The sequence below is a fragment of the Schistocerca americana genome, chromosome 4 (assembly GCF_021461395.2).
Source record: "Schistocerca americana isolate TAMUIC-IGC-003095 chromosome 4, iqSchAmer2.1, whole genome shotgun sequence".
Classification (NCBI taxonomy): Eukaryota; Metazoa; Arthropoda; class Insecta; order Orthoptera; family Acrididae; genus Schistocerca; species Schistocerca americana.
The window spans coordinates 433516182-433588270 of NC_060122.1; the positions used below are offsets into that span (position 1 = coordinate 433516182).

At 43.5% G+C, this 72089-nt stretch overlaps 1 protein-coding gene and 1 non-coding gene across 2 annotated transcripts; both read right to left on the reverse strand.

Annotated features, from left to right (window-relative positions):
• Window positions 1-13834: 13834 nt before the first annotated feature.
• On the reverse strand, window positions 13835-53310 carry LOC124613956 (glucose dehydrogenase [FAD, quinone]-like). The gene is made up of 8 exons (XM_047142734.1): window positions 53174-53310; window positions 43805-44192; window positions 37433-37622; window positions 34109-34331; window positions 28720-29191; window positions 20738-21081; window positions 17522-17960; window positions 13835-13980 (listed from the first exon to the last, which is right to left on the reverse strand). Exons 2-8 carry the CDS (start codon window positions 44183-44185, stop codon window positions 13927-13929), a joined length of 2103 nt encoding a protein of 700 aa, XP_046998690.1. The 5' UTR covers window positions 44186-44192; window positions 53174-53310; the 3' UTR covers window positions 13835-13926.
• Window positions 16982-17056, reverse strand: Trnas-uga. Its single transcript has one exon. It is a non-coding gene; the product is annotated as a tRNA-Ser (tRNA).
• Window positions 53311-72089: the final 18779 nt, after the last annotated feature.

Consider the following 72089-nt stretch of genomic DNA (forward strand, 5'->3'; position numbering starts at 1 on the left):
CGCTGAAGTTCATCGTTGATCCGTTCACTCACTTTTTTTATTGCAGATGGGAACTAACCCTCACTGGTTCATTGCATTCCTTCGAGGCGGACGTCCCATGATAACCCTTCAAGTTCATCGTTGATCCGTTTGTAATATCTCTTTATATTCGATGAATTATTCTGTTACAATTCTACCCTTGAATGACGTTTACAAATTTTCTATCTTCATACTCGCAGAATCCATGCGCAAAATAGTTTCATACAATGGCTATGCCATGAGCGCATAATTATTCTTTGTAGTACTCTCTCTGGTAGTTGTTAAAAAAAAAAAAAAAAAGGAAAAAAAACTTCCGAGATTGTCTTCGTGCCGATTAGCCTGAGCTTGGTTTGGAAGAACTGTAATCTAATTATTGAGATTTATCACAGAAGATAACTGATACGAACTGTACGATTAAAAAGGAAATATATATAGATTGCTCCTTCATACAAAAGGTGTGTATTTGACATTTTAGAATTAATGATATTTATCGATATATTGCGTAGTTGTTAATCAGAAGGGAACTTCCGAAAGACTGGATACGAACCTGCATTTAATAATCCAAGAGCTCCATTACTTCTTCGGAAGATTAAACTTCATCAAAGCCAAATATCCGCTTGATCTGAGGTTTCCCGACTGATTATACAACGCTCCCGAAATTACGAGGCATTTTATTTGTACAGATTAGCAGACTGCCGCAAAGCACGAGCCTGCAGAGAAGAAGAATCATCGCCAGATTTCATTCTAACAAGTAAAATTTCAGAATCATTTTGAGTGACTGAGCTATGACTGTGTTTCCTATCATGAATGATTGATTGCTCGAACGAATTGAGAGCTACAGAATTACGTAGATAGGAGGAAAAATTACACGTTCACTCTTTTCTTTATATTACAGAGGGGAACCAACCCTCACTGGTTCATTGCATTTTTTTCGAGGCGGACGTCCCATGATAACCGCTCAAGTCCATCGTTGATCCGTTCACTCACCTTTTTTATTACAGAAGGGAACTAACCCTCACTGGTTCATTGCATTCCTTCGACGCGCACGTCCCATGATAACCGTTCAAGCTCATCGTTGATCCATTCACCCAGTTTTTTTTATTACAGAGGGGAACTAACCGTCTGAGCAAACACACTGAGCTACCGTGCCGGCACCCACTAGACCACCATGGTATTATGGCCACTGCAGCTGCGCGGACTGCTCTAGTCCCGTGCTCTCCCCAACACTCATAATTTGCTAATTTGCACTGTACAAAATCGGTATGTGCACACGGCATCATCAGTTTTGTTTACCACCGTGATTATGAGCCCAGTTCTGCAGCATACAATGGCTACACCAGCATGTGAATGAGGCGAATGCTATCTTTTCTTTTTTTGTTTTTAGTCGTTTCCACCGTCCTGTGTTTTTGTTGGTGGAGTCTCGTTTCCCCTCTGTATTGCCTTATTCGTCTTTATGGTGTCTGCCGGTTCGACGAATGCACTCATGAGCAATGCCAGATTTGTTGTTCAGCACCTGGGTGGAAAGTTTTCTGCGCACTGTCATGCCTCGAACCGATTCACAAGCAAGGAGAGGAACTATAAAGTATCCACTGTCCAACGAAGTTAGCAAAATGTTATTTGGAAGGGATCATGATACCCACGACCCCTTCTACTTAGATCCCCGCCATCGGTGATCGACGTACAGCAGGTATCGAAACGTAACTGAAGAATCTCATTCAGCTGGTCTTTTGGATCAATCAAAAATATACTTCAGAATAAACTGAAACCTTTTAAGTACTGCCCGCTGCAAATTGATGGGAGAAATTAAGAGTGTCCCCAACAGTCGCTTATTGATTGTTCTGTATTCCGTTCACGTTAATGACGCTGTGTGTATCCTGATAATATGAATGACACATATAAATGAGTAGACAGAACTTTGACATTAATGTTAACTGTCGCAGGTGATAATTGGTTCTACAAAAGGGCTGAGTCCATCTCGTAGCTCTCATTGCTTCAGTATTATGTGCACTGCAGAAGTGAGCTATGCTGCGCAGCACGGGCAGTGAGGGGCACGTTGTAGCAAAACAGTTTTTAATTTTTATTATAATTTTTTATTTTAAACTGGTTAAATCTGAAAATGATATTCAGAAATTGCATAATTTTACAAACAGAAATCACAATTAAAATGTCCGATTCAATCATTAGAATGGCTACAATAAAATATAGAAGAGAGGTTGACATGTGTTTCGATTTACCCCACAAACAGAGATTGTTGCAACATACCAAAATTTCACTGAACATAACCTACTCAATTCGAAATGCCTGACATGTCCGAAGCGCGTTCATTGTTTGAGGGTATTTTTGTTCTGTCGTTGCAACTACAAAAATGTGTGATTTTTTCACCAGACGTGTTTCGCTTTATTGAGGTAAAGCATTGTCAGTGGTCTGTAATTAAGTTTTTACATTTTGATTTGATTCTAGATCGAAAAACAGTTCATTAAGAAAATGTTGATTTGTACTTACGGCGATCTTCGCTTGATTTCTCGCTTGGATCGGGAAATGCCGTCCGCTACCACATCGTTGTTTTTCTGCGTTAGAAACTGATAATTTTGGTCTAATTGTTAGTTATTCTGTAGCACTATGAATTGCATATGTTTTTTTTATGTTTTTTCCCACTTTCCCACAGCCTCTTCCCCCGCCCCCCTCATAGTTTCATTTCACTTCTTGCTCCTCACCTTCTCCTCTAAATCACACTCCATCACACTGCTATACCTTTATATCCATCCATCATGGTTTCTCCCTCCACAACATAGAAAAAAATTCCCTCCATAACAATGCCCTCCCTATTCTTACACAGTATAAAAATACTCAGAAACATAATGAAATAGAATTACACACATACAATAATTTAATAACAAAAAATAAACGGTTTTAGCTCAAAGATAAAGCAGTGGAAAGATTATGTTGGCAACACTACAAAACACAAGCCGCACCACACCATTAAAAGTACTAAAACTAACAGAATACAGTGGTGTGCACAAAAGTGTGTTGTGAAAAACATAAGAAATCCGTAGTGTTGCAAAACAACTAAAAATGAGACTAAAATTAGCAGTGCCTAACGCAGAAAAACAACGATGTGCTAGCAGACGGCATTTCCCGATGTAATCGAGAAATCAAGCGAAAATCGCCGTAAGTACAAATATTCTTAACGAAATGTTTTTCGAACTAAAATCAAATCAAAATGTAAAAACTTAATTACAGATCACTGATGATGCTTTATTCAATAAATAGAAACGTGTCTGGTGGAAAAATCACGCATTTTTGTAGTTGCAACGCGGACCAAAAATACCCTCAAGAATTGTAAAGCAACTACGGCCACTTGGCCACACAAATGAAGAATTTACTGTTATTTAGTCGTCATTGTGCCCACAGTCTGCGCACACGTATAACGGATCATTATTTGCAGATGACCAATGAGACTATAATTTGCATTTAGCAAACTGCGCCCATTCGCCTCTATAAACATCCCCGCAGATCAAACAATAATTTTACTCTTCTTCTTTATAAGATGAATGGATTTCAATTTCCTTTTGCTGCTAGTTGTGCCTCCCTTCTTTCCTTATCTTCCTTTGCATTCTTATCATTTCTCTCCACGCTTTCTTTTTCTAGAGCCTGTAAGATAGCACACGTCCTCATCTTTTTTCCACAGCTGCTCTCTTTTCTTGGTCCAGCTTTAGGGAGAAGGTGTATCTGTTCAGGCGAAAAATGTTTATTTGATGAAGTTTCTGGAACAGCGTTAACTGCATTCGCCACATTCTCGGACTTAACCATCTGAAAGTGTTTCTTCTGGAACGGGTCCATCAGTCACAAAAGGTGTAGAAACATTACTTTCTTGAAATTTGTCAGGGTGAAATGGGAATAAACCTGTTGCATTTTTATGCGAAAGTAAAAACTGAGACTGAGTAAATGCAAAAGACAAGAAGAAGGAAAATAAAAGCATTACATTATCCAACATGTCACTGCGTAAAGTCAGTGCCTGCACGCCAGTCGGGAACGACAGAGAAGAGATGGATGTGAAAAGAGGTCAGCCAATCGCACACTGACCGACCTCCTTCCAGTTCGACAACGCGACAGCAGCGGCACCTAGGTGAAGGCAACATAAGCGCCGCGCCCGACTGGTGGAGCCCACTTCGATAGCAGCTTCAACGTTAGCCACTTCCGTTAGCTGACGCACTGTAGCCTCTTCATTAGAAATCTCGACGTAGCTCAGAGATCAGCAATCACTGCAGTACAGTTGACAGACTGTTGTTAGTGGTGGTCGCTAGGACCAGAAGTGTTACTTGCGTTTGTCTATACTGAAGAAGACTGATTATTTTGTATGTCGTCCTTTGTTTGCGCCACATCTGTGTAATTGCACTTGTGGATGATCATGTGTAAATGGTTCAAATGGCTCTGAGCACTATGGGACTTAACTGCAGTGGTCATCAGTCCCCTAGAACTTAGAACTACTTAAACCTAACTAACCTAAGGACATCACACACATCCATGCCCGAGGCAGGATTCGAACCTGCGACCGTAGCGGTCGCGCGGTTCCAGACTGAAGCGCCTAGAACCTCTCTCCCACCCCGACCGGCGATCATGTATGAAGGAGTACAAGAAATCTCAGATTAAAGTTAAGTATTGGTATATGTTTTGTCGTAATAAAACTCATTAATACGAGTTGTTAGATTGTTTGTCTAGCGTAACGAGTATGCAGGATTCCTAGACACAACAACATGTACAAATAACATAGTGCCGATGACATAGTAGCAATAACATAGCGACAACCTGTTAACAATTCGAATCCAGACTACAGATTGTCTCTGTTTTGTTTTGTGGGCACCTTAATACTATCTTGTCTTTCTTTGCAGGGGTGTGTTTACATGTTTTAACAGTGTGTCTTATAATGTTTTTTCTACTCAGTTTTTTCAGGTGGGCGCTGCAGAAATTTTCTTTGCTTGCATGCTTCTTTTTCTCGCTTGCATTGCCTGTTTATTTCATTTGCTTATTCCAAAACGAGCAACTCACCTCTCCTACCCTCTCCTCAGGTGCCTCAGCTGCCAGCGATAGATGCAACGCAGCTCACACAGATGTTTCAGTTTAAGACACAGTAGATTGCAACCCTTCTAATCACGGTACAGCAGTTACTGACTAACCAAGCAACAAATGCAGTGCGACCACCCAACCAACACGCAATAACTGTAGTTCCAACTGCTGTGCCGCCTTTTCGCCAGTTTACAAAAAAGAAGATGAATGGCTTGAGTGATTGCAACAGTATTAAGCCCACATCGTTCTCACAAACTATCAGGTACTGTAAAACTACATTACTTTTTGTCAATTGTAGGAAGTGCAGTCTTTTGCCTCATTCAGAAACTGTTCCCAAACGCCTCTCTGTGTGTGCTTTCCTGTGATCAGATTGTATGTTCTCTAACTACTGCTACGGTCGCTGGTTCGAATCCTGCCTCGGGCATGTATGTGTGTGATATCCTTAGGTTAGTTAGGTTTAAGTAGCTCTAAGTTCTAGGGGACTGATGACCTCAGATGTTAAGTCCCATAGTGCTCAGAGCCATTTGAACCATCTAACTAACAATTATGACCAACAACTGAATGTGGTGGCAGTTAGGTACCAATTCTTTCATTGCAAGTAAAGGTCAAAACAAACTTATCGCGAGTGGGTAACAGATTTGCAGGGTATGACCAAGAAATGCAAATTCAAATGTGCTTGTGGTGCTTTATATTCAGATGTTATGTTGCGTGATGCAATCGTGTACAATGTAACTGATGTCAAACTTAGAGAACGGATTTTTAAATAGTCAGATCCATCATATCATTACATAGTGCAAATTCTAGATCAGTATGATTTAGGCGCCGTAGCGGCGGATACATTTGAGCAGCCACCAGTTTGTCGGGTTGAATCGTCCCTTGCTCTCGCACGCCCCAGTGAGCAGCAACATCATGCACGCACCAAGCAGCATAAGCAGTTCTCTAAACAGGCGGCTACATCAGTGAACAGAATTAAGTCATGCCCTCAGTGCTATTCACGGCACAAACACCAAGATCGCCCGTCCAGACAAGCACAGTGTTACGCTTGTGGCAAGAAAGGTCACGTACAATCCGTATATTTGCAACGGATCAAACTTAAGAATTCCACCCTCTCACAAAAATCTAGTCACAAGGCCCATGTAATGATAGGCAGTGTATTCAGAGCCTGCTGCAGGCATTAGAAAAACTAGCAAGCAAACAGTTTCTTCAGTGCTACGCCAGTCCAACAAACTTTCTGTTCATTTGCATCTTGGTGGGAAAAGGTGTGAAATTTGAGTGGGAAACGGGTGCCTCTGTTACATTGCTTAATCGTAACACATATGAACTGTTAGGCTCCCTATTCCTGTCTAAAACTAGAGCGCACCTGACGGCTTGTAATGGCCAAGACATTCCCATTCTCGGAAAATGTACTTTGCCTATCATGTATCGCTCACATACTAGAACTGTGACTTTCACTGTGCTACAATCATGCGATTGTGAGAATATATTTCGCCTTGATTCGTTTGATTTGTTTGGCTTTCAAATTCAGGACAATGTGTTATCAGTGACTGCATTCAATACAAAAGACAATGTAGGTAGCTTGCTGAAATAATTCCCTGAATTCTTTTCTGAAGGTCAAGGCAGACTAACAATTTTGTTGCACATATTATTATGGAAGACAATGCTCAGCCGAAATTTTGCTGGGCCAGAACTCTTCCCATTGCATTATAGGACAATGTGGCTGCTGAACTTAAAGAATCGCGATATAGCGGAGCTATTGCGCCCATGCAAGCCAGTCAATGGACAAGTCCACTGGTTTTGATCCCCAAACCTCCAGGTCGCATTCGCCTCTGTGTTCACTTTACGTTTACAGTCAACCCACAAACTGTGATTGATACTTATCCATTGCCACGCGCAGAGTATCTCGTGGATAGATTAGGCGCTGGTTGCAACTTTTCAAAAACTGATTTCCACGACGTGTATCTTCTGATACTACTGGATGAAGAATCTCAAACCGTGTGTGTTGTGAACACTCATTTGGGCTTCTTTAAATATTTGCATTTGCCTTTTGACAGCGCTTCTCCATCTGCCATTTTCCAACGGTATATGGAACAGCTGACTGCTCAAGTACCAAACCCTTCAAACTATTTGGACGATATCGTCATAGCAGGTCGTACACCTGAAGAATACATTGCAAATTTGCGTGCTTTTTCTCGCGTTTTATTTGATGCATGACTAAAGTGTAAACTCGACAAGTGTGATTTTTTTTAACCTGAGTTGCAGTACGTTGCTCATGTCATAAACAGTCAAGATGTACATACTCTTCAGTCACATTTGTTAGCCATAGGTGACCTTGCAGTGCCTCGCAATGTCACAGAATTGCAGTCAGTCTTAGGGAAAATGAACTATTATATTCAGTTCATGTAGAATGCTGCAAAAATCGCAGCTCGACTGTATCGCTTGCGTCGCAAGAACGTCCCCTTTGTTTGGACATATGAGTGCCAAGAAGCTTTTCAAAAGCTTGCTCAGTGACCGATGCTTGGTTCACTTTGATCCTGACAAACCAGTTGTGTCGCAAGTTGACGCTTCCTCTTACGGAATCGCACAGATTTGTTGATAAAGGAAGGCCTATTGCTGTCGCATCAAAAGTGTTGTCCAAAGCTCAGTGTAACTATTCGCAAATAGAGAAAGAGGCATTGGCTATTGTGTATGGTGTCAGCAAATTCCACCACTATTTGTATGGCAGAAAATTCTACTTACTGAAGGATCACAGGCCACTTCCTGTTCCTGTACGGACTGCCCAAAAATTGCAAAAAATTGACTTTGTTGTTGTCTCAATACCAGTACGAGATTGTGTATCGTTCGACAGCTCAACATGGTAACGCGGACTCACTTTCACGTCTTCCGATTGGCCCTGATACAGACTTTGACGCTTCTGCTGCATCTTATTGTCACATCGATGCTCACGTTCTCAGTTGCTTCAAACCTTTCCTCTGAACTATAGGAAAATAGCACAGGCCACAGCAGCTGATTCATATTTGAATATTTTGCTAAGATACATTCGCACATCTTGGTTTTGTTCGTTACATAGCATACAGAACTCCGTAGTGCGCCGATACTTTGCACTTTGGCTTAGCCTCGCTATACAGCAATGAGTGATTCCTGTTCATACTGACAGAGGACAGTCACGTGCGTTAGTCCCCAAAGCTTTCCAAAAAGAAGTGTTGCAGTTACTTCACCAAGGACACTGGGAGACTGTTCGAACGAAACAGTTAGCGCATCGACACTGTACTTGGCGGGGTATGGACACCCAAATAAAACAGATGACGTCACAGTGTCACGCATGTGCGGAAAATCAGTCCGCTCTACCACAAAAATTCTCTTCTTGGTTTAAGTCGCAATCACCATGGCAACGTGTGGACATAGACTTTGCGTTTCCTTTTTGGAACAACCGTTGGCTGATTGTGATACACTCTTTTAGCAAATTTCCTTTTACTGTGCCAATGAACCCGACAACGTCATGTAGCAAAGTTCAGGTGTTGTCCTCTATTATTGCCTTGAAGGTGTGCCTGAAGTCATAGTGTAGGAGAATGGCCCTAAGTTCACGTCGAATGTATTGGTCTCACTGTTTAGAGGCACAAAACGCGTGGGTGTTTTCAGCTCGTTACTAAATGCAAATAAGTAGGAGGCCGAGTTGATAGGAGCTGAAGGAGTCCAGGTTTCAATAATATGCGGTACGGCACACTGTTAGAGAGAAGGATTATTATTCAAGAAACACATGAAATTACTTATCTTCAGTAGTTTGTAGGACTGCAGCTGCGGCTGTGAACTGACAGTCTCGTAACATGGAATACCATGAACTAATACAACATATTCTCAGGGACTAAGCCTGATGGGCCCTCCTCAGAGAATCAATGAAAACATTACAGAGCTGGCTGAGGGCTGATTATGAAAGTGCATCTGCCTAGGTTGAAATCTAGCTAAGAAGTGAACGAGGCACACTCCAGTTCCGTCGACCTGCACAGCCCTCTATAGAGTGCACTATGCTCGGCAGACGACGGGCTGCCAACCTTGTGTTGGCGCGGCGTTGTAGTAGTATCTGTGGCAATGATACTACAAAATGAATTTGAAACATTGTGTGATGGCAATGGCATAAGGCGTCTAACTAGTGCACCGTCCCATTCCCAGTCACACCGCGTAACGGAACATTTTGTCAGAACCTTCAAGCAGCAGATGGCCAGACTTCGCACCGACACACAGGGATAAGCATTGCAACTGTTTCTCACCTCCTATCGTTCGCATCCACGAGATGGACCATCGCCGACGGAATTGCTTCAAGGCCGCTGCCATCGAACACTGCTCTACCTGCTTCACCCTCCTCATCATCCGGCGCTGAAGGACGGCCGCAAGTATCGCTTCACCCTGCATAATATTGTCTTTTACAGGGATTTTAGCGGCAGCAGACGGTGGGCGTGAGACGAGCTCCTTCATCGTCTTGGCGCACGCATGTATCTCATTTCACGCCCAGACGGATTGTAGGGCCAACATCGTAATCAAATTCGCCACTGTCATGTGCACGCTGATCCCTCTCTATCTCTTCCCCCAGAGTCACGGATCCCGAGCACAGCGCGGCCACAGCAGCCGCCAGAGGGTGTCATTAGACACAGCGGGATGACCCCACGGAGACGGAGCTTTCGCCTCCTCTTGTCCTACCCATGGAGGTGGACCCGCCCACGCCGCAGCGGCCGACGCCTTCTACATCTTGGTGTGGGCCTCAGGAGGAGGGCGCATAGTCTTCTGGGCGTTTCCCGTGGGACGTTTCGACCAGAGCAAAGGCCGGTTGGCGGGGCACGACCGGAAATCTGACGTCCTCTGCAGCCACAGTTTCCGGCCCGTCAGAGTGTCCACGCTTCTCCCTCCTCCCCCGCCCCCCCTCTCGTTGCTCGCTGTCGTGCTCCATATACGAGGACGGCCCATCGCCTTAGGGGGGCGGGGGGGGGAATGTTACGGCGTAAAAGTCAGCGCCGGCACGCCAGTCGGGAACGACAGAGAAGAGAAGGATGTGAAAAGACGTCAGCCAATTGCACGCTGACTGACCTCCTTCCAGGACGATAACGCGACACCAGCACCCCTTAGGTCAAGATGACATAGCCGACTGGTGGCGGCCCTCTTCGGTAGCAGCTTCAACGTTAGCCAATTCGTTAGCCGAGGCATAATAGCCTCTTCAGTATCAATCTCTACGTAACTCAGTTATAGATGAGCAGTCACTGCAGTTCAGTTTACAAACTGTTGTTAGTAGCGCTCACTAGGACCAGAAGCGTTACTTGTATTTGTCTATTCTGAAGAAGACTGATTATTTTGCATGTCGTCCTTTGCTTGCTACACATCTGTGAAATTGCACTTGTGGATGATCGTATATAAAGGAGTACAATAATTCTCAAATCAAAGTTAAGTATTGGTATTTGTTTTGTTGTAATAAAACTCATGAATACGAGTTGTTTATTTGTTTGTCTAGCGAACCGAGTGATGCAGGATTCCTAGACACAACACAACAATTATAAAAAGTCTACCTAACCAAGAGCTGCATACTTGCAACACTGTATTGCAACATGCCCCACTTTGCCCCACCACATAAATCACAAGTAAACTTGCCGACAATCTCTATAAATCAGTTATTACATTGTTAAATTACGAAATGGAGCTATTTATCACTTGTGAAATTAAATCTATGTCACCAATATGTACATATAAAGTTTTTAAAACTATAAACAGTTACTCACCAATCACGATTTAGATCAGAGAAAGAGAACACAGAAGATATCGTCTTCTATCGCCAACTCCGACCAACTCCGATCATCACAGTGAAGATGCCTACCCACGATAGCAGCGCCTGATAAGATACTTCATGAAAAAATGCAAATGTTTCAATGTATCCATGTTGCAACATGCACTTATCTCCACTACAGCTATGTTTTCAGCCTCTGAGGTTGATTGGGACATTGCAGTGCATTGCAAGATATGGTGTACCCTTGCCTTCCTTCCGCTTCCTTTGACCTTTGGACTGAGCTGTCAGCCCATTTGTAGGAGAACAACAGTTTACTTAACTTAGACTCCGCACCACGATTCAGCTTGGCGCAACAAATCACCGCCAGACGTGAAAGAAACGATGAGCGGCAGGATACTTCTCCGTACGACTGACGGGTGAACCCCGGAGCTTTGCATTTGCGTCCGGACACTTACCCACTTTTTTATGCTATTTCTACTTGATTACTAAACTTTAGAAACCAAAATTTCTCCTTTAAGAAAATTATGCTGGAATAGCACAATTCTCTTAAAACACAGTGTTAACCACAAGGCCGTTCATAAAAATAAATCTTAAAATTAAACCGCTTCTGTTACTGAAAACCTAAACCGTCTTGGAGGTTAAGAATTCGTCATAAAATTAAATTCTTCCTGCAAAAGGAACGCGTTCTCAGATAAGATTTTGAAAACCAAAACCTGCCTAAGAGCATAAAAATTAACTGAATTGTTCGTTGGTCCCCTCCCCGCGTACTGGTCAATAGAAATTTCGCAGAATGTGAAACTTTAGTTCTCTTACTCTAAATAAAATTCCTCTTTCCGAAAATGTTCACATCATACAGCTGTTACATTTCCTATGAACTAGCTTTTCATAAACCGAAACATCTCTTCCAAAATAACAATTTATATATGTGTTCTCCACATATTATCAGAATTTCAGAAGTTCATGTCGCACAACTGTTACACTTCATATTAACTATAGTCTCATAAACCGAAAGATCTGTTCTAAAATAACGAATTATATGTAAGTGCTCTTCATATACACACACCAAAGAAGTTTTGCGTCACCCCGGTTCTCAGAACTTCTGAAGATAGACGTTGACTGCTGATATTTTATCACAGACACAGTCCCTTTGACAGTTCAGAGATGTCACGGCTCGTGTTGTCTGTATTTCAACCATGCCTAGACGCTCAGTACCGCGGTTCGATCGCGTCAGCATTGTTACTTTGTGCCGGGAAGGGCTCTCAACAAGGGAAGTGTCCAAGTGTCTCGGAGTGAACCATAACGATGTTGTTCGAACATGGAGAAGATGCAGAGAGACAGGAACTGTCGATGACATGCCTCGCTCAGGCCAGCCAAAGGGCTACTATTGCAGTTTATGGCCGCTACCTACGGATTATGGCTCAGAGGAAGACTGCTTTTCGTGCAGCCATAGGACGTCGTGTTACGACTCAAACTGTGCGCAATAGGCTGCATGATGCGCAACTTCACTCACGACGTCCATGGCGAGGTCCATCTTTGCAGCCCAGCAACATGCCGAATGGACCGCTCAGGACTGGCATCACCGATGAGTGTCACGTATGCCTTCAACCAGACAATCGTCGGAGACGTGTGTGGAGGCAACCCGGTCGGGCTGAATTCCTTAGACACACTGTCCAGCGAGTGCAGCAAGGTGAAGGTTCCCTGATGTTTTGGGGTGGCATTATGTGGGGCCGACGAACGCCGCTGGTGGTCATGGAAGGCGCCGAAACGGTTGTACGATACGTGAATGCCATCCTCCGACCGATAGTGCAACCATATCGGCAGCATATTGGCGAGGAATTCGTCTTCATGGATGACAATTCACGCCCCCATCGTGCACATCTTGTGAACGACTTCCTTCAGGATAACAACATCGCTCGACTAGAGTGATCAGGATGTTCTCCAGACATGAACCCTATCGAACATGCCTGGGATAGATTGAAAAGGGCTGTTTATGGACGACGTGAGCCACCAACCACTCTGAGGGATCTACGCCGAATCTGCCGTTGAGCAATGGGACAATCTGGACCAACAGTGCCTTGATGAACTTATAGATAGTATGCCACGACGAATACAGCCATGCATCAATGCAAGAAGACGTGCTACTGGGTATTAGAGTTATCGGAGTGTACAGCAATCTGGACCACCAACTCTAAAAGTCTCGCTGTATGGTCGTATAACATGCAATGTATGGTTTTCATGAGCAATAAAAAGGGCGGTAATGATGTTTATGTCGTCTCTATTCCATTTTTTTTTTTTACAGTTCCGGAACTCTCGGAACCGAGGTGATGCAAATCTCTTTTTGATGTGTGTGTTGCCACAATCCTGTGACATTGGATCATCCTCTCGTGTATTCATCACTTTCCAGTTTTTTCCCATGCCTGCACCAGTTCAGAGTCAGCTTATTATAAAACGATCTTTCGGAAGCCAAGTGGTGTATCCATGGCATTTAAATGAAACTGTCTTATGCCTTTTCATCAGCTCTTTACTGCTTTTTATCCTAACTCGACTAAGGCCAAAAGAAGGATTTTATTGAAAATTTGTCCTATAGTTAATCCCGCGGTAGTCAGAAATTATCGAACTCTGATGATTGATGTAATCAAGCTATTCCTAGAAAGCTGCAGATTTTGTCTTTGGAATGAAGGCTACAAAGTTACCCGTATCTAGATATTTACATCGTTTTATGCCGTAGAGAAATGCTTCCAATCTGGCAGTAAGACATGTTCATTTCGTATGTAATTTCACGATGTCGGGATATGAATACAAATTTTGTTACTCGTCCGCTTGCAAACCTGAAACTGACCCTCACTGAGTCACACACTGAGTCAACAAAAGTAAAATTTTATCTTAACACTTACATCTTTTTTTATATACCATAGAGTCAAGGCCCGAAGTGGATAAACGATGTTGTTTGCTTGCGAAAGTGAGGTTGAAGGAATAAACAAAACATGTCCGTATTTTCATAATATTTAGCTTTTATTTAAACTTGTATAGCTTCGAGTTACAGTACGGTAGCAAGCCTAGTGTTGAGCTATTGTTGTGCTGTATCATCCCCAGACGATGCCGGCACTGCTGTGAGACGGCCACGAGTGATGTGCATCCTGTGGAAAAAGAAAGGCAGAATTATTAACCATAACGTGGAACAAAACGCCAACACGTGTCAACGTGAAGTTCATGTGGAGCTGTCGTTGCAGAAGGCTTCGGAAATTATCACTGCATGATGGATAGTACATTGTGGATGAAATACATCTCAAAACTATGGAATACGCCAAGACAACTTGTGAATGAAATAACGGGGTATAATTATTTTGCGGAAGACTTCGAGTTTCTAAGGCTCATTTGTAAGTAAATGATAACAATACGGAGACCCCTTCCAGTACCGTGGTATGTGAATGTCCTCATTAAATATGGATGAAACTTTTAATAAACTCTAATATGTCGTCTAATCCATTGTATTTTATGTTTAAAAGCTTCAAAGGACGACGGGCAAATTCACCCAAAAATGTCTATAGGTTTCTGCATGACCGTTAACCTCTTTTGTAGTGACCTGAGACCTGAAAAACATTCTATCACTGTCTCTGTCTAAGTATAGCTTCGAAGTAACTGCGTTGTCTCAAGAGCTTTCCCTGGTCATCTGTGTTACATTGTTATATTTATTTTCAATGTCTTGTTGCAACGATAAATGCTTTGGTACCTAGTCAATAATTGGCAAACTCGTTCGTTGCACGGCTGTTCCTCAAAGAAAGGATTAACTTTAATGAACAGAATCTATGTACTGTCCATTAATTGTGCAGCTGTAATGTCTTCAAATGAGCAAATGTCAAAATATAGAAGTATTTGTACACAAACTCTCGATACGCCTGAGAGAACGAAAGAATTGTAGATACCGTCATATTGGCGTCTAACATAATAGTTATACATAATGCACCTCATTTCCACCGACATTTCGGAGGCTGTTCAGAGATATTTTATGAGCATTTTGATAGAAGGGACTCGTGGTCTCTGGTGGCTCATTACACAGTAATTGCGTTTTCTTTTATTTCTTACGCCCATTTATCTTTGTATCTGTATTATACTGAAAATATCTGCACAACAGTATAATTATGGGCAGTATGTGCTGTGTGTGTCGTTTAGAAACAACCTTTTCCCATTCGCTCATGGTACTTTCTGCTGACCACAGAAATACCCACTTCACTCTTCGCCCTCAAGCTTCTATTCAGTACTGCTCGATTCTGTATCGGTTTCCTTTTTGCGGCAGTGTTAGTTGTATGTTAACAATGATATACAGCAATATGAAGAGTTGGTCGTTATGCACCTCTTGTGTGGATTCACTGAATGCAATGGTACATCAGCTAAACGATGCTGTTCTGAGAAGTTCCCGCAGAAATGGCAACTACATCACAGTGATTTGGCATCTGTCAAAGCGTCGACCGAAGTTCTCAGCTAGATTTCCTTCTGCAACTTAACCAATCTGAGCTTTTGCTCTTCTTTTACAGGCCAATAAATACTAATCTTTCTTCATTCAAACAGTTATTACGAAGACACCGTGAAACATAACTTGACCGCTTCGGACGTAACATTCTAAGAAGGAGAGCAGTGGTAACTAGATGCATTTAAGTTTCACGCTTTCGAAAACGTTTTAATTCAGTACTACAGCGACACCTGCCGAAGAAAATCCGTGTTCATTCAATATACTGGGTGTTTCAAAAATCTACAACATAGCTTCAAGAATGGATTCCTCATGTAAAAACAAGAAAAAGCTATCGAGTAAACATGGGCTCTAAAATGCCCACCTTAAAAACTACGAACACGTGTTCTATATAAGAGATGTGTTTCACAGCAGCGAAGATCAGCAAGAGCTCATAGCTCTTAAAGTATGCATTTTAGAGCCTATGTTTATTCGATTCTTTTTTCTTGATCTGGTCCATACTCTCTCCCCCGAAAATATGGAGGGCAATAAGCTAACGGTAGAGGAGATTTGTTTCACAGTATCGAAGATGAAGTGCTCATGTCACTTGAGACATGTATATTAGGACCCATGTTTATCAGACTTTTTTTCTTCTTGTTATATAAGGAAGACGTTCCTGAAGTTTTACCGCTGGTTTTTGTAACACCCCGTATACACCGGGTTACGCCTATGTAAACACACCCCTTCTTCTAGGACACCTATCATAAAGTTATTTCGGTCCCGGCGGAGGTTCGAGTTCTCCCTCGGGCATGAGTGTGTGTGTTTGTCCTTAGAATAATTTAGGTTAAGTAGTGTGTAAGCTTAGGGACTGATGACCTTATCAGTTAAGTCCCATAAGATTTCACACACATTTGAACATTTTTTTAAAAAGTTATTTCGGATGAGCCCCACGTGGAAGTGTAATAAGCCGTTACTGTTCAGAATGATATACAATCTTGGATATAAAGTGGTAGACTTACTACTGTTTCTCTTAGTAATTTTGATAACGCAACAGAAACGGTTTGCAGCACGTGCACTAGCCGAAAGGTTACCGCTGAATCGTAGAAAGTGGTTACAGTATTGCGAAATGCTCGTGTGATTGCGACGAAATAAAAAGTAAAATAACTTACAAACAAATTAAATACCATAGAGTTAGCGGGTAGTGGCAGTTATAATCTTACACTTTTCGGAAACGACAAGGTTCTGTACGAAGAAAGTGTTATCTGCTAAAATTTACTGTACTGTCCAGTTAGATTTTGACGAAATATTAGTCTTACACAAAGATTGACTGGCCTTTATGTAAAAACCTTGAAATTGTGCACTTCACGAAATGCGTGTTCTGTACTGGAATGCTGCTCAAAATTGCGAAATTCATTTCATGTACACTTTGCTAAATATTCCGGGCTGTTTCTCCGTTACCGAATGAATTTTTTGGAGGTGCCCACCGTGACGTCACTGCTATGCACGGGAGCACGCGGAAGCGAAATTTTACTTCAATCAGTAGCCAGTGTGTATATCGGACCCACAAAGAAACTGCAAACCCCTTGAAGATGTCCACCGCAGATGGGTACGAAACATTGGGTTTCCAGAGGAAATGTATTAGACCACGGTATAACAGATCGAAATATTGAAACTTAGTGGCAGATTAAAACTGTGTGCCGGACCGAGACTCGAACTCGGGACCTTTGCCTTTCACGGGCAAGTGCTCTACCAACTGAGCTATCCAAGCACGACTCACGACCCGTCCTCACAGCTTCAATTCTGCCAGTACCTAGTCTCGTACCTTCCAAACTCCACAGAAACTCTTCTGCGAACTTTTCAGAACTAGCACTCCTGGAAGAAAGGAGAGCTTCTGTAAAGTTTGGAAGGTAGGAGACGAGGTACTAGCAGAAGTAAAGCTGTGAGGATGGGGCATGAGTCGTGCTTGGGTTGCTCAGTTGGTAGAGCACTTGCCCGCGAAAGGCAAAGGTCCCGAGTTCTAGTCTCGGTCCGGCACACAGTTTTAATCTGCCACTAAGTTTCATATCAGCGCACACTCCGCTGCAGAGTGAAAATCTCATTCTAGATCGGAATATTCTTATAATCGTGAAATCTGCAAAGCAGTTTTCGAGATCTGAGGAGAATGAGTGTAGGTGTAGGAAGAGTCAGAATCTGCTATTCTCCCTGTGGAAATTAGTACGTAGTCTGGCTCTCACCCAGGGCTTGTCGTGATGAGCGTCATGTGCCGAGTGGTGGGAGGCTTCACCGTGGTGGCTGCCTGAGCTGCCGCCCCAGTTGCTGCCCGAGCCGCCATAACCGTCGCTGACGCCGGGCCAGACGGGCTGGCTGGAGCCGTTGGAGCCGTTGGAGCCGTTGGAGCCGCTGGAGCCACTGGAGCTGGAGCCACTGGTGTCCGCGTTGTCCTCCTTGATCATGTCGGCCAGCTTCTCTGCGGCCATCACGATGGCGGCCGTAGGGTTGCTGTTGGGCACGCGCGGGAAGATGGACGCGTCGACGACGCGCAGGCTGGAGACGCCGTGCACCCGCAGGCGCTCGTCTACCACGGCCAGCGGGTCGGACGCGGGGCCCATCTTGCAGGTACCCGCCTGGTGGTTCTCGGCACCCGTCGCCCGCTTCACCACGCACGCCCAGTAGCTGTCAAAACCAAGCTTTTTGTCATTACGCGATGCCTCATGCTCAGGACTGAGTTCATTGACTACATGTTCGGCAAGCACCCCAGAGAAGCCCCTTGAAAGAACACACTGGTCCCTTTGGAGCACTGTTATTGCTGTACAACTACCAGGCGTTCGTGTAACCGTGTACTGCTAACTCAAAGATAGAAGTGGTATGTATGTGCTAGTTGGTTGTATGGAATCCGTGCAGTAAGATGGATGTGGAATAATGACAGGAATTGTCGTCTTTGAACGTGACCGTGACCACACACTCAGCGCAGCCGCCCGACTTGTTCGTGTATCACCGACCGCGGGCCGAACAATATGTTTACAAGAAATGGTCTCCCATTCACACATATATAAGGCGGTGGTAGTAAAAAAACAGTTAGCGGGCACGAGTGTCACGCATCGTCAATGATCGTCGGGTTTAAACCAAACAAATTCAACAAATATAAAATTTGCAAAAATGAGTTACACACTTATTTCTAAACTTCTAAATGAGATAAATCTATTGCAGTACACGGATTTTGTTAGAACTTACTATTCATCTGTTTCATCTTCCACACAAAACTGTGAAATTGTTTTAAACTCGGTACCTGTAAAAACTAGTTTTGCCAAATGTGATCTACTGCTTATGGCAGACGTTTATTGTTAGTTTTCGACAAAGTATCTCACTACCCTACTCCCCAGTCAGTGGTCACTTGTGTCCACAGCAAGAATATTTGATACCGTAAAAAAAGGAATTGAGAAAAGTTAAAACCATAACATTTCCATCACACTATCATGAGCAACCGTAGTACCCGTATGGTTCTGGGTGAGAAGTGGCCTGTGTACGATTTAAAGACCACTTAACAGTTTAATAAAAGAGAAGCTACAATTCTAATTCTTATTTATTTAAAAGAAAAAAGCCCAGTGTCATATGCAAAGTTGAAACAACGAACTTTTCCTCTCCGATCATTGCTGGAAGTTCAGAAAATAACGTGGTTTGAAGGACGTCGATCAATCTCCTTTCATAAAATCTTGAAAGCATGTGAATGTCAAAAAAGCTGACGATGTAAAGAAACTAAAGGGATTGTTTGGTATATTTTTAGGAGAAGCCCGAGAGTTCTATAGAAAAGCTCTAGAATGTCGTGATGAACACGACAATGAAAATAATGGAGTACAGTACCTTAATGAAAAAAATGCAGGTAAATTACTATTTGTGAAGAAGGTTGAAATAAAATAGAACATTAGTGCTACAAAATAATTAATTTGTATGTTTCAGTTTTGGAAAAAGTCCGTGATTTTTACATATTTTTTTATTTTCGACTGAAAGCTCATAGAAATGTTTTTCCTCCGTTGTACTACGTATCTAGAGTCTATCTGTGAAATATAATTTTGTAAAACATAAGCAATGTGCAGTGTTCAAGAAGTTCAATAAAATGAGTTTCCTCAAATTTCTGTTTTTTGTAAATGTTGACTTTTATGTAAAAGGACCTCATAGTTGCTGTTATCAACGAATTCAGGGCCATCACAACCAGTTTTCGAACGAACATTGCGAAGGGAATTGTATGCAAGGAAAACATCAATTCGACTTCCTCTCAAAAGGCAAACTTTGAGGTTTGCCGACGACATTGTATTTCTACCAGAGACAACAATGGACTTGGAGGAGCAGTTGAACGAAGTGTACAGTGTTTTAAAAGGAAAATATAAGATGAACATCAACAAAAAGCAAAAAAAAAAAAAAAAGATTAGCTTAACGTAGTAGAATTACCTCAGGTGATGCTGAGGGAATTGTATTAGGAAACGAGACAGTTAAAGTAGTAGATGAGTTTTGCTATCTGGGCTGCAATATTACTGTTTATGGCCGAAGTGGAGAGGATATAAAACGTAGATTGGCAATGGCGGGAAAAGCGTTTGTGAAGAAGAAAAATTTGTTAACATCGAATACAGATTTAAGGGTTAGGAAGTCTCCTCTAAAAGTATTTGTACGGAGAGTAGCCATGTATGGTAGTGAAACACGGACTCTAAACAGTTGACAATAAAAGAATAGTCTTTTGACACGTGGTGCTACAGAAGAATGCTGAAGATTAGATGTCTTGAACACATAACTAATGAGGAGGTACTGAATAGAACTGAGGAGAAAAGAAATTTGTGCACAACCTTACTAAGAGGTCGGTGGTAGGACACTTTCTGAGATGTCAAGGGATCACCAGTTTAGTATTGAACGAAAACGTGGTCACGTAGGGGGCAGGAGTAAAAATATTAGAGGAAGACAGGAGTTGAATACAGCAAGCAGATTCAGAAGGAGTTGCAGGAGTTGTTCGGCGATGAAGATGCTTGCACAGAATAGAGTAGCATGGAGACTTGTATCAAATCAGTCTTCAGACTGACGACCACAACAACAACAATGTTGGTACAAGACAGGAACACACGGGAATGACCAAAATAGGCGTGAAACTGAATACTTAGAAGAGAAAGATGCTCGACACACAGTCGATAAATACTTTTAGATGGGTTTTTCTCTACCTTTCCACTGTCAAGACACGGATTACACTAAAGACAAATTAGCCACAACAGGAGCTCAAAATAACTACCCAAATAATTCTGTTTCTCTCATTGAAACGTCAGAAGTAATCACGCAAGGACTAACATCACACTCTGTTCTCGCAGATGTTAGCTGCCAGACCAGCCTTCAGGAATCGAGAGTTGCTTCGGTTCTAACAACCTGGATATAGTTGTCAAGAATCACAATAGCTGTTGTTGTGATGCCACTGTTACCTGTCAGAACCGAATTCGAGGTCCTCGCAGCCGTCGACGGGCAGATCGTTGATCTGGAATCCCCACTGCTGGAGGGCTTCAGTCTCGGTCATCCTGATGACGATCTTGATGCCGTCGACGAGCACCTGGACGTCCTGGTCCTCCTGCAGGTAGTTGGGCTGCAGGATGGGGTAGTCGAGTGGGTTGGACGAGTTGAGGCGCAGGTAGCCGCGGCTGAGCGGGATCACGTTGGTCGGCCGCGCGCTGATGTAGCGCTTGCCGCAGTCGTCTGCGATCTCTCCGGATGTGCACTCCAAGGGGTTGCCGGTGGCCGAGCAACGCGCGCTGTAGCCGTCGAAGAACACCTGCGGACACGTGTTCCTCGTGAATTTTCCACGTCAAAGTGGGAACCGAGAGATAGGGAGACAAAAAGGTCCTAATGGAATCCCAGACGTTACAAGGTGAACTCGAACTTCAACGATGAAATTTCGGAGGTTGTTTAGGAACATTTTACTCACCAGTAGGTTATGACTAGAACTACTAACATCTTAGCATACTATTTATTTAACAGTTGCTGCACTACCGGCCTTATGATGGTGGTCCGTAATTTGAACAATACATGTAAGAGAACAGTTCTACACTTATCGTTTACTACACTGCACACTGACAAAACATATGTAACACACTGTGAAAAAGGTGTTCATGTTACGTCTGAGGGTTGCTGCATTACTTCTTGTTTTGTGTAGTACATTTTGCCTTGCCGCAGTGGCTACACCGGTTCCCGTGAGATCACCGAAGTTAAGCGCTGTCGGGCGTGGTCGGCACTTGGATGGGTGACCATCCAGGCCGCCATGCGCTGTTGCGATTTTTCGGGGTGCACTCAGCCTCGTGATGCCAATTGAGGAGCTACTCGACCGAATAGTAGCGGCTTCGGTCAAGAATACCATCATAACGACTGGGAGAGCGGTGTGCTGACCCTACACCCCTCCTATTCGCATCCTCCGCTGAGGATGACACGGCGGTCGGATGGTCCTGGTAGGCCACTCGCGGCCTGAAGACGGAGTGAGTAGTACATTTTGGATGTAATACACGGTGACTGAGCTGCCCTTACCTCTGTGTGTTATGCAGCCCGCAACTCCTTCAAAAACCATGTGCGAGATTTTGATATCCTCTCACTCACCTTGCATAACCTACTAGTCCTACAGAAAAAATGAACATTTTTTCTATGGGGCTAACAGTTTGCATGTAGTGAGTGAGAGAATATGAAAATTTGCACGTGGTATTTGAAAGCGTTGTGGGTAGCATAACACCCAGCGGTAGGGGCAGCTGAATCCTCCTGTATATCGGAAGAGCAGCTGAACAGAATGGTCATCGCCACGAAAGGAGGATATGAGATGGATATTGACGACATTGACGGAAGCATAACAAGTGTAATGCGATGTAATCGAATGCTGACGGAATTAGATTATGAAACGAGGGACTAAAGGTAGTAGATGAGTTTTTCTGTATGGGAGTAAAATAACTGATGATGGCTGAACTACAGAGGATACGAAATGTAGCTAAGCAATGGCAAGAAAAGCTTTTCTGAAGAAGAGAAACTTGTTAACGGCGGATGTAAATTTAAGTGCTGGTAAGTTTTTTCTGGAGGCATTTATCTGATGTGTAATCATGAACAGAAGTGAAACGTGGACGATAAGAATTCAGACGAGAAAAGAATAGAAGCTTTTGAAATGTTGGGCTACAAAATAATGCTGAAGATTAGAGGGTAGAGAGCGTAACTAATGTTTTGACCAGAAAATTTTTTTTGGCATAACCTGACAAAAAGAAACCTTCGGTTGACAGGTCATATTCTGAGACATCAAGGAATCGTCAGTTCAGTATTGGAGGGAAGTGTACGGGAGTGAAATTTGCAGAGGGAACCAAGAGACGAATACAGTCAAGAGGTTCAAATAGATGTAGATTGTAGCAGTCATTCGAAGATGAAGAGGTTTGCACAGGCTACAGTACCGTGGAGTGCTTGAAACCAGTCTTCGGGCTGAGGACCACAACAACAATTTCTTTCTCACTACTATGAAGGATTTTCGCAGTACCAAAAGTCGTTCTTTTGGCAAACCGAATACGTCATTATTACACTATTACTCTGTAGTGAACCACTTATACCAAAATACTCACAAAATATCCACGAACAGTCTCCGAAATATGGTTGTTGGTGTTCGGTTCACCACAATTCTCTACCGAGAGAGCAAGAAATGCACCTACGTGGCCATTTTCAACGATAATTTTGCAAAATTCTATCTTCAAGTACGTTATTATAACTATAGCACTGTCAGAGTCCCTGGAAAGCATTTTGAATAGCATCCATAGCATATTTTGATCTAATTTTCTCTGTGACTTAGACAAGTAGAAGAGTGTTGAAATCTCAACATTCAAAACATTAGGTTTCAACCGGGTGATGAAGAAAGACTGGCTTTGGAAGAGCATGCAGCGCAGTGTGTCATCACTAAGAAGTGAACGCCATTAATGAATGGAGCAATTAGCTCGAATGAACGCTTTTCACTCGGTTTCAATAAAATTTGTGCCAACACCTCTTCAGGAACAACGGCTTGATGGAGCTATAATAGCAAGAAACTTAACAGGAACAGTGAGAAATTCAAAACTGAACGAGAAAATTTAGCATGAACATAACTTTTATGATTACTCCTACGGAGCGTATTCCGGTTAAACTGGAAAAACGAAAAAGGACTGCTTGTTAATTGAACATATGTAAAAAAATCGTTTCTTTGACGACATTGTTGGTTTTGCTTCTAGTGGAAACAAACTTCAGTGACAGAATAGCTTAATAAAGCAATCTTGAAAGTAGACTTGAAAATCAGTTAAAGCAAGAAAAAAATAATGTACAATGAACTTACCGAAAATAAAATAATACAAATTAACATGAAGTCTTTGAACAAACACATGATTTTTTTTAGGGCAGTTGAGGACAACGGCTAGATGGGCAGGAAAAAGAAGCAAACTCAAGAGCTAACATGGACTGGAGTGTTTTTGGTAAAGCAAATAAGGTTCCTTGCTATACTCCAAGAGATATGAAAAAACCGTGACGACGGCCTAATTGGTGGATGCCATCAGAAAACATGCACAAGCGACATGGCTACATTTCATTTAGAACCGTAATATATGGAATAGTTCTGAAAAGACGTTTGTCCAGCAGTGAACGTCAAATCACCGTAGTGAATATACAATGGAATGAAGAGTCTTAGTAGGGCCTGTAGCAGTCGTAGATGAAGCAGATAGTATACTGTAAGAAGACGTGCACTGAAATGGAGTAACAATAAGACCGCGATTAATTCTACACTCGCAGTGAGCGTGGACAACTGGCGAGTGTTGTTCGCAGGCTGGACTGAAGAATGTGTCAGCTGCTGCAGGAAAACTGCCCTGAAGCGGACATGCACTGGTTAAACACAGTAACTGTCAGAAATGCATACACTGTGTTATATTGAATGACAGCAAAAATCTGGAGGTACATTCGGTGTTAATCAACTAGAGTACACAACGCAATGTGCCATCGCTGGAATTCTGCATTTCCCTTGCTTTCATCCATATTCATCCACAACAAAGAAACAAAACTACTACTGAAAGATAATCATCACAGTTACGTGGTATAAACATATACTTGGCGCGACGTTAAGGATATAAAAGGAAAACGACCTAGCATTTCAATATGTTCCAGGAACATTTGTTAAAATGTATCACAACAATGGTGTTCATAGTAATGACTAGGACGTGTTTACATCAACCAAAGTTTCCATTGCATCTAAAAACAGTGAGCCTTATAGTCGAATGGTGAATACTGCATAGAACGTTAAAATGTTGATAAAAGTTGACAAAGTAATAGGTTACGGAATTTCGGACTTGTTGTGTGACTGGACTGAAGAGTTTCTAACAAATAGAACACAGCATGTCATTCTCAGCAGAGAGGAATCTTCAACTTTGGGCATACCACAATAGATTGTAATAGGACCATTACTTTTCACAATATACAGAAACCAGCAATCGGAAAACATCAGGAGCTTCGTAACGCTTTTGACAGACGATGTTATTGTATACGGAGAAGTCACAACACCAGATAATTACATCGAAGTACAAGAAGACCTGCACAGGATTGATACTTAGAGCAAGCATTGTCAGCTGACCCTTAACACAAACAAATGTGAAGTGCTGCACACAGGACGGCAGGAGGACCAATCAGTGTGTGATTACACTATTGCAAAACAACCTTTGGAAGCAGTCATATGTTTAATATACCTAGAAATAAGTGTACGGAGCAGTTTAAAGTGGAGCGATCACATAAAACTAATCGCAGGTAAGGCAGTTGCAGGATTGAGATTCATTGGAAGAATGCACAATAACTCTAGTCCACCCACGAAGGAGGTACCGTAGCTTACAAAATCTTCGTTCGAACAATACTTAAATATTGCTCGTCAGTCTGGGGTGCGTACCAGTTAGGATTGATAGAGGAAATATTCAACATCCAAAGAAGAGCAGCACGTTTCGTTACAGGCTTGTTTAGTAAGCGCGAAAGCGTCACAACCATCCATAGCCAACTGCAGCGAAAGACGCTGCAAGAGAAGCGAACTCCATCACGGTGTGGTTTACTGTTAAAATTCCGAGAGCGTACGTTCGTAGAAAAGTCAATTAATATACGAGGGTGAGTCAAATGAAAACCTTAAATTTGTAATAACAAATCGAAATTTCGCGCCATTATGCTGTAAGTTGGTAAGCGTGCTACAAACAGCGTGCAGAATGGCCTGTAGGTGGCAGCATAGTGCAGATAAACACACACCGTCTCAGAATCAGTGTAAAGATGGCTGCCCCACTTGCGACTTGCACCAGGGAAGAACAGTGTTCTGTTATTCCGTTTTTGCGTAGTGAAGGTGTGAAACCTATTGAAATTCATCGACAAATGAAGGTTCAGTACGGTGATGCCTGTTTGTCACAGCAGCAAGTCTACGAATGGAGTAGGAAGTTCACAAATGGTGTGACTTCAGTGGAAGATACACGTCGTCCAGGTCAGGCACAACGAGTTGTGACTCCACAGAACATTGCAGCAGTTGAAGCCATAGTGAAGGAAAACCGCCGAGTGACACTGAATGACACTCCAGCACGTTTACAGATTAATCATGAGTCAGCACACCACACTGTGCATAATGTGCTCCAGTTTCACAAAGTGTCTGCAAGATGGGTGCCACGGCAGCTGACTCCTGAAATGAGAGAACGACGTGTTGATGCTCGTGAAGAACTTCTTCGGCGCTTTGAACGAGAAGGTGATGGCTTCCTTGCAAGAATCGTTACTGGGGACGAAACCTAGGTTCACTTCCACGAGCCGGAAACGAAGAGAGCGAGCAAGGAATGGCGCCACTCCTCATCACCAAAACCAAAGAAGTTTCGAACAGAACCATCAGCAGGGAAGGTCATGCTGACTCTCTGTTGGGACGAAAAAGGCGTCATTTTGGAGCATTACATGCCTAGAGGGACCACTGCCACCAGTGCATCATACACAGATCTCCTAAAAAATCATCTGCGGCCTGCAATCAAATCAAAGTGACGTGGATTGCTGTCAGCAGGTGTCCTTTTGCAACATGACAATGCGAGGCCCACACTGCCCGTACAACAGTTGCAACAATCACAGACCTGCATTTTGAGTGTCTTTCTCATCCACAATACTCACCAGACCTTGCCCCAAGTGATTTCCATATGTTTGGACCACTCAAAGACCCAATGGGAGTGAGAAGTTCCGTTCTGATGAAGAGGTACGCCACGCGGCGCATGAGTGGTTCCGCGGACTACCAAAAGAATTTTTTTCTGAAGGAATTTATGCACTTTGTAAGCGCTGGAAGACTTTCATTGAGCGTGGGGGAGATTATGTTGAAAAGTGATACAACTTTGTATCACTTCTGCACAATAACATTTAAAAAAATATTTAAGGTTTTCATTTGATTCACCCTCGTACTGCTTGCTCCTATGTATATCTCGAGAAAAGACCATTAATGTAAAGGTAAAACTAACAGTTGTGAAGGAAGTACTTTCCGCCACACACTGTAACGTCGCCTGCGGAGTTTAGACGAAGATTTTCATATGCTGACAAACATATCGTTGGAAAAATCCCCAGCATTTACTGTTGATTTATACAGGGTGTTACAAAAAGTTACGGCCAAACTTTCAGGAAACATTCCTTGCACACAAAGAAAGAAAATATGTTATGTGGACATGTGTCCGGAAACGCTTACTTTCCATGTCAGAGCTCATTTTATTACTTCTCTTCAAATCACATTAATCATGGAATGGAAACACACAGCAACAGAACGTACCAGCGTGACTTCAAACACTTTGTTACAGGAAATGTTCAAAATGTCCTCCGTTAGCGAGGATACATGCATCCACCCTCTGTCGCATGGAATCCCTGATGCGCTGGTGCAGCCCTGGAGAATGGCGTATTGTATCACAGCCGTCCACAATACGAGCACGAAGAGTCTCTACATTTGGTGCCGGGGTTGCGTAGACAAGAGCTTTCAAATGCCCCCATAAATGAAAGTCAAGAGGGTTGAGGTCAGGAGAGCGTGGAGGCCATGGAATTGGTCCGCCTCTACCAATCCATCGGTCACCGAATCTGTTGTTGAGAACCGTACGAACACTTCGACTGAAATGTGCAGGAGCTCCATCGTGCATGAACCACATGTTGTGTCGTACTTGTAAAGGCACATGTTCTAGAAGCACAGGTAGAGTATCCCGTATGAAATCATGATAACGTGCTCCATTGAGCGTAGGTGGAAGAACATGGGGCCCAATCAAGACATCACCAACAATGCCTGCCCAAACGTTCACAGAAAGTCTGTGTTGATGACGTGATTGCACAATTGCGTGCGGATTCTCGTCAGCACACACGTGTTGATTGTGAAGATTTACAATTTGATCGCATTGGAATGAAGCCTCATCCGTAAAGAGAACATTTGCACTGAAATGAGGATTGACACATTGTTGGATGAACCATTCGCAGAAGTGTACCCGTGGAGGCCAATCAGCTGTTGATAGTGCCTGCACACGCTGTACATGGTACGGAAACAACTGGTTCTCCCATAGCACTCTCCATACAGTGATGTGGTCAACGTTACCTTGTACAGCAGCAACTTCTCTGATCCTGACATTAGGGTTATCGTCAACTGCACGAAGAATTGCCAAGTCCATTGCAGGTGTCCTCGTCGTTCTAGATCTTCCCCAGTCGCGAGTCATAGGCTGGAATGTTCCGTGCTCCCTAAGACGCCGATTAATTGCTTCGAACGTCTTCCTGTCGGGACACCTTCGTTCTGGAAATCTGTCTCGATACAAACGTACCGCACCACGGCTATTGCCCCGTGCTAATCCATACATCAAATGGGCATCTGCCAACCCTGCATTTGTAAACATTGCAGTGACTGCAAAACCACGTTCGTGTTGTTGCTACGTACTGATGTGCTTGATGCTAGTACTGTAGAGCAATGAGTCGCATGTCAACAAAAGCACCGAAGTCAACATTACCTTCCTTCAATTGGGTCAACTGGCGGTGAACCGAGGAAGTACAGTACATACTGACGAAACTAAAATGAGCTCTAACATGGAAATTAAGTGTTTCCGGACACATGTCCACATAACATCTTTTCTTTATTTGTGTGTGAAGAATGTTTCCTGAAATTTTGGCCGTACCTTTTTGTAACACCTTGTTTAAATACCTATGAGGCCTGGATATACCAGAGAGCCGGCCGGGGTGGCCGAGTGGTTCTAGGTGCTTCAGTCTGGAACGACGCGACTGCTACGGTTGCAGGTTCGAATCCTGCCTCGGGCATGGATGTGTGTGATGTCCTTAGGTTAGTTATGTTTAAGTAGTTCTAAGTTCTAGGGGACTGATGACCTCAGCAGTTGAGTCCCATAGTGCTCAGAGTCATTTGAAGCATATACCAGAGAACTGGAAGTACCTGCAGGTCGGGAACTCCGTTGGTGGCGTAGGAAGAGAGGAAGAAGCCGGTGGTCTGCGTGAGCCCGGTGCTGGACATGGGTCCGTCGCGGTTGGTGAGGAACTCGGCGATGGAGTAGTTGGTGAGCACCTCGGTGGAAGATTCGTTGATGTAGAAGCCGACGCCCACGGAGACGTGGTTGTGCAGGTTCTGGCCGACGCCGGGCAGGTCGTGCACCAGATCGACGCCGACGCTGGCCAGGTGGTCTGCGGGGCCCACGCCGGACAGCAGCAGCAGCTGCGGGGAGCCGATGGCGCCCGCCGATAGCACCACCTCGCGGCGCGCCTGCACCGTGTGCTGAGTGCCGTTCGAGTCCAGGTACTGCACGCCGTACGCCTTCTTGGTCGCGGGGTCGATCAGCACCTTGGTCACGTGCGCGTTGATGCCCACCTCGATGTTGTCGCGGCTCTCCGCCGCCGGCCTCAGGTACGACCTGCAAGTGAGCGCGGGATCAGCTACCGGGGATCAGCTACCGGGCCTGTGCGTCAGAGCACAGCAGGCACCACGGTGTCCACGAAGGCGTTACAGTTAACGTCTCATTCTGTAAAAGCATGAATATACGCAAATCTTCTTTTAGGGAGGGCTTTCAACAAATAATGTATCGCAGTTTTTCCCGAACAATTTCGGTTGCAAAAATGCGGACTTTAGTGAGGGACATAGGATAATATTCCTGCTTCAGCTCCTACAGTTCCATGGAGTTCCGGTAGCTGGCGGCGCTATATGTAGCCTTGAAAATGGCGTCTGTAACGGAGGTGCCTTCCAAGCAGAGAGCTGTCTTCGAGTTTCTTTAGACGGTAAACAAGAGCATCGCAAATATCGATAGGCGCTTGTAGAATTTCTACTGAGAACTCGCAGTGTACAAAAGTACGGTGAGTCTGTGGGCGAGACTTCTGTCATCACCGCAGCAAGACCGCGCAAACCTGTCCGATCTCTCGCGAGCCGACCGGCTGTGGCTCCTGCAATGTTGTAACGTGCGAACCTCTCATTCGAGGTGATCGACGGATCGCAGTCAGACACCTCGCTGGTCAATTGGACGGCTTTGTTGGTAGTGCTGACACACTCGTCCACTAGTTGGGGTACTCAAAGGTGTGTGCATGCTAGCTTCCTCGCCGCGTAACAGAAGACCATAAAGAGCAACAAAGGACCATCCGCGCGGATCGTGACAATTTTTTTGTCGAACTTCGTCACGGGAACGAAACATGGTTTCATCACTTCGAACAGGAAGCAAAACGACTACCCGTGGAGTTACGCCACACAATTTCTCCTTCAAAGAAAAATTTCAAAGCTGCACACTCAGCTGGAAAAGTCATGGCGAAGGTGTTCTGAGGGTCTGAATGGTTTATTCTGTTTGATGACCTCCCTCATGGTGCAACGATCAACTCCAAAGTGTATCATGCTATCCTCAGAAAATGGAAGACACGACTTCACAAAAGACACGACTTCACAAAGTGAAAACGACCTTTGTTAACTTATCCACGACAATAAATGGCCTCACACAGTCTGACCACCCTAGAGGAGCTCAGAAAGTTTCACTGGATTGTTCTTCCTCATCCACCTTACAACTCGAATCCCGCACCTTCCGATTTCCATCTGTTTGGCCCAATGAAGAATGCACTTCGCGGGAAGTAGTGCATAGCCAATGGGAAGGTTATTGATGCACCAAGACGGTAACTCCACGTCGACCAGTAGCGTGGTACCATCAGGTATACAGCCCCTCGCAGTAATATGGCATAAGGTCGTCGCATAGAACGGAGATTATGTTGAGAAATGGGGTGTCGTAGCCAAAAGAATGGGACATAATATGATGTATTGGAATCCTGAATCCAATCAATGTGCTTTCAGGAAAAGATGTGGTGCATTACTTACTGAACGCCCCTCGTACAGTCTATTTCCTTATGGCGATATTGATAATCTACTAACAAGTCTTGCTCATTAGATGGTTCTGCAAGTATCTTCATATGTGTATAACTACTGCACCCTAAATCCTGTTGAACATTTTTGCTGTTGTCATGCCCTGGACTCCCTCTTCAACCTGTACACTTCACATTTACCGCCATTGTCATATTTACTATTTCATAGGGATTCGGGATATATCTTCTCAGCCTCTCCCTTCTGTTACTCTTGTTCTACCACAAATTAATTGACTTCCCATATCGATACAGAACCTCTTCATTACTCAATCTGTCGAACAGATACAACCTTCATAACTCTTAAAGTTATTTTATATGCTAAATGCTTTATTTTTTTTTTTTTAGAAAACTCGTTCCCAGTCTACATTTTACACTCTCATCACATCTGCCTTTTTAAATGACTCATCGCCTTATTTCAATGCCTCATTTCCTAATTTAGTTCATACAACACCACTTGATTTAATTCGACTACACTCCATTATCCCTCTTTCACTTTTGTTGCTTTTCATCTTACATCTTCTTTTCAGGACATTTATCATTCCGTTAGACATTACTTCAAAGTCCTTTCCTGTGTCTGACAGAAACATTGTGTGATCGGCAAACCTTTTATTTCTCTTTTCTGAACTTTAACTCGCTTTCCAGATCCCTCTTTGCTTTCCTTTACTGTTTGCTCAGTGTACAGATCGAATAACATCTGAAATCTCTTACAACCCCTCTCATTCCATTCTCAACTAGTGCATCCTTTTCATGTCCCTCGACTCTTACAACTGCAGTCTGGTTTCTATATAAGTTGTAAATAACCATTCACCCGATGTATTTAATCCGACATAGCTTCAGAATTTCCATTCAATATTATTAACTGTTTTGCTAAATCTAGGAGAGCTATAAATTTCAGTTTTCCTCTCTGTCTTTTAAGACAAGTCGTAGGATAACATTACTTTAAGTGTCCATACACATCTCCGGAACTAAAACTGGTTTTACCCCATGTCGACGTCTACCAGTCGTTCGTTCTTTTGTACATTATTCGTGTCGGTTTACTTTAACTCGGTTAGCTAATGTCGTGAAAGCTCCTACCCATTAGATACCTCATAAAAATTGTGAAATTCTCTGTACTGAGTAACAGTAACTAGAATCAGTACGCTGAATAATATTTTCAGCGTGTGTAAAAAGCTGCCGGCCAGTGTGGCCGTGCGGTTCTAGGCGCTTCAGTCTGGAACCGCGTGACCGCTACGGTCGCAGGTTCGAATCCTGCCTTGGGCATGGATGTGTGTGACGTCCTTATGTTAGGTTTAAGTAGTTCTAAGTCCATGGGACTTATGACTTCAGATATTAAGTCCCATACTGCTTAGAGCCATTTCTTAAACTCAAAAAACCATTAAATGGGAATCTTGCACACAAAACACGTTGAATGGTTGAGACGAAACGGAAAGATAGCCCAATCTTGGACTGACTTATATACTTTGATTCCCCACGCTTCACGAGAGTGACCCAACAGCGAGCTGATAGTCTGCACCCGGTCTATGAGGACACGGCTGCAGTGTGCAAGAAGACATCAACATCTCTCCCTTGACCCGATAAAGAAAATTATACAAACAGAACTGTGTCTACTCTGTTGCGTTATCAGCGTACACTGTCCCTCATATCTCTCCTCGACCTTAACGTTCTTGTCTGAACAACGTGGCAGAAACACCCGTTCCCATCAGAGGAAAATCCTTTTTGTCCCTCGTCATCACTCAGCCGCTTTCTCAAAGTCCTATAAAGTAGCACGAACCTAACTGGAATGACCTCGCTCATTATAACAGAAAACTGATTAAAATCTCCAGCTTCAAGACATAATTAATGACATATCTACAGAAGCAACAATTATGTCTACGTTGTCCTTGTACAAAGTTTCTTCCAACCCGATATTTCTCATTTTCCAGTGCAGTTTATCAAAGTTTGTTTCCCTCAGAACTCGCTATGTCAGAAAATATCGCTTTTGCACATACATTTGTTTCTTTCACTATCACTATTGTCATTATTATTATTATTACCAGTGGTATTAGCAGCAGTAATAGTACCGATACTAATAGTGTAAAATTTATTAGCTCTTAGTCAATACAGAGTCTCTACATACATTCAAATCATTTTTATTCTATGAACACTATTTTATTACTGTTTTTCTTATCGAAATAGTAGTTGTTTTTTAAGGTGAGTATTATGTAAAAACTACGATAAGTATGAAAGCTGATTAGGTTAACCCTTTCGTGAGCCGTGGGAAACATGCTTCCCACTACAATGAACTCGCTCCTAGTCCCGTGGGATTCACAGTTCCCACCTCTGTATGGTGCTACTGCCTAGTGAACAGTATAGGGTACTACTTCCAGTCGGAAGTTCCCGCCGTTTATGCTGTACCTTCACGCAGAGACATTGTATAGCTGAGTATTGCTCTGTAGAGGAACCGTTCAGTGCCGTTTGCGTGACATTTTGTGATGTTTTACTCAAAGCTATAGTATAAGGGAAGTACTACTGATTTACCCAAATTTATGAAGGAAAAGGTAATATTGGAACGAGTGGAATTCCAGTTTGAAACAAAAGGAGCCATTTCTGCAGTAAAATGGGTGGATAACCGTCCAGTCACTTTCCTGTCCTCAATTCATGACCCATGTGAAACAGCCACAGTGAAAAGGAAAAGCAAGAATGGTACTAGTACAGAGGTTTCTTGTCCTGAAGTTGTGGCAGAATACAACAAAATAATGGGTGGTGTCGATAAGTTTGATCAGTTACGAGAAAGGTATGCTATTGGCAGACGTTCTGTAAAATGGTGACACAGAATATTTTATTTCCTGGTGGACGTTGCTGCAGTGAGCAGTTTTATCCTGTGGAAAATAAGTAAAAGAGAAAGTGGACAGCATGATCAGCTCACATACAGGATCCATCTAGCCAGACAACTGATCGCTGGCTTCTCATCCCAAAAAAGGCATGGACAAAAACCTGTCTTCCTGGCAAAAAGGGGTAAAGTACCTGAAGATTTTCGTCATGTGGCTGTAGGGGAGCATCAACGCAGTTTAGGAGAAACCCACTGGACGTGCCGTCATTGTAGTACCAAAGCTGCGGAAAAGAGCACTCGCTGTGTTTGTACATATTGTCAAATACCACTTTGCATAGACTCATGTTTCAGAAAATTTCATGGCAAGTAATTATGAACAATCATTGTAACAATAAATATGACATATATTGAAAAAGTTGTTTTTGTCATTTAACTCCAAGGAAGGGCAGTGGGAAGAGTACTTCCCACCTTCTTGTGTGACCTCACTTTCACAATTGGAGCAAATTTGATATTCTGTATGATAAATATGCCTATCTGTTAACTACTATCTGCTCTCCATTCACTAAACAAAACTGCTCAATAATTTTGCCCACGAAAGGGTTAAATAAACATATGAGTAGAATGTGGTTACCTGCTGGGCTCGTGTCGGAGCCCCTGGTAGACCATGGCTTGCGCCCTGTTGATGCCCGTCTGGTTCTGGCCGTTGAGGTCGCCTCTGCGGTAGCCGATGGCCTCCCCGGCGGCGATGACATACTCGGTGAGCGGCGGCGCGTACGGGAAGTGCTGCACCACCATGGGGCCACCCGTGCCGTGGAAGCCCTCGTCCACCTCCTCCGGGTTCAGGTTGTGCTCACCTGCCGGAGGCGAACTACATCAGCAACGGCCATGGAGTACAGACGAGAAATCGAGGAACTAAAGAGCTGGTTGGAACGCCCCAAGGAGCTATGCAGCACCCCGCCTGCAGTTGCTACATTACTTCCTGTGCGCTGCAAATTTTTCCGTCGCTTAGCGTGAATGTGTTATTGAAAGTGTGCCGGTTTCGTGTCAGGGGCTGTAATGATCTCATGTAGTGAGTCGCGTTCGTGTTGATGACGACAGTGACAGTGACAAAGAAGGCGGATCGGGAAATCAAGTGTCAGCACATAGCCTATTATTGTGGCTCTTGTGAAATATAATGTTAACGTTTTAGCATGGAGAATTCTCAGTCAAATCAATGAGAAGAATTAAGTGAAACTGCTGCCCTATCTGTTACTGCTTCCCTATCTCCAGATAAAAGCTATCTCACTTGGAAGTCCGAGATCGAACATACAGGAGATGTTTCACTCACTTGAAGTGAAAGAAAATGGTATGGGGGAAGTCCACAAGCACGAAACCGAAAGCAGTGAATCAATGGAATAATTATATGCATGTTCTGTTTAAAACACAATAGAATGTGAGGTAGGCTTTTACAGCATGGGATGACACCAATCCACAGTTCTGGATAACTTGTTGTATAGCCAGTCCCCTAAGGAAATTATAAGCTACAAGAGGTAAACAATCAGACAAGGAATTAAATGCTCATTCGGCCCCAAGAGAGTCCTAACTGGTTCAACTGGTTCAAATGGCTCTGAGCACTATGGGACTAAACATCTGAGGTCATCAGTCCCCTAGACTTAGAACTGCTTAAACCTCACTAACCTAAGGACATCACACACATCCATGTCCGAGGCAGGATTCGAACCTGCGACCGTAGCAGTCACGCGGTTCCGGACTGAAGTGCCTAGAACCGCACGGCCACCGCGGCCGGCGCTACACAGTCGCTGAGGTATGACAAAATCTCAGGTTTACGCTACAGTTAAGAGTATAGCGCTTGCAATCATAAATATTCAAGAAACATTTGGTGTCACGCTGCTCATTTGAAAGTCCGCTCTTCCAGTAAAATATTTTATTATATAATTTTACTCCCTACTGTACGTCACCTCTTTTTTTTTAACTCTACTTCTAAATGTCTACTTTCCGACATAATTGATGACATAGTTCGTTGAAACCGGTAATGTAACCCCTTCTTTTTAAACAAAACAAAATTATGTACTGTGACTATGGCTTCACTATTGTAATGTCACACAAGCATTTACATTTATAAAATACTTCTACTTGATTGGATGACAGACCAGCTAACTGCAATTTAAAAATGTATGACGAACGTAGGTTTTGACTGTAGCCCAAACATACTCATACCACTTATACGGGTTGTGTCATGTAAGTTCCCTTTTATCCAATTGCATTTCATTTTTTATTCTGTCGACTAAAGAAACGATGGCTGTTTTATATTTGTATTTCAACTATGTTGCATTTTGAGCAGACACTAGGAAATGGCTATACAGGCCAGGCGACTGTGACCGAAAGTCTGAAAAGTATGGCAATGGGTATGAAAATGAGCCAAATAGTGTGCCTTTCAATTGTTTCCACGTACTTTTTATCTCTTAATGGAGGGTCTTTTCCCTTCTGTTTTCACTTACTCCATCTTCTGTGGCTTGTCTGTTCTGAAAGTGGACTTACGAACGATTTCGGATTTGTTGTTGGTAGCAGGTACAACCATCCTGAGGATATGCGACTTTACCTGACTTGAATGGTATCGATCAGACGCTAAGCCATTCACATGGGCAGGCGCCCATACAAGAATATGAAAAGAGCCTTGGATTAAACGCAGCTTGATCCTTGTAGAATTCCTTGCCATTTTCGACTCTCCTACTCTTCATGCTACTTTATTCTCCGAAATTTCGCTGTGAAATTTGGAAATTGACGCATGTACAAATATTTAAATGAGTTATTTTTTGGAGGGCCATGTCCCCAGCCGTTGGATAAGCGCCTGAGTCACACCGAAACTGTTCAGTTATGAAAAGGACAAATAAGAGGCTATTACAATCCACCTTATGATAGCCTGTGAAGTTCAGAACTCAAGTATGTTCCTCCCAAAGCATTTTGAAGCAACTCTCACAAATACTCGATAAAATCGACTTTGATGTTTTCCGATCATTTTGAATATGCTAAACAAAGGTGGTATTCTTTCGACAAGCAGAGTGGCTATGTGGGAGATTGCTTGGCTCACACACGAGACGCCTGGGTTCGAATAGTGGCGGAATCAAGCTTTCAAACAAATGTGCATGTTCTAAGAGCATTTACGTGAAAAGTAAAATAAAAGAGATAGAATAAATTAATTTGTAATTTGTTTAATTATACAGTCCTGATTAACGAACTTTTATAAAAGATTGGTAATTAATAATTTTGTGTGTAACGAAAACTGGATTTTTGTGTGCAATGACAATAATTAAAAATAAGATGACGTGCATTTTTCATAAAATGATAATTAGATGTGTTAATTAGGATATATTTGATGAATGTTATATTTGAATTCCGTAAGTATTTGAACTGAACAGAAAAGAAAGAAAAAAATATTGACCGAAATGACACTCGATCTAGCGATTACCAGTTTCGTGCGCTTTATGTACTGTACGCTTCACAGAAACGCCCGTAGAAGCACTTTCGTTCGAAGTTTGATTCCATTTGTAATCAAATACCCCCGCCCCCACCGGCCCCCGTCGCAACCCCCCCCCCCCCCCCCTCACCCCACCACCCCCCACAATCTAGCGAGCACACTACGACATACCCATACTGCTAGTCGAAAAACAAGTACCTTATATTACCGATTTAAACATACTTGGAAAACTTCAAAGTCTATTTCATCCACTATCTTTCAGAGTTGCATTGAACTACCCTAGAAGAGGTATATTTGAGTTCTGATTTTCACGTACCATAAATACAGAAAATTACAAAAAACCGGTTTGCCGTATGATTCCGTATTAAGTGCTCTTAGCAGGAGTGGGACGACCTCGCACTGTGGCAAATCGGGAAGTACTTACGTGATTTTGGCTGAATGCATTAAAGAGAAGAAAGCGCCGCGGCAGGAAGCACTCACTCTTGATGAAGTAGGGCAGCACGTCGTCGTAGCCCCAGCCGGAGTTGCCGTTGCTCGCCCACTCGTCGAAGATGGAGCGGTGGCCACGCGTGTACATCATGCCGTTCAGGGACCCGGAGCCGCCCACCATCTTGCCCCTCGGCCAGCTGCACAGGCCGCCCTGCCCCAGGCAAGCGTTCTCCTGGGCTACCTGAGGACAAAACAACCAGACCGCCTCAGATCCCACACCTAGAGGCAGCAGTGTGGTCATCACTGTGGTACTGAAGTGGCCTCTAAACCTCAACACAGGACAAACTAAACTAAACCGTGCGGCGTGCGGCGTTGCTGTACTCCGACCTTGCCCCGCTAAACAAACGCTACTTCCATTCTCCCCTGAAGCACTACCCACCTCCTAAGCCGAGGTCCCTAATGCATACCTACACGATGCCATTCGACTTGGTGATACGCCAGTTTGAATCCTGATGGTAGACGAAAATTTCACTGCCACTATTTGGCCAGCAAGGGGAAGGTACGTGGCTGCTTAAAGTTCTTTATTACCAGACTTCGTGCCAGTATACTGGATTACATTCCAAACCTCTCCGCAGTGTTCCAAGAAGTCATGTGACTCTGTTAATGGTGTTCCGTCCTCGGAAGAGGACGTTAAGCCCGGCAGCCCTCTTGGTGTCGTTCGAAAGGTGTAGACTATATGCCGACACTGGGTTTCACCCCCTCCCTTCTCTCAACATCGTCACACAAAACAAACGTAATACCATATTATGCACACACCAGTTACACTTTCCTACACTCAGTAAATACACACAAGATACAGTTGTCACATTCCCACAAAGAAAGGGGCCGTGGTGCGCGACAGAAGAAAACTCTTTCCGACTAAGCGGCCCAAACCATTTCTCAGGGTATCTCCACATAGTAAATGTATCTATAGAATGAACGTAGCCTATTGCGCGTGTTCTCAACGTGAAACAGGGATAGTCATGTGATTTTGGGACGATGTTACTTGTCGACAATCTGCTATAACAGCGAAACTTTAAAATTACGCGTATTCGCCTTGTTTTCATACGTTCCTGCACGTTTGAGTTTTAGTACCAGCTGTAGTGCAGTATCGTCGTTGCTGCATATGTAAGGAGAAGTACGTGTAAGGACGACCAGTTACTTTCCATAAGTATGTACAACAAATGTATAGTTGTATACTGATATGAGCCACTTAATATGTTGAAAAATATCGAGGCGCAACATTATAAGATCCATTGTAGAGGTAATTTCTACGATTATGGCTATGTGTTTATCAGGCAAGAGCTGGATAAATTTGCAAATATGTTCGAGTAAATCGAGTAAACTGCCACGCACTGTATATATATCATGTGCAGGTAAAATTTATACATGACAATTTGATTAATTTCCTCCGATTTTTGCAGGCTCTCAAACTCTTGTGTGTAATTAATTATTTCTACATGAGACAGTTTCCTATACAGTGTCACTGTAACGTAATTAATTAGCACAGAAATTCGACAGTATGAATAAGTACAATATGAAACGTAAGAAAATATTGTTGGCTGTCAATTATTTTCCTGTTACAGAAAAAAATAAAGTGGAATCTGGGCTACGATACTGTGACGAAAAACCACAATACCATTGCTCTTTACCTCTTTAAGCCAACTTCAGTTCCCGGTATTTTATTGTTAAAATTTGTGTAAAACGCGTATACAAAGTTTCACGGCACTTCTGAATGTGAGCTATCTGTAGTAGCGAAGTAATAGCACTCGAAGTACGCAAAGCGTTATACGGGGCGCTGTCCCAAACTCACGTGACTTGAGCTGCAGGAGCTGTTGTGACGGAATTCTCGTTCTGCGCATCCTAATGCTCACTCCATACATATTTATACTCTATGGGTATCCCAGCCAACCATGGCATACGGATTTGCTATTTTTATTAAAACACTCATTTCTTCCAGTCATTAATGTCGGCTTTTAAAACCGGAGCTGACATTTTTTCTTTCAAGGAGCTCGTGTTCCCGAAGAAGTTTATTCCAGTGGTACTAATGTAGATCGGTACACCTAAGTAAACAACCCACCATGGACATATCTATCCTTCTAATTAAATAAAAATAAAAGACGGTTTTTCATGTCATTGTGAAATGGAAACGCGAGGAAACAAAACAGCTAAACTAAGACAAATCAGGTCTGATGTAATGACGCACAAGGACCATTGTACAATGCAGAGGGTACTTGTAGTAAATCGCATGAAATCACCGTAATGAATCGTTCGTGAGTTCCAAAGTGCTGCCAACAGTCCAGCTAGGACAATGACTGGGCACAACGAGTTAAAAAGCAGCTCCTCCTAAACCAAATATTTCTGCAGTCAGAGCAAAATGACGATTGAGGTGGTGTAAAGAGCGACGCAATCGGACAGTGGACGACTGCAAACGTGTCATTTGGAGTGATGAATCACGCTATACCCGTAGAAATCCGATGGAAGGGTTTGGGTCTGACGAATAACTGGAGAACGTTCCCCTCTATTATGTAAAGTGTCGACAGTGAAATACAGAGAAGGTGGTATTACCAAATGGGTGCCTTGTCGTGCTTTTGGTATGATCCTCGTATTGCGGTTAAGAAAAAGCCAAATGCGGAAGGATCTGAATACATTTTATAGCTTCATGTACTGCCTACAGATATGACACAGTTCGGGTAAATGATTGTTCGTATCAGCGTGACAATTCACCTTGTTATAAATCAGCATTTGTGAGTCAATGGTTTGCGCACAGTAACATTCCTGAAATGGACTGTTCCCACAAGAAACCCTATTTGAACCGAATGGAACATCTGTAGGATGAGTTGGAAAGTCGACTTCGCTCGAGACCCCATCGTCCGACGTCACTATGCTTCTTGTTTGGGCTCATGAGGAAGAATCGGCTGCCATTCCTACACAGACATTCAGACAGTTCATGGAAAGTGTACCCAGCATATTTCAAGCTGTCATAAAGGAGAATAGTGGTCACACACTATATTGATGTCTACCAGTAGGTGTCTCGACATTTTTAATCACATAGTATGAGTATGAAGCGTGGTTTTTGAGTTACTGTATGTAGTGATTGCATTCACGTAACGTCCAGTTTGTTCTGCTTTGATACAGATGACCTGAACATCTGAATTTGACCAGAATTGACAGACTAAATGAAATAATAAGATTAGCTGTGTATTATAGTTTGCAGTTCCTAATAACCAAAAACCTCATGACAAAAGTTAATTTGATAGAAGTTTATGTCTAAGTACACTCGTATAGTATGAATGGCTGGGAGACCAAGAAGGGCAGGTGTAGCTGCCTGAACTCGAAAGATATTTTCTGTCCTTCGCAGCGATGGGCACCTTTCCTTCACGAAGCGTCAGCATTATGTGCTGTTGTGTTAAGTGCAGTTGACTGTAATGGATGTGTGCCTAGTGTGATGTCATGTGGCGCCGGCATAGAATACTCCTCCCAAACAGCACCAAGGGGTCCACCGAGTTTAACGTCCCCGTGCAACAGTATTGCATGCCATCACTTCGTAAGAAATTTCAAATTTAATCCAGGATACTGGCGAAAAAACTGGTGATCAGGGCCATCACCTCTAATTTACCCCAGCCCCCAACCCCCGCCGTGAAGGTAAAGGGAAAGTTGTCAACAGTGCGCGGCCTACCCGGATGATCACCCATCCAAACAGTGGCCATGTCCGGCTGTGCTCAACATCCACCATCTTACGAGTCGTGTTTTTTAAGTAAGTAACGTTTTGAAATTAAAAAAAGACGTACTAAGATATTTCAATAATTTTATTTTTACATGAAAGCCTGTACCTTAATCTACGCACTGACACCATTACAGTCTGATTCTTCCTTGTTTACGTTGTGTACTGAATGTTTAAGATGCCTCCGATAATCGTGAGTCCCGCCGACTGTGAAGTACGGTCTGTTATAAGATTTCTTATTGCTAAAGGCCTAAAAGCGATCGATATTCATCGTGAGATCTGTGCAATTTACGGAGAAAACATTATGAGTGATGGAATGGTAAGAAAGTGGGTGAGAGCACTTAAAGAGGGGCACATAAATGTGCATGATGAACAACGGAGTGGGCGTCCTTTGGTCGTTAAGGAAAATTTGGTGCAGGAAGTGGACAATAAAGTGAGAGAAAACAGACGCTTTACGATTTCCTCCTCACGGGATGACTTTCCTAATGTTTCTCGTAGTGTTTTGTATGTCATAGGGACCGAGCACTCCAATTACCGAAAATTGTGGGCACGTTGGGTACCGAAAATGTTGACGGATGTGCACAAAACCAAATGTTTAGACAGTGCATTGACTATCCTTGAGCGGTACCACAACGACGGTGATGATTTCTTAAGCCAAATTGTAACGGGCGATGAAACGTGGGTGACCTATGTCACACCAGAATCAAAGCAACAGTCCATGGAAGTTGAGTAAGGGCATCATTTTGCAACAAGACAATGCTCGTCCGCATGTGGTGAATCAGACCGAAGATCTCATCACATCTTTTCGATGGGAAACTCTAAAGTCTAGACCATCCTCCGTACAGCCCCGATCTTGCGGCCATGCCAACAACTATGGATTCCGAAAAAATCGATCGTATGAAACCTAACTCGCGCTTTTCCCACGTGACATCCTGAAAGACACGGATCGAGGCAGTCAATCAGATTCAATATTTCTTGACTTCTAAAAGCAGTTGATGACTATGCTCACTATCGAAAGTACTGTCGTACAGTGTACCAAGCGAATTTTATCACTGACGACTCCTTGGTGAGGAGGACACAGCATGTTGTCTTGGATGGAGAATTATCGACAGATCTAAATGTAACTGGGCGGTGAGCGTCTTCAAGACGATGACGAAGTCAAAACAGTGGCGATGCAGTGGTTAACAAGTCAGGCGGCAGACTTCTATGAGGACAGTATTCAAAAACTGGTACAACGTTATGACAAGTGCGTCAATATTGGCAGAAATTATGTAGAAAAGTAGATTAAGGTACAGGCTTTCATGAAAATATAAAATTATTCAGATATCTTAGCACGTCTTTTTTTAATTTGAAAACGGTGCTTACTTAAAAAAAATGCGCCTCGTACATAAACCAGTGTATTCACTGCGGCACGGCCATTTGCAGCTTATGAGCACGCCCTCCTTCAGTCTGCTGCAGTGTGAAAGTCTGGTCCCGTATTCCCGCCTGCGAGCAACACCGACTCAAAGGAAGGCCTCTGCGCTTGTTCGTGACGACACGTCAGCTAGGCACGGCGAACGCCAGGTCTGTTGCAGGCAGAAACGCCTGGGCGTGCTTATCACTATAAATCTCTTATTTTTGGACAAAATGTTTGATATTGTTTTGGATTCTGCAGTTTTATTTAGATGAAAGATTTTCTTACTATCGTAAAGCTACAAATGAAGATCGTAGTTCTGTATTGCTGAATCCTGTCGAAACAAACGTAGATCAATATGAGAGGATGCTTTGCCCCATTGCAAGCTTCGGAAATTTTACATTCAAGTAACTATATTTACTTGATCCATTTTGTCATCGAAACTTACCTCAACCCCCTTACAATGAACTCGTTACTTTTATTTATTTATTTTCGTTTGACATCGTCACTGGAAGTGTGAACTAATTGAAATGTGTAAATGTCCAAATGTGCCAGTCATTAGATTACAGTCGTTTTCAACGAAAGGAATTCTAAACAGGAAACAAAATAGCTTCATACATCGAAAATACTGCTGAGCTTAAACTTTTTTAAACACGCACATTAGAAAAGATAAATATTCTCCTCTTGCAACTGAAACGAGGAACTTTATAAGATAAAAAAATTTTATTTGATGAAACAAGTATCTCTCTTTTGCCTCTTCTTCTGTCCCCCACACCCTCACCCAACGTGTAGAATCGCAAGATATTTCATTAACATTCAGTGCTCCTCACCCCATAGTCAACCAAGATACCTAAAGAAGAGCACCAATATGTTCACAGTTTCTTGTAAAAGCAACCCAGTACAAACGTAACTTCCTCAGATTTACAAATAAGGCAAAGAAGCACGAATTCTGTTGCTGCTGGACCATGAAGTTGTTTTTGTATGTCAATCCTTAAAACAGGTGGAAATTTAAGTTCAGGAGTACACTATTTGTTAAGAAGTGTAATGAACTGCACAATTAATTGATTGCAGAAATCTCTCAGAACAATGTGTTTTGGTCAACTACCACCAGTAGTTTCACATTTTCCTGTGTCAGAGAGGGATACACCACCATTATGAGTGTGCCTGCAACAGACCTGGCGCTCGCCGTGCCTAGCTGACGTGACGTCACGAACAAGCGCCGAGGCCTTCCTTTGAGTCGGTGTCGCTGCGAGCCGCGCCGGCTTACCGTGGTGTAGTTCCAGTCGACGACGGTGCCGACGCCGGACATGGCGTAGGTGGGTATCTCGGTGATGGTGGGTTCCTCGGGCCCGGCCTCGAGCAGCAGCACCGTGCTGGCCGCGTCCTCGCTGAGCCTGGCGGCGAGCGCGCTGCCCGCCGGCCCGGCGCCCACCACCACGTAGTCGTACGCCGGCACGCCGCGGACGTCAGCGCCGGCCTGCAGCGAGGAGGCGTCGTGGCCGGCGCGCCGGCACGCGTCCGAGATGTCGCAGCGCGCCTGCACCAGCGCCTGCAGCGCCGTCATGAACGCCACGAACGAGCTGCCGCACGCCTCGCCGATCAGCGGAGCGTCGTAGAACGAGCACGAGCTGCACGTCACCGCCGACATTGCTGGCCTGCGCAAGGTGTCAGTGCCAGTGGCGTCGATAAACAGCTCAAACCGCTGAAACTTAACAGAGCTCGAGGGCCTGAAGGAATCCCTGTCGGATTCTCTACCGAATATGCGGATAACTTTCAATTATTGTACTATCAAGACATTGGAGAAAAACTAGTAATTTTTAGCCTAAATGTTAAAATTCTAGATTATAGGAGAAAGTGAGACGAACACTTTGAAAGAATGGAGAGTGGCAGACTCCCCTTAGAGTCTAGAAATGACACTACTGGCTATTAAAATTGCTACACCATGAAGAAATGCAGATGATAAACGGGTATTCATTGAACAAATATATTATCCTAGAACTGCAATGTGATTACATTTTCACGCAATTTGGGTGCATAGATCCTGAGAAATCAGTACCCAGAACACCCACCTCTGGCCGTAATAACGGCCTTGATACGCCTGGGCATTGAGTCAAACAGAGTTTGGATGGCGTGTACAGGTACAGCTGCCCATGCAGCTTCAACACCATACCACAGTTCATCAAGAGTAGCGATTCCCGTACTGTGACGAGCCACCATCGACCAGACGTTTTCAATTGGTGAGAGATCCGGAGAATGTGCTGGCCAGGGCAGCAGTCAAACATTTTCTGTAACCAGAAAGGCCAGCACAGGACCTGCAACATGCGGTCGTGCATTATCCTGCTCAGACGTAGGGTTTCGCAGGGATCGAATGAAGGGTAGAGCCACGGGTAGTAACACATCTGAAATGTAACGTCCACTGTTCAATGTGTCGTCAAGAGGTGACAGAGACGTGTAACCAAAGGCACCCCATACATCACGCCGGATGATACGCCAGTATGGCGATGACGAATACACGCTTCCAATGTGCGTTCGCCGCAATGTCGCCAAACACGGATGCGACCATCGTGATGCTGTAAACAGAACCTGGATTCATCCGAAAAAATGACGTTTTGCCATTCGTGCACCCAGGTTCGTCTTTGAGTACACCATCGCAGGTGCTCCTGTCTGTGATGCTGCGACAGGGGTAACAGCAGCCATGGTCTCCGAGCTGATAGTCCATGCTGCTGCAAACGTCGTCGAACTGTTCGTGCGGATGGTTGTTGTCTTGCAAACGTCCCCATCTGTTGACTCAGGGATCGAGACGTGGCTGCACGATCCGTTACAGCCATGCGGATAAGATGCCTGTCATTTCGACTGCTAGTGATATGAGGCCGTTGGGATCCAGCACGGCGTTCCGTATTTCCCTCCTGAACCCGCCGATTCCATATTCTGCTGACAGTCATTGGATCTCGACCAACGCGAGCAGCGATGTCACAATACGATAAACAGCAATCGCGATAGGCTACAATCCTACCTTTATCAAAGTCGGAAACGTTATGGTACGCATTTCTCCTCCTTAAACGAGGCATCACAACAACGTTTCACCAGGCAACGCCGGTCAGCTGCTGTTTGTGTATGAGAAATCGGTTGGAAACTTTCCTCATGTCAACACGTTGTAGGTGTCGCCACCGGCGCCAACCTTGTGTGAGTGCTCTGAAAAGCTGATCATTTGCATATCACAGCATCTTCTTCTGTCGGTTTAATTTCGCGTCTGTAGCACGTCATCTTCGTGGTGTAGCAATTTTAATGGCCAGTAGTGTACAAGTGCCAAGGAAGAGAAGATAGAAGAAGACCCCGGCAACGATGGGTAACGTAACAGGCAATTTCTCCTATTACCTGAAGAGAAGAAGAAGATGACACCGTAGATTCCTCGTACAAAATATCGTAACCAGTAGTTGAAGAAACCACAGCTTACACACGTCTACAAGAAGGCTAGCAAAAGTGACCCACTAACTACTGCCCAACATCATTGACGTCCATTTGTTGCAGAACCTTAGAACATAGTCTGATCTTAAATGTGATGAGCTACCTCGAACTGTACGACCTCCTTCATGCCAACAACGATGGATTCCGAAAAAATTGATCGTATGAAACCTGACTCGCGCTTTTCCCACGTGACATCCTGAAAGCCACGTATCGAGGCAGCCATTAAGGTGCAATGTTTCTTGACTTCCAAAAGCCGTTGACAACTATGCTCACTATCGAAAGTACTGTCGTACAGTGTACCAAGCGAATTTATCACTGACGACTCCTTGGTGAGGAGGACACAGCATGTTGTCTTGGATGGTGAGTTATCGACAGATCTAAATGTAACTTCAGGTGTCCCACCGGGAAGAGTGTTGTGACCCTTGCTGTCCATGTTGTATATTGACATGGCAGATAATTCCTTAGAGTTTTTGCAGGCGGTGCGGTTATCTACAGCAAAGTACTGCCTAAAAAAAACTGCACTATTATTCAACAGGATCTTGATAAGATTTCAATGTGGTGCAAAGATTAGAAACTTGCTTTAAATGTTCAGAAATGTAAAATTTTGCAACGTTCGAAACGAAAAAAACTTAGTACCCTATGACACAATATCAGCGAGTCACAGTTCTAGTCGGTCAACTCATACGAAAAGCTGGCTGTCCCAGTCTGTAGTGATATGAAATTGAACGATCATACATGCTAAGTCACAGGTAAAGCAGGTGGAAGAAATCGCTTCATTGGTTGAGTACTAGAGAAATGCTATCGATCTACAAAGGAGATTCCACTCATGCGGTCCGTCCTGGTACACTCCTGGAAATTGAAATAAGAACACCGTGAATTCATTGTCCCAGGAAGGGGAAACTTTATTGACACATTCCTGGGGTCAGATACATCACATGATCACACTGACAGAACCACAGGCACATAGACACAGGCAACAGAGCATGCACAATGTCGGCACTAGTACAGTGTATATCCACCTTTCGCAGCAATGCAGGCTGCTATTATCCCATGGAGACGATCGTAGAGATGCTGGATGTAGTCCTGTGGAATGGCTTGCCATGCCATTTCCACCTGGCGCCTCAGTTGGACCAGCGTTCGTGCTGGACGTGCAGACCGCGTGAGACAACGCTTCATCCAGTCCCAAACATGCTCAATGGGGGACAGATCCGGAGATCTTGCTGGCCAGGGTAGTTGACTTACACCTTCTAGAGCACGTTGGGTGGCACGGGATACATGCGGACGTGCATTGTCCTGTTGGAACAGCAAGTTCCCTTGCCGGTCTAGGAATGGTAGAACGATGGGTTCGATGACGGTTTGGATGTACCGTGCGCTATTCAGTGTCCCCTCGACGATCACCAGTGGTGTACGGCCAATGTAGGAGATCGCTCCCCACACCATGATGCCGGGTGTTGGCCCTGTGTGCCTCGGTCGTATGCAGTCCTGATTGTGGCGCTCACCTGCACGGCGCCAAACACGCATACGACCATCATTGGCACCAAGGCAGAAGCGACTCTCATCGCTGAAGACGACACGTCTCCATTCGTCCCTCCATTCACGCCTGTCGCGACACCACTGGAGGCGGGCTGCACGATGTTGGAGCGTGAGCGGAAGACGGCCTAACGGTGTGCGGGACCGTAGCCCAGCTTCATGGAGACGGTTGCGAATGGTCCTCGCCGATACCCCAGGAGCAACAGTGTCCCTAATTTGCTGGGAAGTGGCGGTGCGGTTCCCTACGGCACTGCGTAGGATCCTACGGTCTTGGCGTGCATCCGTGCGTCGCTGCGGTCCGGTCCCAGGTCGACGGGCACGTGCAGCTTCCGCCGACCACTGGCGACAACATCGATGTACTGTGGAGACCTCACGCCCCACGTGTTGAGCAATTCGGCGGTACGTCCACCCGGCCTCCCGCATGCCCACTATACGCCCTCGCTCAAAGTCCGTCAACTGCACATACGGTTCACGTCCACGCTGTCGCGGCATGCTACCAGTGTTAAAGACTGCGATGGAGCTCCGTATGCCACGGCAAACTGGCTGACACTGACGGCGGCGGTGCACAAATGCTGCGCAGCTAGCGCCATTCGACGGCCAACACCGCGGTTCCTGGTGTGTCCGCTGTGCCGTGCGTGTGATCATTGCTTGTACAGCCCTCTCGCAGTGTCCGGAGCAAGTATGGTGGGTCTGACACACCGGTGTCAATGTGTTCTTTTTTTCATTTCCAGGAGTGTATATTGCTCAAGTGCGTGGGATCCGCATCAGATAGGACTAACAGGGGATGTAGAATGTATACAAAAAGAAGGCTGCACGAATGGTCCGCAAGTTTGTTTGATGCGTGGCAGAGTATCAAAGAGACTGAAGAAACTGACCTGGCAGCTGCTTGAAGATGACCCCAGAAAGTTCCAATAGTCAGCATTGGGTAATGAATCTAGGAACCCCCTAAGTATCGATCCTGCAGAGATCGCGAGGGCGAGGTTAGACAGCGCGAAAAGACCTACTTAAATATTTTTCCCACGCTGCACACGTGCATGAAATGTGAAGGAGTTCGAACAACTGTTATAATGGGAAGCACCCTCTGCCATGCACTTTATAATGATTTTCAGAGTATAGTTATAGATATAGATGAAATACCGCATACTCTACTCCATTATCTGCGGCTCACATTTTAATTGCCTTGTAAATAAGCATTGCCAAACGCACATCTCCTCCGCGTAGATACCACACCATCTGAATTAAACTCCTTCGCTTGTGTTGTCGTCTAACAAAAAGCAAAAGCATATAACGCGTGGCACGGAGACTGTGAAGAAACAGGACGGCACAAAAGCCATTGTTACTAATATCTACATCCCCATCTCTATCTATTCTCCAAAGTCACCTTATGGTGTGTTGCGGATATACTTGGTGTAGCACTGCGTCATTCCCCCTTCCCTGTACCAATCGTAAATGGCGCGCAGGTAGAGCGACTGATGAAAAGTCTGAGTACGATCTCGATACTCTCTAATTTCACTCTTATTGTTTTTTCACCAGATATCTGTACAGAGACAGACTGCAATTGCAAAAGTCGAAGGTCGTGAAAGAGAATCAGTAGTTGGGAAGGACTTGAGACAGTGTTATAACCTGTCCTCGCTGTTACTCAGCCTGTACATTGAGAAAGATGTGAACGAAAACAAGGAAAAATTTGGAATGGGAATTAAAGTTGATGGAGGACAAATAAAAACTGTGATGTTCGCCGATGACATTGTGATACTGTCAGAGGCGGAAAAGGACTTGGAAGAGAAATTGAATGAAATGGATATTGTCTTGAGAAAAGGTTATAAGATCGACATTAGTAAAAGTAAAATAATGGTAATGGACTGTAGTCGAATTAAATGGGGTTAAGCTGAGGAAATTTGATTACGAAATGAGACACTAAAATTGTTACAGGTTTCACTGTTTGGGAAGTAAAGTTGCCTAAGAGATGATACTAAATGCTGACTGTCAGTAGCAAGAAAAATCTTTCTCAAAAAAGAAAAATCTGTTGGAACCAAACAATTTTAAACGTTAGGAAGTCTTTCCTGAGGGTACTTGTCTGAAGTGTTGCCTTTCATGGAAGAAAAACGTGGACTATGAGCACTTCAGGCAAGAAGAGAATAGAAACTTTTAAAACGTGGTGTTACAGATGAATACTGAAGATTAGATGGGTAGATTGTGTAGCCAAACAAGAGATGCTGAACTGGATTGGGGAAAAAGATATTTGTGGCACACCCCAAGTAAAAGAAGGGATCGGCTGGTAGGGCATATCCTGAAGCAAAAAGGCAACACCAATTTGATAATGGAGGAAAATTGTGGGTGGATGAAAACTGTGGGGGAAGACGAAGACTCGACGACACCAAGCAGGTTTCAGTGCGTGGTGGTTGCAGTAGTTAGCAGTGGATGAAGAGGATACAGTACTGAGGAGAGTTGCAACTAACCAATATTCAGACTGAAAACCACAACGACGACAACGACAAGTACAACAACAACAATAACAACAACATGTGCGAACGAACCATTGTATTAGCTGACTATTCCACTAAAGTACGATCCTGGAATTTTGATAGTAAGCTACGCATTGATGCATAACGCCTCTCTTGTGGCGTCAGCCACTGAAGCTGGATTACCATCCCATCTCCGTAACACTTTCGCGCCTCTGGAACGAAGCCGTGATAACACACGCGACCTTGTTGGGTGATTAGCTCATACTGAGAAGTACACTCAGCGAGGGTTTTGAAAGCTACCTCCTTCGTAGGTGGACTACTGAGGATTCTTCCAGTGAATCTCCATCTGGCATCTGCAATTCGTTTGACGTAGACGTTCCGTGCACATACCCCTGGGTATGTAATGAATATAATTGTTTCCAGGCATTTCTCGGCAATAGATTAATCAAACAATAATAGATCTCCTCATGTACTTATACGTAGTACGTTCGTTACACCTAGGTACGTTGAGGGTCGATTGACAAACCCTGCACCAAACGTCGATCTGATGCAGGTCTTCGTGCACTTCGCTGCAATTTTCTAGTGTTTACGACTTCTCTGTATACAACAGCATCATTTGTAAAATGTGCCAAGGAGCTACCATAATTATTCACTAGGTCTTTGCATGCTAGCAGCTACTTTCACATGTGAATATTTCTGAGTTAAGAACGACATGCTGTGTTCTATTACTTTCCCTCGAGCAGGTACCAAAGTCCCACAAAATTACTGAAAGTAGATCATTTACGCCATCGACTCAATTATTTTTCATTTTCCATTTCTGGTTAATTTTGGCTATTTTGGCATTTTCTCACGGTAGTCGACCTTCATGAGGATATGCCACAGAGCCATCCTGCCACCGGCCTATGGAAGGCAAACATAAAAATTACAAGTAATCATGCGAAAACTTGCCTTAAGGAACAGTTTAAAAGCAGCTGCAGAAGCGAGGAGTCCGCCCGGTGCTAGTCATCTGTAATAATATAAATTTTCGTAGCCGCTGGCAATCGTCAGACAGGCAGTACGTGCACTTTGGGGCGTTGATCCCGTTCGTGTCAACGCAAAAACTGCCATTACAAAGGCGACTCACAGATCGCAACAAAATTTGAAAATCGAAAAAATTAAAGTGTGTTCTTCTCGTTTTAATAAACCCCATTAAACATTAGTCACCTACCATGGGAGTATTTACAGCACGAAGTAATAAGGAACACTTTCAAAAAATGTTCAAATGTGTGTGAAATCTTAAGGGACTTAACTGCTAAAGCTTACACAATACTTAACCTAAATTATCCTAAGGACAAACACACACACCCATGCCCGAGGGAGGACTCGAACTTCCGCCGGGATCTGCGGCACAGTCCATGAGTGCAGCGCCCTAGACCGCTCGGCTAATCCCGCGCGGCAAGGAACACTTTACTATGCATGCGCATCTCCTTACAGAAAGTAACGAAAGCAGACAATCAAACGTGTCACAAAATTTGTTAAGAGATCTGTCTCCTCTTCGTTCAGCTATTTTTTCTTTTGCTTATTGCGAATCTGTTGCCCTACGTCATCGAACTTATTGATATATTCTGCAACAGTTCTGTCTAATTTAATGCGTTTCTCTATTAAGAAAACTCATTTCCTCCACCTACTTGCGAATTATGTAAATATTGGTGTGTAAAAGGCTCATATGTGAGGTGAACACAGAATTTTCCAGACATGCCGTAGTTACATGCAGAAAAGCGCTTTGGTCCCGCTGATAGCAGTTACACGGTAGGATTCCAAGTGAGTAACACATGTTCCCGGTTATCTGACGGACGGTAAGTTAACTATAGGGGAGAGCAGTCGCTAGCTGCCACACGTAACCTGCGGATATGAGGCATAACTGAAAATTATTCGGAGTGTTTAGAGAAGGATATTAACAGCAGACCTCCAAAACAAGCAGCTATCGGCAACGGGTTTAGCGTTCTCTACCGGCACTATCACACCTTTCTTTTTCTCATCATCAGTAAAATTAGCGACGTTAACAGTAGGTAGCCGCAGCTTCCCGCGAAGTCATTGTAACACCGCACTTCGTATTGGAAAATGACTGTACCTAATCATGTGACCCAAGTTAGTTCCCGCTACGGCCGGGAAATCAATTCGCCTTGGCCGGCCGGGGTGGCCGATCTTTTCTAGGCGCTACAGTCTCGAACCGAGCGACCACTACGGTCGCAGGTTCGAATCCTGCCTCGGGCATGGATGTGTGTGATGTCCTTAGGTTAGTTAGGTTTAAGTAGTTCTAAGTTCTAGGGGACTGATGACCTCAGAAGTTAAGTCCCATAGTGCACAGAGCCATTTGAACCAATTCGCCTTGCCGCCTGATATGTTACTTGTGTTTTTGTGCTACAGGCGCTCAACAAAACTGTTATCCGCGACCGTTTAAACGGGAAAAGCAGACACGAATTTCGTAGACCAAATTTACAGCAAGAGTTTCATGAGTCCGTCTTTATCAAGTGTCGCTCTCCTTGGACTATGTGGTGCCAAATAACGGATCTAAAATGTGTCCATATTTTGCATAATGAATCTACTTTTCATCCCCATCGACGCGCAGGTCGCCGAAGTGGAGTCAAATCGAAAGACCTGCACCAGGGGAACGGTCTACCCGACGGGGGCCCTTAGCCACACGATATTTCATTTCACAATGAATCTACTGAATTTGGCTGCCATCCAAAAACTTGATTAGGTAGCTCAACAAGTACTTCGCTGCACCGTAAAACAGCGGGCTGAATCAGACACAGGTTGAACTGCCACATTGCATTAATGACTGTAGATCTGTTGAAATCGTCTCTCTGAGTGTAAATTTAGGTGGTTTGCCACTATAATCTAACTCAACACTGGGCTCTTGTTCGCTATCTCGACCGTAGAACATTCTAACATATGGAACAAAACGTGCATATTTCTCTGAATAAAATTGTGTGTGAGATCTTGCTCTCCATCCAGGTTAAAAAGACGACGGAGTGACGAACGGTTTGCGAGTGCGCACCGTGCGACGATGCCGAAACAGGAAAGACGCCACGGAAAGGGCGCTCCGAAGACGTCGTGCCACCACGAAGAAAGCATACTGCACTAGAAAGATAAAGACTACTTGAGAACTCTATAGTCAGCTACCAGCTTGTGTGTACCTGTCAGAGAAGGCTGCTCAGACGACGGATGCTGTACTGAGAGTGTCGCTCTGTTCCCGGTGTCAGCTTCTTATAGCAAGCACAGGCAGGCGACGTCGAGGAGGTTGCGTGACGCACGCTGACTCGCAGGACGTTCCACGCAGCTCAGTTTCTGTTAATAGATTGTATGTACACAAGTTGTATTCAGCGGAATCATTTCACCACAGCTGTCGGTGTACTCCGATCGCTCGCGATGACGCGCGTAGGAGCACTTGTCCAAATACTCTCTGGCTGCTGGTGATCGATTGCTAGTCTGAACCGGCGCGAGACAACACCTGTCTCCACTGCGCCTGGTGCGAATCGCTATTGTTCCGCCGGCGTACACACGGGCGGCTTTGCTTGCGCTGCAAATGCACGTAGAGAGTAACGTGAGCGACCGATAGTGTTGGGACATGTCGACACCAACATTTGTGTTCTAGTGTGTAATGTTACGCTGCGTTCTGGACTACTCACGCGTACGCCTTCCTTCCGGAGACTGATGCCACTCACGAAATCAATCCGTTACTTTTTTTTTTTTTCGAAATATCCGCTCTGCTGAAATTTCGTGACAACCTGAAATTGAGAGCCGCACAGGGATTTGAACCGGAGAGCCTGGCTTTGAAGGACAGTAAGCCTACTCTTCTGATTGAAATCGAATAGAAGGGCAGTGCTTAGGAAACGCAAGGTATCAGATTCGAGTACAGACATACCGACGAAAGTTTTTACGTAGTCAAAACACATGGAACTGGTGTGTACTATCAGTTGAAGTGTAAACTAACTATGAAATAACTTCCAATGTTAATCTTCAGCAATTTCAGTCAGAAATGAAATTACCACTGATTATTGCGGACGAGCATTTGGTAAACATCGTCTTTTAGCGATGTATGTAATACGTAAGTGTAAATGCTGTAGTTCTAAGCGATCATTTGCGTGAGACACTGAAAACACACGATTGGAAAATTCAGTTTAGAATCAGTCTCCATGTGGTTCAATGTACGCTACATAATCAGGGTACACAATATAACCAATACGGAAAAATAACGAAAAGTGTAGGAGATACGTGTAACTCACAAATTAGCGAAAACAGAGTTCAAAGAGAAGCGTCATAGAAAAAGTTTACTATGTAGCATGTGGTAAATGAGCGTTTAAATTTGGAGTAACTATGTGCTGCGGGAGTCAAACAGGGAAAGTCTGACTCATGTATCAGGTACAATACGAGCTAGCCACCCAGCCAGTCAAATATGCAACGAAGTTGTTCGCTCATCGTAAGTTTAAGTAATTAATACTTAAGGTATTACCAAACTAAATGGTCTTTCGTGTGAATCAGTTTACCATCTGATCGTTATACATATCCACATTTTGCAAAATGAATACTCGGTTACGAAAAATATCAAGATTCAGTTTCATAGGATATTTTACAATTCACACTTTTCACTGTACTTATAAATGACTACCACTACCATTTGAAGTATAGTATTTAAAGTGAATACCTTCCACGCTACCGAGAGGAACCGATATGTTTAGAGTTCGTCACATCTCGTCCACCTCCTGTGAAGTGCACCAATTATGGAATCCTTGGTGATGTTAGTTGTAGGGGCATTAGGCCGCTGTCTGACGCATGCTTCTGTGATTAATATTTTCTGTCATAATGCTAGAAGAGACATCATCAGAGGCTACAAACTCGGATACCAATCCCTCTCACACGGATAGATACATTCACAAAAAGCTGGCCGCTGTGGCCCTGCGATTCTAGGCGCTTCAGTCCGGAACCGCACGACTGCTACGGTCGCAGGTTCGAATCCTGCCTCGAGCATGGATGTGTGTGATGTCCGTAGGTTAGTCAGGTTTAAGTAGTTCTAAGTCTAGGGGACTGATGACCTCAGATGTTAAGTCCCATAGTGCTTAGAGCCATTTGAACCATTTTTCTTTCACAAAAATTCCAAACTCCAGCCCAAGCAGAAAAGATACGTTATTAATACATTGGAGAACCGGTCTCAAGGAATCAGTGAGCTACAGTACTTGGAGGAAGAGCTCATCATTTAGAACTACTTTCAGAAGAAATTGCTGCCCTGACAAAAAGATAAGTAGGGCATTATATTCACGGATCTAGCGAAAAAGAACCATCTAAATGGGAAGTTTTACTCGGATTCATATAAACTGTCACAGATCGCTTCGGTAGCGGGATAAAAAGATGCAAAGTTGGCACATTGTTCAAACCGACAAGAAAGGTGCAGGAACATTTGAAGACTGGAAAGTACCTATGCCCTACGCTTTCAGCAGCATAGTTACACAAAATCCCTTGTGCACGTGGTCAAGTGTACATTCGAACTACTTAAGAAACATTAACTAATTGCAACTGTTGCCTGGGAAACACGACTAAATCGACATTAGCAGATCATGCTTTGGGAGTATGAAAGTCACCAAATTCGTTGCTCTGTTACTGTAGTTTTATCAAGGTCCAGTCATTAGAACGTTAGGATGAACGGAGGAGCCACATTAATTCAAAAGCACAAAAACAACTTTGGAAGAAAAGGAGGAAGACTGAAATTAGACAAGTTGTGGTCCTCAGTGCTAAACAGAGCAAATAGCTCCGTAACTAACGTCGGCGCAACTCCATGATGTCAGGAAGATGTATGATGACGTCATGACCCGAATGTTGGGGGAACGGGAGCATGATCCACGCCTCCGTAACCGAGCAGTCTTAGCAAGTAACAGGAGTCATGGCTCCCGAACTACTTTACCAGCGTGGGTTCATGTTTGAGTCTACGGCAGATCTTTTCGAAATGAACATATCCACCGACGCTGTTGCAGTTATTGTGAGTAGAATGGGAAGGAAAATGCTACTTCGGAAAGATTACGCTTTCAGATTCGAATAATTGTCAAAAAGTGAATGGCTGTGCAACATTAAGAAATGCAAAAGCTTTAGTAAAACTGTCTCCCTTGAATACACAACTGTGCTCGACAGTCAAGAAGACCCAATTACAAAGAAATAGCTGATGACAAAATTCAGAGGTAGAAAATAGTTTGTGACCTAAAGAGGAAAGCTACAGAAGATATGTGTTAGAGACCATGAAAACTTAAATACAATCAACTGACAGGAGAACACACGGAAGATAAAACCATTGAAGATGTTGACAGCTTTCGTAAATCCATTTACAGCGCTTGGCGAAAGATTCTGCCGAAATTAGCTATAAGTATTCAGGAGGTTCATGGTATTCCGAACACATTAACTGCGGAAACGACAAATGGGGCGGATTTGTTGCTTCATAATGACACTGGAAAGAACACTGTAATATTCTGTGAAGTTCAAAACCTCAAAATGCTTAGTCAGTGTGACACAATATACGTTGATGGGTCTTTCGTGCAAAGCACAAAGTTTTTCTGTCAGCTATTTATCATCCATGGGTTTGTTAATGGACATTACTTTCCAATGGTTTTATCTTTGTTGGGCGACAAGGAAACATTATTTTATATCTATGTCTTTCCAATAGTTGTTGATAAATGTGATAATCTAGATCTGAAATTGCCTCCATCAAAGATGTTTTCAGACCTTGAAGAAAGCATTATGAAATTTCGAAGTGAAGTGTGGACTGATGTAACAGTCGAAGGATGTAAATTTCATCTACTACAGAGTTCGTAGTGAAAGATATAAACGTTGGGACCTACACATGACCGCTATTCCAGAAATGAAATCGGGAAGTTTCGGTTTTTTATATAACTGGTTTACCAATGATGAATCGTAACATGCTGGTAACTGTTTTGCTGAAGGCTTAATGTCACTTGTGTCTGAATAACTACAAATCCTTTACTACTACAGACGAAAAGGCACTCTTTCCTCCAGCCATGTGGGCAGAACTAAGTTGAAATAGACAGAGAACCACCAATGTGTTTGTTCTACTCTTGCAGCACAGATATGCACAGTTTTATTGAGGTGCTGAAGCAAATTCATCTCAACTCCAAAATTACAACATATTTCACAAAAAGAAAACAAGAAAAAAGAAAGGTCTTGTCCGGATTTGAAATTCATGAAGCACTAGGTGGCGAACTTCAAATGTGGAAGACTTACAAGAATCCAATATATGATATTAGTTCCCTAGAAAGTATAACCTGGAATATACAGACTAAAATCAAAAATATTGCTAATTTCAAATATGGCCATACATTGTAGTTTAGTATGATAATAAATTTTCCGATACACTTAAACTACAAAGAAATGTAAATTTGTAAATCACTAATTCGTATTTATGCATTACAGGCTCATTTTCTTTTGACCTCAAAGTGCAGGATAATGAGAGCCCTTTTTCCTTATTACTTACAAAAGAAAAGTGTTTCACAACTTCGACTGGAGGTATGTATGCTGCAACCTGCCTTGAATGGGAGGACAGGGTGACCGCAGGAGGTGTGGTCCTGTACCAGCATTGATACCTATAAACAATTCGGCTTCCTGAGCTTGTTTAAGTCTGGAACTATTATCTAAGACTTCATAGCTTCTGATTATGTCTCCAGCATTAGGAGATTAAGCGTGCCTTAGATCGCGGCCTAATGCCGATAAAACAAAATCACCACAGATGCAAATACCGAGCGTGAAAGTTTGCGTTTTATGATCAATTACAACATTGTTCCAGTTGTTCAGAATTATTTTCTTTCGAAAACATTTCGCAAGCAATTTGGCGATTTTTTACTGTATGGTGTTCTCTCTACCTGTAGCCATTTGTAATGAAACGCTGTCACTCCGAGTGCCTTCCCTGGCCTCTTACTTTAATCAGTGTCTAGCACCCCCCCCCCCCCCCCCTCCCGTGTAACATTACTTCCGAAATCGTATTTCTATGTCTTCATGAATCATCTTTGTAACTCTACAGACTACATAAAATTACCTTCGTTGGCCGTTATCAAAGCTCTCTATGGCTAAGAAATGTTTCCAACATGCAGCTCCGAAAAGATGCGATAATTTGCTCAACAACTAACATATCTAATAACTAGCAAAGAAAACATTAAACTTAACCTTAAATATCTGTCTGAACAACTGTTCATATTCGACAGGTGAACATAAAAAAACTTTGGCCGCATGTATGTGTAGTCCAATCGAAAAAATAGGTTTAGTTTGCTATCAAATTGTGTTTTACCTGTAACATGTGTAGTGACAAAGAGTTATTTAATATTCTATAATGGTCAGCATACAGTCACACAAAGAAACAAATTAGGTGTAAATATCCCGTAAACTGTCACATTCCACATCATTCCTGCGAAAGTTTTGTAAATGGTCTATGGAACACATAACTAACTAACTATTGATAATGTTTCCGAGCCAGTGACTGCCATAAACGTCGGTATTGAAATAAATAGCACCAAAACGTGGAGGTGTTAGAGATCCATGCCGCTGGGTCGTCGTTCCGCTGGTTAGGGTGCCCAAGCTGCCACACAACTTCCGGAGGAAAGGGACTTCTATTCAACGTACGGCTGATGGGTTGGTTTTTCCGTAATCCATCTAAAGTGTTTCTTAACAGGAGCCAACGTGACTGGCTTAAAGGCTGGTAGCTTTCCCCTGGAGAGAGGAATTTTCTAATGCTTGCTGGAAACAAACTCGCAAAAAGCCCTGACGAAGAGAAATACTCCACCGAGGAGAGTCGTTGGTGGGTGCAGGAGATCACCGATGGAAGTGCCTGCACCATGTCCTGAGAGTGACTCCCTGAAAGGCCTGAATATTGCAACAAGTTTTGCTTGGAGCTCGCAAAATCGCGAGTCAGGCAACAGCCCCCCTGGGTGTAGGTGGCACATCAAAAATGGCTCTGAGCACTATGGGACTTAACATCGATGGTCATCAGTCCCCTAGAACTTAGAACTGCTTAAACCTAACTAACCTAAGGACAACACACAACAGCCAGCCATCACGAGACAGAGAAAATCCCTGACCCCGCCGGGAATCGAACCCGGGAACCCGGGCGTGGGAAGCGAGAACGCTACCGCACGACCACGAGATGCGGGCGTGGCACATCCTCGGCCCCATAAAGCAGAGGTGATATCTTGCGTGTAGCCTGTATCACGTAGTGAGCACAGAGTGCGGTGGCGCAGTGGTTAGCACACTGGACTCGCATTTGGGATGACTACAGTAGTTCAGGTCCTCTCTCGGTCATCTAGATTAGGTTCTCTGTTGTTTCCCTGAATCACCTGAGGCAAATATATAGATAGAACTCTTGCACGTGGACGGCAGACTCAATGTGAGTAGTTGCATTGGCTTTATTGAGCTGCGTTTTGGCTTCCCATACTTCGTAGTACCTCTTGCGGTCGGTACGTTTGTGTTTACGATTCTGGGGAAAACAAAATGTGTATGAGACAGCCGCACTGGCGCTTTATAGACAAATATTGTCATTTACTAATTTATGCTTTACATTTCATACAGCTAGAGATATACTGAGTGTCTGCTTTTCCCATTTGTTTATTACGTTTCCGTATTATATTTCTGTGTTTCCGTTTTCCATTCCTTGTCTCGTCTGCTAGAGACAGTGTGTGAAAGTCCATGTGTGGAGTTTCTACGTACTTTTGTTCTTGGGCTGGGATTTTTGAGTAGTAGTGGCAGTTTAGTCAACTTTCGTGGAGAGATAGAGCAGCCTTCTACTGGGCCAATAAAGCATTAGAAGAGACTGGTCAGCAGCTATTGTGTAAATTGGCACAGGCAGCCAGTATCTATTTTCTCTGCCCATTTCCGCTACTACTTGGAGACCTCGGTCCGATAGCGTGGAACAGGACTGTTCGCTGGGTCGTCGGGAGGTGAGGTTGTCTGTTCTGGTCATCTTTTATAATGTAAGTTAGGTAGTTGGAATCAGCAAGGATTTTGTTGAGATTGAGATGCTAATACGGTTCCTAGAAGTATAATAATCGTGGTATATCACACCAGAGTATCTATTTCAATAAGAAAGTGCAACGATGCTTATTAATATTTCAATTAATTAACGCGATTCCTTGTCCCACCCCTACTTAGTCATGGGGAAAGAGCTTCGTTCAACCTGTGTCTTGTTTCAGTTAGTGTGAATCTCAAAGTGTAAATGCGTTGTGTGTGTGTGTGTTATTTGTTTGTCATGTTAGAATTCTTTTTCCATGTTTTACCTTTAAATTCAATCCGCGAACTCGGTGTTTCTTTGTGTTGGCTAGCTCAACCTTCCCATTCATTCAAGGGTGCTATTGAATTGAATTTTGGATCGATTGAGAGTTTGCTGTCATCATGTATATTTTCTGCATGTTTTGTACCTCGGAGTTGAGGAATTTCTACGCAAGGTATCGACCACGTGGTTGGTAAGTAAATCTAACGTTTCTCTGCCCCATCGTGTTTCTGTCTGGTGTACAAATTTATATTTATGTTCTTTTCTTTTTGTGCGGGTGTTGTGGGGTAAATCTGCGTGTGCTTATAGATAAGACGAATCAACTCTTGTACCAAGCCGAGGCCCTTCCGACGTATTCAGAAATAGTTATTGAAATAGTTACTGTGCATACATACAGAATCGAGCATTCTTACCTTGATCTTTATTATGCGTAATTGATGTTCCTGTACGAATTGATTCTGGAAATAAATGTTAACTGGCTGTTAAATCGTGTTCGCAACGTTAACTGTGCAACCGTCAAACTTCTGACTCTCTCAAAATCATCTGATCTAATTAATTAGGTCTTTTTTTATATTTCATTTGATGTTCATATGACTGTTTTACCCTGAATCTAATCCAATACTGGTCAGGGAGGTAGCACTCCAGTGATTCAGGGAAAGCATAGTTGATTTCACTACCAATCAGTTCATAAATTAATAGACTACGGCTTACTCTATGCAAATGAGCATAATGCTCGCTTTCAGTCCGACCATTCGAAAGGCATATGTAGTTGTAGCACGAGTAGGTGTCATTCAAGATTTCCTTCTTCGTCTTTCTCCATCCTTCGCTAGTCCGAGGTTGTGCTCCGTCTCTAATGATCTCGTTGTCGACGGGACGTTAAACATAAATCTTCCTTCCTTCCTTCCTTCGAGAGTGAGTGATCTTCAGTGATCGACGAAGTTGTTTTCCATGACAGAAAACTCAAAAAAGTTCGCAAGTGCGTTCTTGCACGCAGTCCAAGACTCGAATCAGCCATTTTCGATTTCCATTGGAGTATTATGGCTTAGTGCGTGACAACGTGATTATGCGGAGGGGTTTCGTACCACACTCTGGACCATTCTAGTCGTCAGGGACAAAGGTACAGTCAAGAATTCCCCATGGAAGTGTGGTAAAACCGCTCTTGTTTTCTACATAAACAAGCGAACCGACGGGTAGATGAGCAAAAATCTGCGACTGTTTGCTGTAGTTTACTGAAAAGTGTCGTTGTTGAGTGACTGTAAAAGGATACAAGATGACTGAAGTAGAATTCCTTTTTGACAGCTTGTTCTAAATGCAGAAAAGTTTAAATTATTGAAGATAGTAGGAAGAACAATCTTGTGGTGTTAACATACAATATCTGTGGTTTGCTGCTTGACACAGTAACGTCGATCAAATATCTAGGCATAACGTTGCAAAGTGATATGAAATGGAACGAGCACAGAAGTTCGGTAGTAGGGAAGGCAAATAGTCGACTTCTGTTTGTTGGGAGAATTCTAGGAAAGGGTAGCTCATCTACAAAGAAGATCTCGTACAGAGTATTAGTGCGACCCATACCTAAGTGCTGTTCGACTGTTTGGGATGCGAACCAGGTCTGATTCAAGGAGGACATCGCGGAAATCAGAGGCGGTCTGCTAGATTTGTTGCCGGCAGCTTCGATCAACAAGCGGAAGTTACGAAGATGCTTCGTGAACTCACATAGGACTCCCTGTATCTAAGATGCCGTTCTTTCCGCGGAACACTATTCGGGAAATTTAGAGAACCGGTATTTCAGGCTGGCTACTCAGAGGTCCTACTGACGCCAACGTACATTTCGCGTAAGAACCGTGAAGAGAAAAGGAGAGAAATCAGGGCTCTTAAGGAGGCTTGTAGACAGTCGTTTTTCCCTCGCTCCATTTGTGAGAAGAATAGGGAAAGGAGTGATCTCTCAGATTTTCTCAGCGCGATTGATTAATAGCGTGCTTCCGGGTTTTCTGCCGAGTAGTTGTTTCCAACAGGAAGCAGACTGTTAAGGAAATGGAGTGACTAATAGTGCTACAAGGAACTCTCCACCATACACCGTATGGTGGCTCGAAGAGTTGTATGTAGTATATCTGGAAGTGGTGGTTAATGAAATATTTAATTAAAACTAAAAAAATAACACTTTTTCCGTGGAAACTGTATTTGTGGTGATCTGCGTGCTATATCCTGTTCTGTCAGGGTGGAGATTGTAGTTACAAGTCGCTAGAAACCAGCAGAGAAGGTGTGTTGTGTATTAGTGGTGTGCGTTATCCAGACCGGTGGCGGATTCTCAGAATCTTTCTGAGTGCGGTTACGTAGCTAAGCATCATTGGTTATGGATCACTGACAAGCTTGGTCCTGTTCCGCGGGCCAAAGCAAGGCTGGCGACCCGTATCGAGACATTTTCTAGACCTTCTTGTAAGTGTGGCAGTGCGTTAAATTGAGCCGGGCCCACCAATAAAAATTTTCCACTAAATGTCGAGGGTAATATGTCGCGTAATTTGTGTCTCCCGCGCCGAGAGCGCGTGGATTCCGGCCGCTGCTGTGAGGTTACGGAGGCTTGCAGAACAAGGCGAAGGAACACTTCAGTCGTAAAAGTTACACATAGCTTAAGTACGCTACTGCTTGTGTCACTTGCCCAACGTAAAGGCCACATTCGCTCCGGATAGATAAATCATTTCCCAAAAACGTACTTCTCTCTAGAAAAAGTTTCATAAAGGTCCAAAAAATAAGCAACCTCTAACCCTTCTACATTTACTTTTCTTCTCATTTTTTCCTCTCTCTCTCTCCTTTTTCCAGAATCTAACTACTTACACTTTCTTGCTATAAGAGCTTCAAAAAAAATGGTTCAAATGGCTCTGAGCACTATGGGACTTAACATCTGTGGTCATCAGTCCCCCAGAACTTAGAACTACTTAAACCTAACTAACCTAAGGACATCACACCCATCCATGCCTGAGGCAGGATTCGAACCTGCGACCGTAGCAGTCGCGCGGTTCCGGACTGAGCGCCTAGAACCGCTAGACCACCGCGGCCGGCTATAAGAGTTTCATGCCTCATTTCCGTTTTCACATTGTTCTTTTCATTAAGCTACCTACACTACACTTGCGCCGTAGATTAATAATTCAAATGAGAGTTTCATTCAATAATTTGTAATTGCGAGAGAAAGGTGCTTAAATCAATCGGCAGAATTTGAAAATCTATGAAAGAATGAACAGGTATGGCTAAACAATGCGAGAAATAACAATTAGCACATCTGGATACAACGGGCCTGGTGTCCATCGAGACGAACATGTATGTCTGAATAAAACTGTGCGTTACACGTTACTCTGGGACAAAGATGAAATTTTTTCTTGGGTATGCCGTGTGCAACAGCTGATTGAGCTCCCTCTGTAGGCTTTCACAGCCGGTACTGTATTTATATCCTTCATGTTTTTTTCTTTATTTGGACATTAGACCGTGTTCTAACACATTTTTCTGTGCTTAACGTTTCATATCCTAATGTTGGATACATCATCATTGTTAGTATATTCGACTCAAACAAGCTCAGCAGTCCTAACTGTTCGTACGTAACACGCAGCGATCAGATCGTGACGTCATCAGACGGCAGAATTCCACGGAGATACGTTGTTCGGAAGACTTCACGATGTTTGCTTTATTTATCAAGATGACCCACAAGCTCTCTAATTTCACAGCTTCTTTTCTGTTAAGGTCATTTTTGCGCCTTTTGAATTTATATGGCCTCTCTCTACATCCTAACATAGTAATTATTGGATCCTGAAGAAACTATAGAATCGGGAAACGAGTTTTGTGCTTCCCTGGTTCCAGTGCATGATCTGTTATCGCTGATCTACCCATTTCCCAGGTGACAATAACTCTTATGCGCTTGATGCCGGGTGTTTGCGCTTCTCTTAGTTGACTGCTTGTACGCCAGATTTTGTATGACCCTGCTGTGACAAATGGCAGGCATAGCGCCTTTGCAGCACCTTTCTTGTCGCTTCGCCCACTGTGTAAATACCATATCTTTTCAACGCTCTGCTGATTCGATCTGTGACTGTTATAACTCATGGGAGGATATACTTTCGTTTAGCTAGTTCTCTTTCGCAGGAAGATCCAGATATTTTATGATACAGTTCTCTATTGAGCACTTTGTCAAAGTAGCTAATTTCTCTAAAGGTAATTCTGAAATGATACAGCTCTTTCTCGGAGTTCTGTGTTCAAAGCTTATTGCAACCCGGCTCACTTCTGTTTTGGACACTCCACTTTTCTGATGCTTAACAGTTATCTTTTCTAATGGAACGACTTTCTGCAGACTTTGTGCCCTAAAATTCCATCAGTTTTTATAAATACTTGTACATCCAAAAATACAGTTTAACATTATTTTCCTTTTTCCACTATAATTTTTGTATACGAGTTAATACCATTCAGAAAATTTACAAATTCTGAGAGTTCTTTTTCTCCGAGAGCCATTAACGTAAGTTCAAATGGCTCTGAGCACTATGGGACTCAACATCTGAGGTCATCAGTCCCCTAGAACTTAGAACTACTTAAACTTAACTAACCTAAGGATATCACACATATCCAAGCCCGAGGTAGGATTCGAACCTGCGACCGTAGCGGTATTAACGTAAGTGTCATCAACGTACCGAACTTCCAGATCCTCTGAAGGGCTGCTACAAATCGTTCCATATCGAAATTGAATACAATTGTACTGAGTGAGTTCCTCATAGTCGGGACATTACTTTGCCCAATGAATATGTTGTCCATTGAAACGTGAGTCAACAATAACGCTGAGATGATTCGTGAGTCCTTAGGTAGAACTGGCAAATTGTAGGAATTTGAGTAAGGGAAGACGGAGAGGTAGAGATCCTCCAACAAGAAAAACAAAATAACAGAGTGGCTAACAGCCGGCCGGAGAGGCCGTGCGGTTCTAGGCGCTGCATTCTGGAACCGAGCGACCGCTACGGTCGCAGGTTCGAACCCTGCCTCGGGCATGGATGTGTGTGATGTCCTTAGATTAGTTAGGTTTAATTAGTTCTAAGTTCTAAGCGACTGATGACCTTAGAAGTTAAGTCGCATAGTGCTCAGAGCCATTTGAACCAAGAGTGACTAACACCCTTACAGTAGATGTAAACGACTGAAAGAAACAGTATGAACCCCATTTACACACTCGCATGGCCATAGTTTGTTGATATATGTTCACTATCGTAGTGGTAAGTGAGGTACAGGTAACCGAATTTTACGTGTTGCAAATTATGAAGTTGTCAAAGTTGCGATAGTTTGTTGCAAATATAGTTTTTAAATTAATTCCACCACTTCTCAAAATTGTGGACTTTTTTAAATCAGGAGATAGATGTCTCTGACCTGAAGTTTCTTGGATGTTATACTAAAGCGACGTACTATGCTCTGTTGCAAACATAGCATAATTTTTGTATTGAAACATTTGACATAAGTTATTGTTATTAAAAACTTAGGCATATGTGGCAAATTAAAAGTGAGGTGAGGGCGAGATATATTTGGAGGGGAGGATGGAAAAGAGAGAGACAATAAAAAATGGTAACTGCCCTGTCTCTCTTCACTTCCATAACATAACCGTGAATCTGTGTCTCAATGGTGATCAAACATTTATCCATTTCATATGACTGTGTAGATTAGTGATGAGTGACATCAGACTGATAAGAAGCCAACTTTTTGTGTGTGTAGCCCTTTTTAATTCTTTCCTCTTCCCTCTTTTCTAACTTCTGAGACACCAGTTTCCCCTTCTTTTTGTCTGGTCAGAGGTAGCATGTTGTTCCGTTATTGTATTGTATAGTATTGTGTGGAACTGGGGACCTAGAAACGACGGAGGGGCTTCGTCCCCGTCGCAGCCCTCAGTGGTACACAACCTCACAACAGACTACAGCAGTCCACTCACCCCACCGCCACACACATCGAACCCAGGGTTATTGTGCGGTTCGGCCCCCGCTGGACCCCCCGGGAAAGTGTCACACCAATGTCTGCGTGGTAGAGTAATTGCAGACATAGTGTAACTGAGGCGGAATAAGGGAAACCAGCCCGCATTCGCCGAGGCAGATGGAAAACCGCCTTAAAAACCGTCCACAGACTAGCCGGCACGCCGGCCGGGGACCGGCGCACCTTCCCGCCCGGAGAGCAGTGTGTTAGGTCGCACGTCTAACCGGGCGGGCTGTTCCGTTATTACAGGAAGCTATTACTAATGGTTCAAGTTACTTTTTCACCCGTCCATTTCGTTACATTTCGCGAGGACATCCGAAAAATTCCCCTTAGTGATTACCATCGATTCCCAGGCTGGCGTCCTGAGCTGCTCACACTATAACCAATTGTAACTTCTAAGATCTCTAATTATCTTTCTCAGGATTAGGATCAGATAGACGCAGACACTCTTTAAGTATGCGTGACACAGGTGATGTCACCGTACGGCTCACAGAAGTCTATCGGCTGTAGTGAGAGTGAGGAGTGATTCTGATACTAGAACTGGCAATGTTTTCATTACAACAAAAGCGAGAAATTAATCCTTTAGTCCACTCGCTTGCCGTGACGCCCATTGAAATTCACTGTCAGTATAGCGGGTCGCGTGGCGACGGTCCCATGAATGTGAAGAACGTGCTTTCGTGAGTGTGACAATTCAAACAAGGCCAAACGTCTTGTGTCAAAGAACCAAAACAATCTCGGCCTCGCACTATCTTGTCTGACAGCACGGTCACGCGAATTTTTGCACACTTTCGTGCCTGATGAACGGAAAAACAGGAAAAGTGACGACTTCAAGGCTGCTCGCTCGGCAGTTTACCAGGCGATGTTGAAATGTGATAACAGCATACGTGGGATTTTCTTTTCAACAGTTTTGACAATGAATGAGACATGTGTATCGTTTTTCAATCCTGAAAGAAGCACTAGGCAGATCAGTAAAAGCACACAGACTCACAGCCACAAAAAAAATTCAAGTAAGGGCCAGCGCTGAGAAATTGATGGTGGCCATATTTTGTGACAGCTATGGTTTAACACTTATTCTTTGTGCTCAAATGACACTACAGTACCAAGTGCGAGCTATTGAGATGTAATAAAGAACTAGATGGTTCCAGCATTGAGAGAAAAACGGATTTAAAAGGCTGCACGTGTGCTCTTTGCCAAGGCAATGCTCCAGTGCATCAGGCGAACGAGAAACAGAATTTTGTTCCTCAAAACAACTTTGAAGTGGTTTTTCGCGTCCTTTATTCAATTTTCGTGTTTTCTAGCTATTCTTAGCGTTTTCCAAAGATGAGAGATACACTCTGTGGTAGTTGATTCTCCAGCCGCCATGCCATTGCATCATCGATTTTTCAGGGATCAAAACGAACTTCTAAAGAAACGTCCCAATGGGGATGGAATCATGGCATCGATGTTGTGAAAAGTGTGTACGGCTGCAGCCAGATGACACTGAGAAACATCAGAACTATAAAGTTTCTGTGTGGCTGTTTTATGGAAAATAAAATCGGAGAACTATTGTTGCCTCCATAAGGTCGTGGGGTTGTGTTGGTATAAAAGAACGCTGGCGAACAATGTTTTATGTCTGCCTTGACATATTTATGAGCAGGTATTCCTGGCTGCCTTGCTAGCGCATGACAACGAGAGACCCCTGAACATATTACTACTAACTTGGATTCCAGAACTGTTGCTGTATTGAGGGTACCAATAACACATTTACTTGCCAAATATTACGTCCACCTACTAACAAAATAGCACCAATCAGAAATTCTGAAGTGCTATCACAGTGATTTTTGTAATTTGTATGGTGTTAATAGTGCAGGAAATAAATGTCAAATACGTGAGATATAAATCAAAGAACATAGAAAGGAGAAGTTTTTATGAGTGGAAAGGAATTGTTAATGGAGTTCCACAATGTTCCTCTTTAAGTTCACTATTTTTTTCTTATATCTATAAGTGACTTTCCATATAATTCAAAACAGACAAGTTTTAGTTCATTTTGTAGATACACGTTTTAGTTAATTCCAACTGACACTTGCAGAAGGAGAAATTCTAAATATTGACTTAAAAATATTATTTATTGTATTTTTGATAATGGCCTCCACCTCTACCCTAAATTCTGTTTTTTAATACAGTTTCTATATTCCTCAAACTTGCATGATACAATACTAATAAAAATTTAATACAAAACAATCAATAGTAGTAACTAAGGTATGAAATTTATAAAAAAAACTTTGTAGATATTAATGGTAATTCGAAATAGGACCAAAATGGTATGCAGCAGCTTCTTAAGCAACTCTCAGCGCTACTTTCCTAGTTCGTGTTGTTTCACATTTCAAAGAGAAACAAAGCACAAGTACCAATGTTTAAGAGAAAATTCTTTCATTCGTTTATCCGTGTTGAAGGTGACTGGTCCGCCTTCATAGCCGAGTAGTCACTGTAGATGGCCCTCCTGCGGAGGACCCGCGTTCGATTACCAGGATTGCTGAGGAATTTTACTTAGTGGAAGCACTGGTTCGAGGTACACCCTGCCTTGTGCTGCCAGTTGAGAAGCTACCTGACTGAATAATAGCGGTTCGACGGTCTAGGAAGTCTGCAAAACGGTCGAGAGAACGGTACGCACACCACATGCCCATCTACCCTGCATCCGCATGACGCTGCAAGACAAAGAATGACATGGCGGCCGGTAGACATTCCTTGGGCCTTCGTGGCCTGGACGAAGAACTAGTTTTTAATCGCGACTGAGTGGCTGGTCTCCGCGGCTGTCGGTTGAATTCTTTCATTGGAGGAATAATGTTGGTATCGAAATATTTGATCTGATACCTTATTACTTAAAATTCCTGTGACATTGTTCAATTTTATTGTAAAACAATGTAACTCTAGAAAATAGCTTGTGCGTTATTCACAAAGAAACGTTTTCTCCGAAACTCACAGGTTTGTTCTGCAGATATTAAACCTAAACACTATTTCCATTATATGATCTCGTCTGAAAGACTAGAAGTATGCTAAACAGCTGGTTAACATGCTGTCTTTGGCGTATAGCTTAGAAATTACCCATCTGCATAAGTTGTTGCGTACTTGCTGCCGAACATGGCAATCACCCCAACTCAAGCCTTTCACTAACCGCCACTGTCGTGGAAAACTCGATACACTTTAGCTTCGGCAGCTCTGGAACATCCTTAAAGAGGAGCTTTCTGCGAGAACACTTCCCCAAAGCCCTCACCACTCGTCCCTTGTCTGACGCCGACGTTTTTACTTACTTCCTCATCTAGGCCTGAGGACGTTTGCTCGCTGGCTGATTAGTACCTTAACTAAGTGCTAAGAGATTGTGCAAGGAGCCGCCACTAAGTCATTTACTCAAACAATCGCTTACTCAAACAATCGTATTCACAGTCTGCCGATAATGCTGTGTGGCCATGACCAAGCAGGTTCCGCATTAAGTCAGATAAATCGTAACACAAGATAAACTGCAGCCAAAAAAAGCGACCACAAGTGGTGAGATATAAATTGTCATCGAAAAAACTTGGCGAATAGCGCATGTCTACGAATTTATACTACTTAACTTGGATAGTCGTCACTACGGCGGGTAGTAATAATTGCTGGTAGTCCGGACTTCTCAAAAGTAAACCGATGGAAGACGAAATTAGCCACCCACATTCCTGCCGCAGTCCAATTCGGATACACGCCTTTAGCCGTTTGCTCCAGCTTACGAAAAGTATAAGACGATCTTCTCACAAACCATCAAAGGCAAATGCTATTTCTGAAAAACCAGCTGCGTAGTCATCGCAGCACAATGAAAAGTTGTGGAAACATTTGTAAGGACGTGAGGACGAGAAATACACTTTAATTTCCACATGAAAGTGTAACATTGGTTAATTACGTACTATGTTTACTTTCCAGGCTATGAACGTTGCTCAATGTGACGACCGTGTGCTTGCACGACAGCCTGGACCGTACTAGAGATGGCTCTACTGCTGCCCGAAACAACAGTGGATACCGGAACGTTCAACTGTTATGACACACGTCGTGCACTGACTGAAGATCGCACACTGCGTCCAGTATCCTCAGCTACGGCAGCACTAACTTTAACAACCTGTTTCACAATTGGCCGTCGGCCTCTGCCAAGAGGAATTCCCAAATTGCCTGTTAACTCGAACTTCTGAATCATGTTCTTCAACCACGGTGCGGAATGAGGACCTCGCCATATTCCTTTAATGCTTCGATACTCCCGATGAGTAGCAGCACTGATAAAAGGTCTTTACGAGCAAAGCCCTCTCACTTGTCCAGACCCATGATGACTGTCTGCAACTGTAAGGCACACTGATGCTTGTTTTTCAACCCCACCAGTACCTTCCCCTAAAGGCAAGTCATGACACTGACAATTCTAACGACGGACATCCTGCAACTCACAGTCTGAACATTACTCCTATAAACATGGGTACCCATCGGTAAATAGCTTTCCGTCTACACTGGATCAAGTAGCGGAAGTTTAATTACAATAAAACTGCAGCTAACACTAATGTTCAGTACCACAACACTTCCAACAAATGCACGTGGCGTCCGAAAAGTTTAGGGTCATAATATAGAAGCAGTTTTGAGTAAAGTAATCAATATTTGTAAATGAATATTTCATCAGCTTCAAATTCTTAAAGCGTTCAGTGTGTTTGAAATTACAATTCATAACTTACTACTGCTACTCATAATGTGTCAGTTATCACCTCGAAAAATCAAGCAAAGACCATGAAATCTGGTGGCAGTGTTAGCTCTTCCCTGCCTACTAACCCTTCAATGCAACTCATTTCTCTCTACGCTAGATTGCTTAGCGACTGTCTTGGTTGCAAAAGTTTGCGTTTCGGCACTTCAGGAAACGTATCACCTCGAAAATCAGCTCCTCCTCATCCTGAAAGTGCCTACCGCGCAATGGTTTCTTCATGGAACGACACAGGAAGATGTCACTGAGTGTCATATCGAGAGAATATGGTGGATGGGGGTGGGTGGGGGGAGGGGGGAAAGGGAGGCAGGAAAATTTGATAGCTCAAAGAAGCAGCTAGTATGACTGTGCCCTTGACAGATTGCCCTGGGGCGTTGTTGTGGAGCAAAAATTCTGCTTCCCACGATGTTTCGTGTTGACAGCCGCCCATAAACTCGTCAACAGACTACGCCAGTGCACTCTTCTATCAGTTTCTTCTTACGAGCATAATCATTTAGCAGTATCCGTGACAGTCCCAAAAAACATTCAGCATCCTCATGCCCGATGATAGTTCGGCCTTTGCCCTTTCTGGAAGGTAGTGAATTCACAAGTTTCCGTTGCTTGCTTTGCTCCTTTGTCTCGATGAAATACCCACCACTTATCCATGGTGATTAGGAGGCTAAATAAGTCATCTGTGCTGGCCTGAATCTGCTGCAACATTTCCGATCCTGCTCGGTTTCTCGGGACTTTTTTAATGAATGAGAGCAGTCGCTGAACCCAGTGGGTGATGATCACTTTCTTCTTACAAACATCTTGCAATATGTTGAGAAATCATCCAGTGACAATTTTTAGTGTTTCCACTATCACCTCGCTTGTGACCGACCGGTTTTCGTGCACCGAGGCATCCACCTCTCTTGCGATTCACCGTTCTTCACAGAGAGACGGTCCGCCACTCGCTTCTTCGTCTTTCAGAGTTGTTGGACCACATTGAGAACGTCTGCGACACCTAAACACCGTGTCATATGGTGGTGCCGTACACCTGCGCCAATCCAGCACGAATAGCTACAGCTTTGAGGGTGAAAATATGGTCCGAGTAGCCTGTATTCTATTTTTTATCCGT

Excerpts from the sequence above, each read along its gene's own strand:
- LOC124613956 (XM_047142734.1), bottom strand. The coding sequence starts at position 44,185 with ATGTCGGCGGTGACGTGCAGCTCGTGCTCGTTCTACGACGCTCCGCTG. Across the intron at positions 34,332-37,432 it reads GCTGCCCTACTTCATCAAGA|GTGAGCACAACCTGAACCCG; the intron begins GTGAGTGCTTCC and ends CGCCTCCGGCAG. Across the intron at positions 21,082-28,719 it reads ACGGAGTTCCCGACCTGCAG|GTGTTCTTCGACGGCTACAG; the intron begins GTACTTCCAGTT and ends ACGTGTCCGCAG.